The sequence below is a fragment of the Rhodamnia argentea genome, chromosome 3 (genome assembly GCF_020921035.1).
Source record: "Rhodamnia argentea isolate NSW1041297 chromosome 3, ASM2092103v1, whole genome shotgun sequence".
NCBI lineage: Eukaryota > Viridiplantae > Streptophyta > Magnoliopsida > Myrtales > Myrtaceae > Rhodamnia > Rhodamnia argentea.
Window position 1 is genome coordinate 3061026 of NC_063152.1, and position 72089 is coordinate 3133114.

Here is a 72089-nt window from a genome sequence, read left to right on the forward strand (position 1 = left end):
TTCAAAACAATCCGACTGAATCTATGCATAATAACATAACAAAACGTTTGAGCTCCGTCTAGAGGACATGGAACATGCAAAACAACTAAAAAAAACGTGCAAACAATGCATGACAACAACACAAAGCAGCAATTTCGATTCTATCAAAAACGTGACAGATTAGTGATCATGAAAACAACGAACGCAGGCGTTTTTTTTTTTTTTTTTTTGCCTTGAATCAAACATGCACATGGAAACAGCATCAAAAACAGCATGAATCACGTGGAGAACAGCATCTAAAAACAATCAAAGACTCGCCTTTTAGCTCCCGTAAATTCCTGCATGAATTAGTTGTCACAGAGCATGCGAAAGCAAATATTTTCAAACCAAACAGCATGCCATAGTAACAGAAACAACATTAAAACAGCAAACAAATCACCCAGAAAACATGCTTATTTCAACCCTAAAAGTGCGCGAGAGTTACCTTGATTCGTTGGACGAAACTCGAGCTAATTTGATGCGAAAAAATCCACTGGACAGCAGCGAAATAAACCCAAACAGCAGCGTATTATCCTTGGACAGCAACAGATATTTTTGAATTGAACAGCCGCACGTCATGAGGTTGAGCAGAAGCCAGCAGAGCAACGGGATCGGACTCACAACAACGTCGTTTTAGCCTTTTGGAATTGTTGAGCTCCTTCTCTTTCTCTAGCCTACCTCACGCGAATTCTAAGTATGTGAGCAGAAAAAATTTTGCCGACCCCCTTAACCCTAGGCATAAGATGTATTTATAGAGAAAACTAGGGCTGAGTTGTAGGGTTTAAACCGTCGGATCAAAAGCTCCAATTAGATATCGATCGTTAGATCCAAAATTCTGATCTTGAGGAGTCCTATTAGACTTAGACTCTTACAATTTTCGGCCAAATGAATGAGGAGGGAGAAATGGGCTATTTTTCAATGTTTTATGGGCTCGTTTGTAATTCCGGACTCATCTAGACCTTAACTAATAAAATGGGTAATTAATTAAGGCCTTTTTGCAATTTTAAGATCTCAAACGGGCTGTTTTAAGTCCAAAATCATAGTAAAAAAAATTCGCACCCTCCCTAATAACTTTCGGGTCGATTTTAACTCGGTCGTCCGTTGGAATCATGCTCAATTGATTCATCTCCCGGACCTACCCGACATGACGAAAATTAAATATGCAATGCATGAAAATTTATTTTTTGTGAGAATTATGAATAACTCTCATTTTTATGAATGATTTTCTAAAAATCAAAATTTAGGTGTCAACACACATTTATATATCCCTTGTTAGCCACTCTGGACCAAAAGGGAGAATTTTCTGGATATAACCCTATTAAGAACCACCCCACACTGGGGCATATTTGGAGGTTTATTGGATGATTCCTCGGAGAAAAGATCAAGGTAAGATTTTATTATGATAACCTGCATCAATCTTTTTGTGATAGCTTCAGGTGATTTCTAGTAGAAACTTGGAACACCTCAAAGTGAAGAAAAGCATTTCATTTCTATACCCCCAAACACTTACCCTTTGAAGAGCCAATTTGAGCCTTTAATATTCATTTCTAAACCCTTATTGGTGATCACCTCCCCACATTGGGGCAAAACAAAGGAATTACCAGCAATAATTCAAGAAGCATAATCGGAAGAATTTTCGATCCTGGTCTTGAAAAGAGCCGGTTAATACAAAAAATGGCAAGAAATGAAAGGGCTAGAAAAAGCAAAGTACCTGGTAAAAGCAAGGCCAAAGCCCATAAAAAAAGCATCCCGAAAAAGGGGCAAAGTTTGAAAATCAAGATGAAAGAAGGAAAATCCTCAAAAGAAGCTGAAGAAAGGCGATCATGAAAATTCCTCAAAAGCAAATGAATGCTGGTTTAAATATCAAGATGATCACCCAAGTTCATCCCTCTTTTGAAAATATGGCCTTTCTCAAAAAGCCCACCTTAAACCAAGATACAACCTGTCACCAAAAATTTTCCGATCTAGAGGTGTCTCAGGTTGATGCAAGAAATCGCACGGGAAGCTACCGCTTAAAGAGGTAAGTACAATCCTGTTTTATCATAACTTCGGGGTTCTTGACTTGTAGACCCGAAGCGGTTTTTAATCAATGTTCATTTCTAAGCCAAAAAAAATGAATACCCTTTAATAAGCCTTTGACCTGGCCTGAATTACGGTCCCTTTTAAAATGCCTTCTCTGATTAGTCGGATTGTATGCATCTCGAATGATTCCGAAATCTCAAGGTTAGGTTTTACGTGTGAGGATTTGATTTTCAAGAAAAAGCCTTCCCAAAATGGTGAGAAGCCCTCTTTGATGAAGGAAAACCCTTTTGAAAAACTTTTAAAACAACATTTTTGCAGAACACTCGGGATGTGTCATTCAAAATCCATCCCCAGTAGAGGTCCGAACTTGTGATTGGACATATTTCATTCACAATTATACTTTGAAAATTTGTTTGGAATTCTTAAGTTTCTCTCCAGAAATTGAAATTGTTATTCTAATGATTTTTGATTGAACTTTCTACGGGTTCTCTGGTGACCCCAAATCCTCGGAAAAGTTACATTTTAAAGATTTGACTAACTTGGATTCTCTGCGGGTCTTCCGGTATCCCCAAGTCCTCGGATCCCCTTTGAAATTTTGAAATAGGATTTGAGCTTTTGTAGGTACACTAGTCAACCTAGGTCCTCGGATGGCACCCTCTCCTTTGAAAATTTGAAATAGGGTCTCGAGCTTCGTAGGTACACTAGTCAACCAAGGTCCTCGGATGACACCCTCTCCTTTGAAAATTTGAAATAGGGTCCGAGCTTCTGTAGGTACACTAGTCAACCTAGGTCCTCGGATGGCACCCTCTCCTTTGAAAATTTGAAATAGGGTCTGAGCTTCTGTAAGTATACTAGTCAACCTAGGTCCTCAGATGGCACCCTCTCTTTTGAAAATTTGAAATAGGGTTTGAGCTTACGTAGGTACACTAGTCAACCTACGTCCTCGGATGGCACCCTCTCCTTTGAAAATTTGAAATAGGGTTTGAGCTTTCGTAGGTACACTAGTCAACCTAGGTCCTCGGATGACACCCTCTCCTTTGAAAATTTGAAATAGGGTTTGAGCTTCTGTAGGTACACTAGTCAACCTAGGTCCTCGGATGGCACCCTCTCCTTTGAAAATTTGAAATAGGATTTGAGCTTCTGTAAGTACACTAGTCAACCTAGGTCCTCGGATGGCACCCTCTCCTTTGAAAATTTGAAATAGGGTTTGAGCTTCTGCAGGTGCACTAGTAAACCTAGGTCCTCAGATGACACCATCTCCTTTGAAAATTTGAAATAGGGTTTGAGCTTCTGCAGGTGCACTAGTAAACCTAGGTCCTCATATGGCACCCTCTCCTTTAAAAATTTGAAATAAGGTTTGAGCTTCTGCAGGTGCACTAGTAAACCTAGGTCCTCGGATGGCACCCTCTCCTTTGAAAATTTGAAATAGGGTTTGAGCTTCTGCAGGTGCACTAGTAAACCTAGGTCCTCATATGGCATCCTCCTCTTTGAAATAGATGAAACCCCTTTGATACAAGGGTGAACCTCCCTTCCAAACGGTGAGTACCTTCCTAGAGGAAAACCGATTTGCTTTTTAAATGGTGAGTCCCTTCCTAGAGGATAGCCAAACCCATTTTAAATAGGTGAAACCCCTTTGTTACAAGGGTGAACCTCCCTTCCAGACAGTGAGTACCTTCCTAGAGGAAAACCGATATGCTTTTTAAATGGTGAGTCCATTCCTAGAGGATAGCCAAACCCATTTTAAATAGGTGAAACCCCTTTGTTACAAGGGTGAACCTCTCTTCTAGACGGTGAGTACCTTCCTAAAGGAAAACCAATCTGATTTTTAAATGGTGAGTCCCTTCCTAGAGGATAGCCAACCTCATTTTAAATAGGTGAAACCCCTTTGTTACAAGAGTGAACCTCTCTTCCGGACGGTGAGTACCTTCCTAGAGGAAAACCAATCTGCTTTTTAAATGATGAATCCCCAGTGGATAGTCAAACCCATTTTGAATAGGTGAAATCCCTTTGTTACAAGGGTGAACCTCCCTTCCAAATATTCAAACCACCGTTCGACACCGGACGGACGCCGATCATCACAAAATCTCGCCACACTATTCAAAGGTAATTCTATTCAATCATTTTCTCAACCTCGGATCAACAAATCTCGGAACACAGACAGGTGAGTTACAAGTAAGTCTCCCTCTTCTTATCTCTCTTTCATATAAAATGAGCATCAGTTGAAATAATCCCCACTGAGTCAAAGCTTTAAATGGCAAAGGTAAGGCAATTGAATGTTAAGACTAGTTTTCTTTAGATTTCTCCCCAACAGAGTCGATTAAGGATCCAGGTGTCACCTTGTTTTTGAAAGCAACCTCTAATCGAGATTACTTTCAAAGAGGGGCAATTGTTGACAACTGATTTTTAATCATTTTTCTTTTCATTTTATTTTCTAAAAATTCTCAAAAATTCACAAAAAATCAAAAAATTAAAAAATCAACATTGGAAGCCTTGGCCAAGCATAAGGAACCAATTTTGAACAAAAAATAATTTTTCATATTTTTCGTATTTTTTAATATTTTCGGAAAATAGAAAAATATTAGAAAATTCATAAAAAATACTTCTTGAGGTCAAAAAAATACACAAAAATGTCCAATATTTTTATTTTAATTCCCTTTTCATATTGAGCTCATAAAAAATTGAAAATAGAGTTCAATTTTAGGTGTTCCTTCACAATGCCTAGAGTTGAATTTCCATAAAAAATACCAATTGAGTCTTTTTATTTGCGATTTTTGCACATTTTGTGTCTTGGCATTCAATTTCAGTCCCTTTGAGCTTCAATTTGATTAATTGCACCCTCAATTGCACGAATTGCATGAATTTAGCAAAACCCCCAAAATTCTTTGCAATTTAGTCCCTCAATTTCTCAATTTTTAAAATTACTTTTAATTGGGGGACTTTCTCTGCAAAATTGGACTGTCCCCGTAGGTTTTCATGCATTCTAAATCGATTGGAATGGGTCTCATGGTCCAATTTGATCGAATTGACACTCAATTGAACTTTTCCCCAATTTGGGCAAATTGAAAATTTTGGGGCTTTTGTGCAAATTGATAAGAAATTTTGGGAAAAATTGTATTTCTAGGCAATATCCAGGCCCCTAAGTCCAATTTTGAGGTTCAATTGCAAAAATTCCCAACCAATTTTGATTAATTTCGAAAATTGTACAAGGAACACTGTTCGAACCGGTTCGGCCCGGGCTGATCGCCGGTCGGACAGACCGAACCGGTCCCGAACAGTGTCGTCGTCTTCAATAAGGTTGGGCATTTTGCAGGTTTGCGAGCTGAAATTCAACAACCAAATTGGAGTTCAATTCATGCCTAATTGAATCAATTAAGGTGGGGTTTTTGATCCTCGGACCAAGGCGCGTCAATTGCCACCGGCGGCACGGCCAATGGCCGCCGGAACACGGCGGAATCGCCGGTCAAAGCCTCGACGATAAAAAAAGTCAACAATTTCAAAACCAAATGCAATTCACGCTCGTTTTGGACTCAACGGACATCAAACGGCCTTGGACGGAATCTTAACGATTCCGTCACCGTCCGGCGAGCCAATTGGCACGTGAACGCACGTGAATTGGCTCGGCTAGCTCACACCCGTGCGTGCCAAGATTCAAAGTTGGGTATAAATAGTTGAGAAGGTTCCGGAGCGAAAGAGAGGCTCATTCGTGCTCGCATACATACCGGGATAGAGAGAGAAAGAGGGAGAGGAAGAGAGAGAAGCTCTCGCGAGCATCGTCACCGCTTCGCCGGACCTTGACCGTGAGAGGCTCGTCCGGCCAATTCAGGCCACCTCAAACCGTAAAACCAAGTCCGTAAGCTCGCATTCACTCTAAGGAAGCGATCGCGCCGTCTGGATCAACTTGCAACATCAAGAACTGGTAAGTCGAACTTCGAGCTTGTGTACTATGCGATCATGGCATCTAGTGTTTTCTTGTTCAATTCTTGAAATTGTCATGTGCCTTTTGCTTCTTATCCCTCCCCGACCACGATCGCATCCTTCTTCTGCATTGATTTTGCCTGATTACCTCGAGTTAAACCTTCGACATACCTCGGCCTGGTCGGACTTCGGTCATGAAAATCTGGCAACTCCGGGCTTGATCGGAGCCCGAGGTGAGTATTCTGAACTCGATTTAAGCATGTCTCAAGCTTGGATTTGATTGTTATGCTCTGTATTACATGATTGAACTATGCGATGTCGATACTGTGCGAAGCTTGTCGCTCGTGATTCCATGGATAAAATGCCGTGATTTTAGGATATGTTGATCTAGGAAGAGAGGCGAGTCGATTGACGTTAGTTTCATGTGATTTCATCAAGGTTTCACCGTTAGATCATCACCGGGAAGCCTCGGCCATCCGTTCTGTTGTCGTCGAGAGGTTGAAGACGACCGACGTGGCGAGTCAAACGAGTCAAAGGGCTTAGGTGTCGCATGGTGATTGGTCCAACTCGTGCTGAGTCGGCTCGGCCGTTGGCGCGAGTGAGCCGACTCGGCACAGATCTAACGGCTAGGATAATTCGACGGATTTGATTTAGGGCCGTTGGATTAGTATTTTCTTATTTTCGGATATTAGATATATTAGATAGAAAATAAAAAAAATCAAAATGGTGCCGTTTAGTCTTGGGTGTGCGGCGTCATTTTAGCTAGAGGAAGATTGGACGGTCCAGATTAGGTTCAAAGTCAATCTCATTTGTTGAGAGTCATAAGTGAAGCGGCGCCGTTTTAGCCAGAAGGAATGAACGGTTCGGATTGGTTCTTAGTTTTAATCGCGATCGTCCATCTTTTTAAGTCATACGGTGTCGTTTAGGCTTAGTTGAGGTGAACGGCTCGGATCAAGTTTTAGTTTATATCGTGGCCGTCCATTCAACATTTAAATGCGGCGTCGTTTTATAGAGCGAGTCCGGCACGGCGCCGTTTTGTCTAGTAAGGGACGAACGGCCGAGATCGATTCCAGAGCCAATCTCGGCCGTCCATTATTTTTCATATATTCGAATATTAGGGTATTAATTCGGAAAATCAAAAAAATATACGTATTAAATACGTACGATGTTGTTTGTACGTAGAGCGGTTCGTAAATGGGTTTAGACCGGGTTGACCGGTTTAACCCGGTCCAGAATATTAATAAAAAATTAATAAAAAAATAAAAAGAAATTTCCAAAAAATCTAAAAAATTGTAAAAATTCATAGAAAATTCACAAAAATTTCTAGATTTTCACAAAAAAAATTTCTAAAAATTTCTAGATTGATTCGGGACTCATAAAGTCTGGATCAAAAATTTTCGAGACTTCGAGGGTCGATCTGTATCGATCCGGAAAATTTCCATTTTTTTAGAAAATAAATAAAAATTCAAAAAATTAGAAAAATTAGAAAAATTCTGAAAAATCACAAAAAATGGGAAATGGCCACATTCAACTGGCCAAATCGAAATTTTGTGATTTTCGGGTCCTAAACCCCAAAAATGACCATTCTACCCTTATGGGCCTTCCGCCCCAAATTTTTCCGAACCATCCCCGGAACCCAAATTTGACTTTTGTGTGGGCCGATAGGGCCATTTTTAGATTTATCGAGCCTTGATTGATTGATTTGATTGCTTGCAATTATGTTGGTTGTGCTTTTAAATTCTGATTGTGATTGTTAGAGTAGAAAATCCCCATCCGCATAAATACCTAGAACCGTTAGGGCCTACCTCACCCGATATTACATATGCATGAATCCGTAGGTTAGAAAAACACTTGACATCGGTAACCCAAAGGGTGTCGATGAAAATCTCGGCGTAACCAAGTCCCCGGACCCAAAAATCTCTTATTTTCGCAGAACCGAACGGTTTCTCCCAACCGCTCGGTAAGATTTTCCAATCGTACCTTCCAATAAATCGATCGGTGGCGACTCCAATTGCATGTACACATCACACATGCCACCCGACCGCACTAAGGTCGATTACGATAAAAATTTTACCCGACATCGCGATTCGAGTAATGGGTCTTGGGAGAGACCCGCGGTCCCGAAAGATCCCGCCGACAACCGGGGTCTTGCATATAAAAAGAGGGATTGGCTCGTTAACTCTCGCCCGCAGAGAAGAGGGTCGCGACATACTTTTGTCCCAATTCTATTACCGTCGGCCTTTCGTCTATAATCATCGTTAATCAATCCTATGCGGTTTTTTAATTTTCTCGCCGAACTTAACGATGAATCTCTGAAATTCGGAAAGAACATGTTTTTGGGACAACAAGATTTGAGATCCTTTGTTCGAATAATTAGATCTCCATGTCTAGCCATTCTTTGGGCTATTGAGTGCTAGGGAGAATCCGAAATGCACCATCTTGTGTGGCCTATATCTCTCGGTAATATGTAGGGGAAGGGAACAACATAAAAGAATTTGGAGGATTTTTTCATGTTAACTTTGCTAAGATATAATTCATTTACGACGTGGAAATGCCACATAGGATTAACTAAACGAATTGTAGATAGAAGGTTAAGCGTGATAGAATTGAGACAACTAAAAATTTGAGGTTTTTTAAAAGAAAAAAAAAAGGCAAAAAGATACATAGAGTGACAATATTTGTGTATGGCTCCCACTTTGATGCCAATATTTATTCTTTTTATATGTGCCAAATCGGAGAAAAAAGATCAATTTAGTGCTAATGGTGAGAGATTCCAGCCAACTAATTACGTGTCATTTTTTAAAATTTTTGACATTACGTGGTAATTTTTTTAAAAAAAGAAATTAGGCCATGTGGCATCCATGTGCACTTTTAAACTTAAAAATAAGTTGAATTTTTTTAAAAGTTAAAATCAAACTAAAAATAAGCTAAAAAAAAAAGAAGTTACAACGGCGAGGGCTGTGCAAAAAAAAAAAATATTAGAATTAAAGACAATGCCGTACACAAATGTTGACACTCTAGGTATCCTTTTACTAACAAAATAATGCTTTCGATATAATTAGGACCTAATGCTATAGCTGAGATTTTTTTGCTATTAGGCAGGTAGAAATGCAGCAATAGTAAAAGCTGAGGGTTTTTTACCAGATAAAAAAATTGGATATATTTTTTTTGGTCAAATTGGATATAATTTGGACAGGTGTTAAAGTGGTTTTTTTTTTTTTGTGGGTATTAGGTCCACATATATATTGTAAATGAACCCAATATTTTGGCCTGTAGTGACAGAAGCTTTTTTCATCTTTGTTTTAACCGCAAATCAAGTGCCCATCCTTGAATCTATTGATGCCATTAAGCTTGCTTATTTATCCAACCGGAACCAACTACAAGTCGACGACCCCTGCTGTATGCTGGTCGAGGTCTATTAAAATGAAGATCGAGCCGAGGGGCTTTGCTACGCCTTCATATCACTCTGGTACACGAGTTAAGAGGGAGAGAAAAAGAAGAGAGAGAGACACACACAAGTAGCTTGCAGGAAATTTCTCCAACTCTTGGCAATGGCCTTCAGCAATTTTCAATCATCACTATCGGCGTCCGCATCCTCTGTGCGGTCACGGTACGACGACGTGGTCTTGAGTTTTAGAGGAACGGATACGAGTAGGCATTTCACGAATGGCCTTCTCGCCGGCTTATCCAACGCAGGGATGAGCGTGTTTAGAGACGAAAAGGTGGCGGGGGCAGACAAGGGAATCGACCCCACGCTAGTTGAAGCGATTGAACAGTCAAAGATATCAATACCGATCATCTCGCCGGACTACGCTTCCAGCGAGAGCTGCCTCATGGGGCTGGTCAAGATGCTGGAGTGCAGGGACAACATGAACCATACCGTCATTCCCATATTCTATGGCGTCGACCCCTCCGACATTGGTTCCTTCGTGAACCACAAAAAAAGGGGGATCGATCGCAAGCTCCTCACCCCCTGGAAGTCCGCCCTCCATCGTATCGGACAGTTGAAGGGCTATCATCTGGACCCCACGAGCGACCAGTAACTCTACTCTACTTTCATTTCCTTTTACCTCCTTTTAAATTCAGCGTGAACCATCACGCTGTTGTAGATTATCTTGGTGAATAATGGAGCATTTGAGACTTTAGGAGGATCGCGCCGGTTACTTTCGGGCCAAAACTAACTGTATTGCCATTGATTCTATTCATCATAATTGTACATGACTTGTCTCATGTGTCTTTGTACTCGTGGGTCACGAATTGTTACTCAAACTTCAGTATTCTGCTTCTTCATTCTTTTGCCTTTCTCATTATTTCTTTCTTTAATTTCTCATGATCGTGCATTTTGATTATTAGGGATGGCAGGCTTATATCCGAGGTCGTCTTGTATGTCACTCGGCAGCTGAAGAATGCTGAACTAGTTGGTACTTCCATGCCGGTCGGAATCGATAATCAACTCCGCAAGATGATGACGAGGCTTGACGTCGACTATCGTGACGGACAAGCAGTTGCAATACGCGGCAATGAGGTCCGAATGGTCGGAATACATGGCAATGCGGGGATCGGGAAAACAACTCTTGCAAAGTTCATTTACAGCCAGCTATATCCTCTGTTTGAAGGGTGTAGCTATCTGGGAAACATCGGGGAGGTATCGAAAACTGAGCCCTTGGAGCATCTGCAAAGCCAACTGATTTCTGACCTGCTAAAGCAAAGGCCCATGAGCATGGGCTCCGTAGAAGAAGGTATTCACAATATCAAACATAGGTTTCGCAGTATGAGAGTTCTCATCGTGCTTGATGATATCCATGGGAGGCCTCAGCTCGAAGCATTTGCTGGGAAGCTAAGCTGGTTTGGTTCGAGAAGCAGGATAATTGTAACCACCAGAAACGCCGAACTTCTTCGTGATATCCCTGAAATGTTTGGGACTTATAGAGTTGGACCTATGGAGTTCGATCCATCCCTTTGTCTCTTCTGCCGACATGCTTTCGGGGAAAGTTCTCCCCGTCAGGGCTATGAAGATCTGTCGAAGCAGATTGTTTCCCGAATTGACGGGGTCCCTTTAGTAATTGAGGTTCTAGGCTCATATCTCTACAGAAAACAGAAAGAAACATGGGATGAGACGTTGCGTCAACTAAAGGAAATTCCAGCCCGTATGCTCCACAAGGTGTTGATGACTAGCTATACAGATCTAAATCAAGGGACTAAAGATATATTTCTCGACATAGCTTGTTTCTTTTTAGGAAAAGACCAGAGAATTCCCTTCTATATGTGGGAGGACTGCGGTTTTCATCCTCGTAGTGGTATTGAGAGTCTCCTTCTCACGTCCCTGGTGAAAATCGGAGAGAACAACGAGCTGTTGGTGTATGATCTATTGAGAGACGTTGGTCTAGAAATTGTCCGTAATGAAGACCGAGCGAACCCAGGAAGGCGCAGCAGGCTGTGGAATCACGAGGATGCCCTCCGTACCCTAAGGAACAAACAGGTAAAATATCATTGTTTTGGAATAATGTATGCCATATTTCAACTGCCCTACAATTCAATTATCTTTCCTTCTTTCAATCTATAGGCAACGAAAATGGTTAAAGCCCTCTGTCTTAAGTACGACAATGGCTCAGGCGATTATTTCACAAGTGAAGAATTTCAAAGCCTGTCCGAGCTGAGGTTCCTTAAACTGGACAATGCAAATATCCGGGGAGATTTCAGCAATCTACTTTCCAATTTAAGGTGGCTCGATTGGCGAGGGTGCCCCACGACCTTTGAAGCCATGAACTTGCATTTGGAGAAATTGGTGATTCTTGATTTATCATGGAGCAAGGTCACTCAAGACTGGGAGGGTTGGAGTCAAATTGAGGTGACATGGAAAATGTTTCATTTTTTCGTTTCATCCTCAGGAATTGACCTTGTCTGAAATATATTCTATTTTGGATTGCAGATGCGGCAATTGAAAGTTTTGAACCTCACGGGGTGTAATGAAATGCTGATGACTCCCGACTTCTCCAGTTACCCGCAGTTGGAGATGCTGATTCTCGAGCGCTGTGCTCAATTGGTCGAGATACACCATTCAATCTGTGATCTAAAATCCTTGGTTTCCTTGAATTTGAAATCCTGCAGCAATCTTAGTGAGTTGCCGCTAGAAATGGGTAACATGGAAGCGCTGAAAGAACTTCTCATTGATGGCACTTCAATACAAGAAATCCCGGAATCGATAGCTAGAATGAAGAAACTCGAAACTGTAAGTGCCTCCAATTGCTATTCACTAACTTACCTGCCAATCAGTTTCCCTACAGAAGCTCTTTCGATGCTCTTGCTGGACAATGCGAAGATCATCGAACTCCCCAATTCAATCGGAAGTTTGGAGAAACTAGAACGGTTGTCGTTGAGGGACTGCCGGGAGATACAGAAACTTCCAGAATCTTTAGGTGAATTAGGATACTCATTGGTGGAGTTGGACGTATCAGGGACGCTTATTGTGGAACTGCCCGACTCCACAAGTAACTTGCACCTACTGAGAGTTCTTAAGCTGGAACGGTGTCATGTGAGAAAGTTTCCTAGTGTCATTGGCGAGCTAAGGAAGCTTGAAGAGATCCATGCCTCCCACTGTAGGAGTTTGGAGGGAAGCATACCTAGTAACATTAAGAATCTAGAATTCCTGAAAATTTTGATGCTAGGATATACTTGTGTTTCGAGCCTACCAGAGTCAATCCAGTTGCTAAGCCATCTCCAGACCCTCAATTTACTTGCTTGCAACAACCTTGAAACACTACCCGTGCTTCCCTCGAGTTTGACTTGTCTGCGAATAAGTTCAAAGAAGATGAGCATGATCCCGGATATCCAGAATTTGGTTGAACTGGAAGACTTGAGCTTAGGCTATGAAAAGCCCAAGGAGCTAATAGATCCTCCTTCGTCCCAGTCTCTAGGGACCATAAGCTTGCCGAAGCTCAAGAGCTTAGAGTTGTCTCATTCCCAAATCTCCAATTTGGGATTTGAGTACGGCCCCGCATGCAATCCTCAGCTCAACAAAGTCGTCCCGACGGGTGCAAATCTTCAAGGAGTATCGGGGCTCCCCTCATCGTTGTCCGTATTGTCCATCCAAGCTTGTACGTCGGCGACGAGTATGCCAACACTTGGGAGTTTGATTTACTTGTCGGAGCTACAGCTCTTGAACTCACCTGTCGAAGAGATTAGAGGGCTTGGAGAACTAAAAAGCCTAGAGATCCTGGTTGTGTCGCATTGCCCGATAGTACATCTCAACGGCCTCTCCAAATTGACATCATTGATGAGATTGTCTCTCAAGAACTGTGAATCACTCAGCAAGTTGCCCAACGTGTCCAACCTCATCATGTTGAGAGTCCTGGAAATCCACGGGTGCCGGAAGATCTGCAGCATCAAAGGCCTCGAGGGATCGACATCCCGGGAGGAGCCGATCGTGACCGATTGTGAGGCAGAAAGTTCAGCTGAAGTAAACAAAGCCCGGAGGAGGATCAAAAAACGTTTGAAGACATCCCAATAAGTATGATCATCATGTCATATGATGGGTTTCTCTTGTCCTCTTGAGTGTCACTAATGTTTGCTTTCTTTTAATTTCTCACTACGCTGTTGACGAGAAGTGGAAAAACTTGTCATTCTTGTGTTTCAACATATCCAGGAGCAGAGAAATCAACCACATGTAGCCCTTCGGAGAGTTATTTCCTTTCCACTTAAGAGAATGTGTAGGAGTTTTCTTGAGTTTTCTCCAACGCTAATCGGAATTCAAACGGTTGGGGCAGCCAAATTGGATCTTACTCTCTGGTTTGAATTCGTCACGACGGGGAACAAATCCATGAAAATCTTAAGTTGAAATGGAAAAGGGCGTGCAAAGTAGGCCAAATAACGGCTTAAGTACACCACAAGTGCCATAAGTTGTGTACGGCGCTCACTTTAGTGCCAAAACTTTCAAATCGATCACTTTAGTGCTAAGTTTTTGTAACTTCGATCACTTAAGTGCCAACTTCTTTTAAAAACGATCACTTTAGTGCCAAAGGCGACATGGCTTGCCGAAAATTCGACACGTGTTATTTTTTATTAATATTTGAGATAACGTGGCTCGGTGAATTTGACACTAAAGTGATCGTTTTTAAAAGAAGTTGGCACTTAAGTGATCGAAGTTACAAAAACTTAGCATTAAAGTGATCGTTTTGAAAGTTTTGGCATCGAAGTGATTGAAGTTACAAAAACTTAGCACTAAAGTGATCGATTTGAAAGTTTTGGCACTAAAGTGAGCGCCGTACACAACTTATGGCACTTGGGGTGTACTTAAGCCGCCAAACAACTATAGGAATCACAACTTACATATTAAGGGGACAGACTTTGTAACAGGTGTCTATGCACGACCTAGTCCTCAAGAATCCACCAAGCTTCCACCTCCAATAGGACCCGCCACCACGAACACGGGTTAGGATGGATGTCCGGGCTTATAGCCTAGATTGCCCTCCGATACTTAGGCCCGGAGAAATATGGCAATGTAAGTAGTTTTTGTAGGAATCATGAGTTTCAAACCTATTCCTCAGCTTCAAAATACCTTTTATATGTCTTTCTATTCTGCTCTTCGGATTGGTGCAGGCACACTTGTTAAAAATATGTCTCAAATTTGAGCCCGAAAAGGAAAGTTTCCTAATGCAAATAGTTTTCCTAGTTTGAATAGGTTTCCTAGTAGGGGAAAGCTTCCTATTTTGGATCCAATTTTTTCCTATTTATAAGAAGTGGATGTTCTTTGTGAAAAGTATCAAAGATGAGTTTTGCTAATGAATTACATCCCTAGTGTTTGAAAATCTTGTGAGTAAAATTTGCGAATTCCTTCTTGTGATTCAGAGGTTATTTCATGAGCAACTCTGAGAGTAAACACTTGTAGGTTATTTGGCGTAATCGGAGCTTGGAAAATACTAAGTGTGCTAGAGTAACTTGAGCATGGTCTGTGATCTCCGTTATATCGCTTGATCCATGGTAGTACATTGCTGCTCTATCTAGGGACATAAGTCTCTACGATCGAACTACGTAAATTTGGTGTCCAATTTATTTTTGTGTTCTTTCTATTTTATTGTTCAATCGCTTGTTTCACGCAACAATTGATATCAAAGATAGGCTTGCTTGAGTTGAAATGGATTAATGGTGATAGCAGAATGTAAAGTGAAAATCGATAGATTTGATGGGAAGAATTTTGCTTTCTGAAAGATGCAGATTTAAGATTATCTATATCAAATGAAATTGCGCTTACCCGTGTCTAGGGAGTAACCAGAGTCGATAAAGTAAGCGGACTGAGAATTGTTGGATAGACGAGCGGTGGGTATTATTCGGGCGACGTTGACTCGTAACCTTGCATTTAATATTGTGAAAAAGAATACCACCGCAAGTTTGATGAAAGCCCTATCAACATGTACGAGAAGCCATATGCAATCAATAAGGTCTATTTGATACAACGTCTATTTAACTTGAAGATGAGCGAAAGTGTGTTAGTTGCTAATCATATCAATAAATTCAATGTGATCGTTAGTTAATTGAGTTTAGTTAATATTAACTTTGAAGATGAGGTATGTGATTTGATTCTATTATCCCCATTGTCTGATAGTTAGAATACTACTATTACCGCTGTTAGTAATTCTTTTAGGTCAACAAGTTTGATGTTTGATGGGATTCAAGATTAATTTTGAGTGATGACGTCCGTAGAAAAGAATCGATGAACCTCGTATCTGCTACTTTAAGAGGTGGAAAGAGAGGAAGAACTAGTACTCGTGCTAGTAGAAGTAGTATAAACATGAAGAGATGTAGTCAGCCTAGGACTGGTGGTATTGTCTATTGAAACCGTAGCAAGACGGGGCATTTTAGAAGGGCTTGCCTAAAGCTGAAAAATGAGAAGGGTAAGGGAATTAAAGTTGAGTCTATAAATGATGTTGCACTTGTAGTTGATACTAATTTGGATAGTATTGATGATTTGTTGTCCGACGGATAAATTATGGATTATGGTTATTCGTTTCATGCTATACCAAATAGGAACTGGTTTACTATTTATTAGAGCACGAATAATAGTAAAGTGCAATTGTGGAACAATGTTGAATACGATATTGTAGGTGCTGGTGATGTTAGAATCGGAATGCATGATGGTATTATGAGGACATTGATCGTAGTGAGGCATGTTTTAGAATTGAAGAATAAAAATCTAATTTCCTTGAGTAACTTGGATTCAGCTACGCGTTAGTATTCTTTGGAATGCAGAGTTCTAAAAATTATTTGAGGTGCCTTAGTGATAATGAAAAGAATCAAGCCTAATGGTTTGTATGAGCTTCAAGGTGAGATAGTGACAGATTTATTTGTGAAGACATAGGATGCATCCGTTCGAGAGCCTACATTGTGGTATATGTCTTTGAGGCACATTAGCAATAAAAGCCTCAAGGTGTGGTTATGTGACAATGACCCGAATGTATGCGGGTGTTGTGTTTTAGATCAATGGCAAAAAATGTAGTTTAGTTTGACTGTAAGAGAAACCATAGATATTACAGAACTAATTCACTTGGATGTCCGCAGGCAATTGTAGTTTTCTTCGAAGAAGAGTGCTAGATTTATGCTAACGGTCGTTGATGGCTAGTTGAGGAGGACTTGGGTATTTGTGCTTAGGCATAAGTTTAATGTTGTTGTCAAGAGCATGCAGTTGACAACTATGATAGAAAAGGAGACTGATAAAATGATCAAGCATGAGCGGATTGACAAAAGCATGGAGTTTTGCTTGAAGATGTTAAATGAACTCTGCATGAAGGAAGGCATAATAAGACACCGCATGAATACCAATCAATCACAACATGTTGCAAAATTGATGAGCAGAACATTACTATAAATGGCTCATAAAATTATTTTTAATGCTAGTATAGCTAGGAGATTCTTAGCAAATGCATTTAATGTGACATCCCAAATTTTCCTACATTAGAAATAATTAGAAAGTAAAATAAATCTTATAGATAAATTCTTTAAGGAATTTTTAAGGTTCTACTCCTAATTTTTAGAAAGTTATTTTGAAATTTCTCAAGGGAATTATTTCTTAATTTATTTGGGGAAACTTTTCGAAAATTGGCATTAGAACATAGAAAATGAAGAAATAGCTCCCGAATAGTCAATGCTAAGTCAACCAAGTCTTTTTAAAAGATAAGAAGAATGTCATTTTCAAGCATTAATTGATAAGATAAGAACAATGTCATTTTCATACAATAAATGAAGAGATAAGAACAATGTCATTTTCATATAATTAATGAAGGGACAAGAACAATGTCATTTTCATGCAATTAATGAAAGGATATGAGCCATATCTTTTTTATGTAACATATGCATTCATATTAGAAAGTCAAGATCTAGTTAAATCAACGTCACTTTCAAGTAATTAATGCTAGGATAAGATCAATGTCGCTTTTAAGCACTAATGGTAAGAGAAAAGCATCAAGTCATTATCAAATTTAATGTATAAGATAAGGATGCATATCCACTTTAAACTTGGACCAATAGGACGGTGATAAGTAGCCGATCTATGAACCTAAGGGAGATAGGCTTTTTGATGGACCAATGCGATTAAGACAACAAAGCAAGAGTATTAATGAAGTAACTTGTAAGAGAAGCTATAAAACTACTATAAATAGAAGAAGCGTTCCTTCATTTCCAACATCCACCAATCCTTCTTCTCTATTCGCCCTTACATATTTTCTCTCGCTTTTCCCCCATCCCTCTCTCGGCCACCCCACCGAACCATCGCCTATTACCGCCGCCGCCTTGCGCCATCGCCGTCGCATCGCCTCCCGTCTTATTTTATTCATTGTAGAATAAAATAATCTGGGGTACATGTAAATGGGATTAACTAGATCTAATGCGGTAACGTCCGTTTGTTACTTAAACAGAGTATTGCATTAAATTGACATGAATTGTATGTCACTTCCGGATCCCCAGGTACGCAAAATCCCTACCAAATCACCTCAGGTCATAATAATAACGTCCCAGGTGCGCTATCGACCCACGATAATACAATGAGCATGCGGAAACGCACGAACTCCCAATCACATAAAATAACAAGGATAGTCAAACATAAATACCCATAACAATAGGGTATCAAAATACATCACTGTCAATACGATATCCAAACATATGTATTGTAGTAACCCTACTGAGTCGTAGTCGGGTATGTCTCCACACTTCGGGGTGGCTCTTTAAGACTATCCAAAAAGAGGCTCAAAAGGTTAGGCGGGGTCGGTCGTCTATTTACTCCAAAAGTCATGGCTTCAAATTATGAACTTCGATAGTCAGGCCGAGGGGTCACAATCAAATAAAACTTCAATTATACCATCGTTAGCGGGATCATAATTGTGACACCTCGAAAAATCCAATTTTTGTAAAATGCTTGAATTCAATAAAAAGGATAAAAATTCAATTTCAGTCGGTACAAAATTTTGGATCGTAAGGAATTAAGGGACGAATTTTTGGACGATTCTTGAATTGTTGTTCGGTTTAGATTAGGTCTCGAAATCTCAGTCGCCGCAATTTAGGATTTTTAATCCTCGCGACTAGACCTAGTCCGAACCGAGCCTAGCCCATGAAAATCCAAATTTTATTCTCAGTCGATCGAGCCAAATGACTACCGATACTCATTTTGCCAATTTACAAAATTGCCCTCAGATATTATGCATGTGAGAAAAAAAATTAATTTGATGAGATGGGTAGGCCCCACCTCAGTCAAATCCCCCACCTGCCAATTCTCTCTCTCTCTCTCTCTCTCTCTCTCTCTGGTCTCCTCCTCCTCTGCACTCGCACGACACCCCTCCACCGTGCACTATCCTCCTCCTTTCTTCTTCATTTTGCGCCACTATCACCTCCGACCACCACTACAGGCCTCCTCCGTTCCTCTGCTACCACTCCACCGTCGTTCCGATCGCCGCGTGTCACCGGACAACCCTGGAACAGCTCCGACGCTGGACTGCTCTATTTTGGCTCCAACTTCGATTTTCCGTCATCCAGCCACCCCGAGCCGCTTTTAGCTACCGCCAGCCACCACTCCGCGTGCCCACCAACCCTCAGCCGCCACCACGACCGCCGTTCACTGCAGGAAGACCCAGAACATCCATCTGAAGCCCTCACAGACCGTCATCCCCTGTTCTGGTCGCTGAGACCTATGGCCGCTACTGCAGCTTCTTCGCCTAGATCCGCCGCCCGTCAACCACCCCAAGCCGTCGTCCTCGACCCCTCGTCGTCCCCTGGAGTCATTGGAAGTTGATCGCCGCCGATAGAGCCTCGAAACAGCCCCAGCCGGACTCCCCTGTTCTGACCCGAGTGCCCTGTTTCTGCACCGGTTCTGCCCGCAGCTGCCCGCAGCTGCTCAGCCGCCTCTAACCGTGTCTAATCGCCGTCGGCACCACCTCTGGCCAACCTAAAGACCCCAACCCTGGTCAACCTTTCCCTCAGCCTTGGACCGTCCAAAACCCTACAAAATAGCCTGTTTTCCCCGTTCCAACCGCTGCCCTGTTTTGAGTGTCACTATTCACCATCGGCTGCCATTGTTACGGTCAACTCCAGCCACCAGCTGCCATCCATGAGCATTTGCGGTTGTCCCAAAGTGTTGTCGCCCTTTGAGGACCCTAACCTTCTGAGTTTCTATTTTTGTGTAGTTTTTTGTGGGCTTAGATGAACTAAACCTTCTTCATAAGAGTTGGTTACAACATCTCAAACTATAACATAATTTAATTTGAGAATTTTTGGAACACAAATGGTTACTCTAGCGGCCACGAATATTCACGATTTTTGCATGTTTCTAATGGTTTCAGTCATGACATTTGCATATTCTTGATTTTCTATGATTTTTCACAAATTGAAATGGGATGACTCATCTTCATGGAAGTTTTAAAGTACATCCATGGATACAACATATAAAACTTTGAGAATTTTTTAAACCTTTTGACTCGGTGAAACAACCGTTCATTTAATCAACTCTGTTTTGTTACTGATACTGACTTTTCCCACTATTTCCTTGATTTAATGCAATTTATACAAATCAATTTAGACTAACCACTCTCCATAAAAGTTGTTAAGCAAGGTCTTATCTATAACATATTAAAATTTTGTAATTTTGTGAATCTTCTCTGGTAAAGGTAGTTATATCAAATGGCATGCAAAACTATTCCTGTATGAGTACGTCATGAATTGTGTGAAACATTCACCTTTTAGTAGGTCAAATGAGAACAAGTATGTAACGAAAGTTATTCGTCATGCTCTAATTTGTTAATTTGTGAATTTTTACGATTTTACGAATTTATTTGGTAATTTTAATTGATGTCAACAGATTGGGCCTAAATCTGCCCAGTGGTTAATTTTGTGTTGAATTGTGGTGCTCGAGTGAACAATGTGTAGAATATCTATGTAGAATCGACCTATGTACATGCTGAGCTATTGTGAACTCTTTTGAGTAATGATGTGGAGTGTCTACATAGCATAGCATAAAAGAAACTATATGCAAGAGTGTGTAATTAAGAGATGAGAATTGTATCCATCGGCTAGCGTCCCGATGATGCCCCATGTGTTTGGGATGCCCTTGTTGTGTGCCTGTGATGCCCCTGTTGTGTGATCAAGGATACCTCAGGAGTTGAGAAACCCAAATGTGTAAGTCTTGGAAGTGCCTTACGCGGATGTCCAGTGGGAATCCATAGGTCTTAGCACGCCTTGCTCGGACCAAGCATATGTGATGCCAGCAGTAACCGTGTGTCGTGGCAACGCCTTACACGGACCGGACTATGTTCTGACTAATCCATGTGCCTTGGCAATGGAAAAAGGATGAATCACGAAATGCTAAATGAAACAAGATCTTTAATTGTGTGCACTTGTGAGTACATAGCATCTGTCGTGTGCCATATGATGTCTATGGTGTGGAAATGATTGATTTGTGCTTGTGATTGTCATAGTGTGAACTTGCTTGTTAATTGGAGCTATTTGTCCTGAATAAATTCTTGATTGAGTTGCATGTGGACCATCAAATGTAATGTTTAGATGTTTTATCTTGCTGGGCTGTAGCTCATTCTTTCTGACATTTTCAAATCCTTAGCTATGGACATACCACCCTATCGCCGGTATGGAGCCCCTGTTTGCTTTGAGGCATAGATCGAAGATGTCGTTCTTCATTGGTCCACCTCTGTGTTCGTTAAATACATGTCTGTTTTGTTGGTTGATGTAGGACATATACCTATTGTCCCGTTTAGTCTTATCACTTGGTACGTTAGATACGGCGATCGGGTGTTGGGACCATTACACTTTACTAATGACGGTGATGATGGAGGTAGCAATGGCGAACCAGAGGAGTGTAGTGATCCTAAGGAGGTGGTGGAGCATTAGGTAGCAGGAATACTAAGAGGATATACATATATGTGTGCGCGCGCACGATGTTTTAGTGTTTTATGTATTAAGCACATTTTTAATGCGTATGAAGCTGCCTATTAGAAGGGTTTAGGAACCTTTCTGTACCTTCCTCCAAGCATAGGCTAGATCACCCCGCGGCAAGGGGGACGATAGTTTTTATGCAGTGTATGGCATTAGATGTAAGTTGAAGTATGTAATTAATTGTTATTATGTCTTAATTGAATGAGGTGCTATGTTTTCTAGTTTCGTCCTTATGTGATGCGAATTAAGATTCAACTTCCACTTGCATAAATCATTGATTGAATGGCTACCAAGAATGCATGATCATTGGAGCGAACAACCCACTAGTTAGGTATCGAAATGGCGCTAATTAGATAATTAGCATAAATAAGCCCCTGACTTTAGAATCTTTGGTTACGTAGGGATCAAGATGAATAGGCTAATGTTGATTCCTAATTAATTATTTAGGTTTACTATTTTAAAACAAAATCTAACGTCACGTGATATACAGGCTCAAGAAAGGCCGCGCCTATATGATAGGCCATTTGGCTCGCCTTTTGGGCAATATCCCTAAACATTTTAACGATCTTTCGGTCATGTTAAGAAAAAATAGGCCGTGACAGCCATCTCACATGACACGGGCGGCGCTGATATAGACATTTTTTAATAATTCTTCTAATGATTTTTATGCTTGTTTTTCTTTCCCTTTTCTATTTGCAAGTGGCGGGTCACTTTTTTCAAAACTGAATTAGCACTAATGTAATAGATTTTTTTTTCTTTTGTACACTTTTCCCAAGACTGGAGAAAGCTTTGCCAAACTTGCAACGTGTGCAACCTTCCCATCTCGTCTTTCATGAAGACTCTTCGTAATTGATGAATTGTAGATCCCGTTTAGCCATATCTTCTTTGTCTTCTACCGCTTAATGTTTCTGTGCGAGGTGTTGAAACTTCACGTATCTCCCTGATCTTCTGCTCAAACTGTGTGCCTCCAGTAAATGTCGAGATCCCTCCGAGTGAATCATAGTATTTAAATCTCTTTTGCTCCCCTTTTCGCCAACTATCTTTAGCTTCTTCTGTCCATCCGAACCCACGCTTATGATTGGACTTTGTCTCTTGAATTGTGGCTCTCCAAAAGTCGTCCCTGCAGCGTGCTTGAAGTTGACGCAAACTAGTTAATGCAAAATAATAGTACCTTATTCATGATTTTTGTTCGGGTATCTTAATTCTCTTACGCAATGAAATGGCTAAATGAAACTGTCAAAATTTAGATGTCAACGAACATAAACAACAGACGTACTCTTGCAACAGGCATGTGGCAGCAACACAGGTGCTTTTGCAGTTTGTATCTTCCCACATTGCCGAGAATTTACCCGCTCAGATCTTTTCAATCACCACTGGCTCCAATCTTCGTCGATTTGGTAGCCTGCTCATGTTCGCAATCAGAATCTCCTCGATCGTTTATCTTCAAATCGCGGTGTCAATTTCAAACTTGATTACTTCCATGATCCCATCAATCTCAACTAGCACTAATCAAGACAAGGACTTTGCGTGCGCGGTCCACAGTATGTTGGCGCCACTGATGAGGAAAAATCCTCATGCGCGCTAAGCCATAGGAGTGACAGAAGAAGATCCTGTAACTTAGATGCAGTATAAATGATATATCTATTTAGGGGTTTAGAATTGATCCCTAATTTTCTTATGTAATAAATGATAAAAGGGAAAATAGTCAAAATTTAGGAGCCAACTAACCTCAGACAAGTGTAAGACACGAATGTGGCACGCCCAATGATTGCCGTACCAGAATATGAAACACTACATGATAGAAGAGAGGAATGGCGTGCACTTATTTTAGAATCTGTCGAAACTCAATCGCCATAAACCTCAGAGAAGGCCGCGAATCAAACACTTCATGTGACCACATGATCAAACTCATGGGGATGTACTCCAACGTTTCCTGATTCTCTGCTGGGCATCTGTTACTCTTGATGATCTTTTAGCCTCATAGTCAGTCACGTGCAGCTCCTCCAAGGATGTCAATTTCTCGAGGCCTTCGAAATCCTGGATCTTTGGGCACCCATGGATTTCCAGGGCTTTCAACATGGTGAGGTTGGATATGTTGGGTAACTTGTTGAGGGAATTGCAGTTGTTGAGAGACAATCTCTTCAATGATTTCAATTTGGAAAGGCCTTTGAGATGTACTATCGGGCAATATGACACGACCAAGATCTCTAGGCTAGTCAGCCATCCGAGCCCTTCAATCTCTTCGACAGCCGAGTTCAAGAGCTCCAGCTCCAACATGTTATTCAAGTTGTGAACCGTCGGCAAACTCTTCAGCGACAAACAACCGTGGATTGACAGGACAGACAATGATGAGGGAAGCCCCGATACTCCTTGAAGATTTGCGCCCGTCAGGACGACTTTCTTGAGCTGAGGATTGCATTCAGAACTGTACTCAAATCGCAATGTAACGATTTGGGAATGAGACAACTCTAAGCTCTTGAGCTTCGGAAACCTTACTGTCCAAGGAGACTGCGATGAAGGAGGAAGCTTCTTGGGATTTTCATGGCCTAAGGTCAAGTCTTCCAATTCAACTAAATTCTCAATATCTGGGATTAAGCTCATCTTCTTTGAACTTAATTGCAGACGAGTCAAACTGGAGGGAAGCAGAGGCAATGTTTCAAGGTTGTCGCAAGCAAGTAAATCGAGGGTCTGGAGATGGCTTAGCAACTGGATTGACTCTGGTAGGCTCGAAACACCAGTATATCCTAGCCTCAAAATTTTCAGGAATTGTAGATTCTCAATGTTACTAGGAACGCTTCCCTCCAAACTCCTACAGTGGGAGGCATGGATCTCTTCCAGCTTCCTTAGCTTGCCAATGGCACTAGGAAAGTTTCTCACATGACAACGCTCCATCTTAAGAACTCTCAGTAGCCGCAGGTCACTCATGGAGTCGGGCAGTTCCAAAATAAGCGTACCCGATAAGTCCAACTCCACCAATGAGTATCCTAATTTGCCGATAGAATCTGGCAGTTTCTCTATCTCTTGGCAGTCCCTCAACGACAGCCGTTTAAGTTTCACCAAACTTCCGATTGAATCAGGGAGTTCAAAGATCTTCGCATTGTCCAGTAAGAGCATCGAAAGAGCTTCTAAACGAATGGACAAGGGCAGCTTAATTAGTGAGTAGCAATTGGAGGCACCAAGAGTTTCGAGTTTCTTCAAACGAGCTATCGATTCAGGGATTTCGTGTATGGAGGTACCATCTATGAGAAGCTCTTTCAGTGATTCCATATCACCGATTCCCTGTGGCAACATACTGAGATTGCTGCAGGATCTCACATTCAAGGAAACCAAGGATCGTAGACGACAAACTGAAGGATCTATCTTGACCAATTGAGAGCAGCCTTCAAGAATCAACATCTCCAACAGCGGGTAACCGGAGAAGTTGGGAGTTATCAGCATTTCATCACACCCTGTGAGGTTCAAAACTTTCAATCGTGGCATCTGCAATCCAAAATAGAAAAGATTTCAGGAAAAGCTAATTCCCGGTGATGAGTCGAAGGAAATGAAATATTTCCATGTCACCTGGATTCGACTCCATCCCCAGTCTTGATTGACCTTGCTCCCCGATAAATCAAGAATCACCAAGTTCTTCAGATGCAAGTTCACAGCTTCAAAGGTTGCCGGGCACCCTCGCCAGTTGAGCCACCTTAAATTGGAAAGTAGATCCATGAAATTTCCCCCGATGTTTGCCTTGTCCAATTTGAGGAACCTCAGCTTGGACAGGCTTTCAAATTCTTCACGAGTGAAAGTATTGTCTGAACCATTGTTGAACTTGAGACAGAGGGCTTGAACCATTTTCGGTCCCTGTATATTCAAAGAAGAAAAGTGAGTTCTAGTGGGGGTAAGCGGTTCTAGATTCCTTACAAGTTCCACCCGAAACCTGGAACCTGGAACCCGGAACCTACCAATCAAAATAGGTTTCTTATTTTTTAGAACCTCTTTCACCGGTTCTAGGGTTGGTTCCAGGATGATCGGGAGCCTGCCAATTTCTTTTCTTTTTTCATTTTTAATTAAGCAAAATGAGAGTGAATGCTGCAACTGCTAAGGAAAAGTAAAGGTGAGCAGTTTCGGGTTCCGTACAAGTTACATTTATAATCTGAAACCAACCCATTGGAACAAGTTCCTCATTTTTTGGAACATTGAACCTAAAAATTTGTTTGGCTCCAGATTATATATTCATCATCGGATACCATGGAACATTGTAGGATCGTGTGAAGACATATCAAGAAAAACACAAAAAATTATTTTAGGATCCAAGTTCCGGTGAGTGGAACCTAAAACCTACCTGTCGAAACAGATTCCTCAATTTTTGGAACCTAGAACCTACCCTACATACCTTGGAATCCGGAACCGGACTGCGGTTCCCGATTCCGCCCTAGAACGATGCTTACCCCTAAGTTCTAGTGTTTAGAGTCAGCAAGGAAGTATGGCATAGATGGAATTCAAAATCAAGGATATTTTACCTCTTTGCTCCTTAAGGTATCGAGGGCTTCCTTGTGATTCCACACCCTGCTGCGCCTCCCGGGGTTCGCGGGGTCTTCCTTGCAGACAATTGCTCGACCAAGGTCTCTTAATGGATTATAAACCGAGAGCTTGTTATTCTCTTCGATCTTCACCAGAGACTTGAGAAGGAGACTCTCGATACCACTACTAGGATAAAAACCGCAGTCTTCCCACATGTAGAAGGGATTTGTCTTGTCCTTTCCTATAAAGAAACAAGCTATATCGAGAAATATATCCTTTGTCCCTTGATCTAGAGCTTCATAGCTAGTCATCAATATTCGGTGGACGGTATCAACTCGCTCTTTCTTCAGTTTCTTTAACGTCTCATTCCATTTTCTTTTGTTTTGTCTGTACAGATATGATCCTACAACCTCAATTGCTATAGGAAGCCCTGCAGTTTTGGAAACAATTTTCCTGGACAGACGACCATAGCCTTCATGGGGAGAACTTCCCCCAAAAGCATGTTGACAGAAAAGACGGAAGCCTTGATCAGAATCCATAGGCTCAACTTCGTAAGTTTTAAACACTTTAGGGATATTGAGAAGACCGGCATTTCTGGTGGTTACAATGACCCTGCTTCTCGAACCAAACCAGTTTAGATTCCCAGCAAATGCTTCGAGTTGATGCCTCTCATCGACATCATCGAGCACAATGAGAACTCTCATAATGCGAAACCTATGTTTGATGTAGTAAATACCTTCTTCTAAGGAACCCAAGCTTATGGGTTCTTGGTTTAGCAGGTCAGAAACCAGTTGGCTTTGCAGATTCTCCAGGGGCTTGGTTTTCGATATCTCTCGGATGTTTCCCAGAAAGCTACAGCCTTCAAACAGAGGATATAGTTGGTTGTAAACGAACTTTGCAAGAGTCGTTTTCCCAATCCCCCCAATGCCATGTATTCCGACCATTCGGACCTTGTTGCCGCGTATTTCAACCACTTGTTTGTTGTGATAGTCGACATCAAGGCTTGGCATCATGTTAACAAATTGATTCTCAAGTCCAACTAGCATGGAAGTACCAACGAGTTCAGCTTCCTTCAGCAGCCTAGTCACATAGGAGACAAGCTCGGAAATGAGCCTGCCATCCCTGACAATGAAAATTGAGTCAATGAAAACACTGTGCTACCATGAGAAAGTAAAGAAAGAAATAACAAGAAAGAAGACTACTCGAGTTATAACCAATTAGCGACCCACGAAGACAAGGCAACGTAAGAAAAAAAGTCCCGTACAACTATGACGAACAGAATCAATGAATAAAGAATTAAGAGTCTGTATAAATTTGTGGGATAGCGTATGCTCCACATGAGTTCTGATCATGATTCGGGTCGTCTATTTTTATGTCGGACCCAGTAACCACACGAGGTTGTTGTCTCTAAGGACTTGAGTAGTCATCCAAACGTCCTATTTCAATACAATAAGTGACTGGTTCTCCTACAACATTTGCTGCTACAATCAAATTAAGGACAATGTTTTGAAGAAATCACAATCGCACTTTCATATGGAGCAAAGCATAGACCAGTGTGCGTTCTGGACCGGCCAGAAACTAATCGGGTGCTCATAAAGTCTCAAATGCTCCATTATTGAACAAGATAATCTACAACAACTTCACAATTCAACATCAGTCACTGCACACTGGAATTTGTAAGGAGATACAAGCAAAAGGAAAGTGGAGTAGAGTTACTGGTCGCTTGCGTGGTCAAGACAATATCTCTTCAAATGTCCAATATCATGGAGGACGGACTTCCAGGAGTCGAGTAGCGTGCTATCGATCTGGTGATCCCCGGAGCCAATGTCGGAGGGGTTGATGCCATAGAAAATGGGAATGATGGCAAGGTTCTTGGTGCCCCTGCAATCCAACATCTTGGCCAGGCCCATGAGGCAGCTCTTGCTGGCAACGTACTCCGGCGAGATGATCGGTATCGAGATCTTCGACTGTCCAATCGCTTCCACCAGGGCGGGGTCTATTTCCTTATCTGCCTTGGGCTCCTTTTTGTCTTTGAACACTCTTATCCCGGCATCGGTCAAGCCGGCGAAGAGGCGATTCGCTAAATGCCTTTTCGTATCCGCTCCTCTAAAGCCGGTGAGAAGGCTATTCACGAAATCCTTCATGGGATGTGTGCTCGAGCGCGCATCTCTAAAGCCGGCAACAAGGCGATTCCCGAAGTGCTGCCTGCGCGAATTCGCTCCTCTAAAGCTCAAGACCACTTCGTACCGTGGTCGCACAGACGAAGCGGGTAACGGGGATGGTGAATCATTGGTAACGTCCATGGTCGAGAATTGGAGGGTATTGCCTGAATCTGTTTGTTTCTCTCTCTCTCTCTCTCTCTCTCTCTCTCTCTCTCTCTCTCTTTTTCTGGAGGGAAGAAGGAGCAAAGCTTCCAAGTACCAGAACGCTATAAAAAGAGAACGAAAGTTTTCAGTCCTAAATCTTGAACGACCTGGACGTTGACCAGCAGTGGTCTTGACTTGCAGTTGGTGCCGGTCGTTTATTATTCTCAGTCATTGCAGTCGCTGAGACTGGTCACCCATTTTTCCCCAAAAGACAAATAATTAACTACTCCATCGAAAAATGACTGGAGCTTCTTCGTTGCCCATCGATGTCCTCACCTGCTCAATATATAAGCTGCTCATAATTAACCACTATGACTAATTTTAGTTCCATAAAATGGTCAAATTTATGAATATCTCACTAATAAGGAGCAATTTGGGTTCTCTCTAGACTCAGGACATATGTGAGGGGTTGTGCTCTAATTTCCTTTGAAAGATTCTTTATCGCTTGAATGTCGTTGCTGGGCAGTTTGATTGGAATTGTCTTACACAATATGACTTAGTGCTACGCAATTAAGGGAATGGCACACTAATGCATGCTAAAACACGCAATTAAGGGGTTGATGCATCGACATCAATCAAAATCATGAGTGAATTTTTCAGCATACTAAAATCAAGAGATTGACAATTCTTATAGTATAATGATTTTTTTCATTTGTTATTTTCGTTGTTATAATGTTTCCTTGTGTTGTGTGCATTGTGATTTCACTCTCTTTATTTCCTATTCCTTTTCTTCCTCTTCCCCCCTCTCTCTCTCTCCTTTTTCTCCCCTTGATTCGCGACCACGTTTCCCTCTTGTCTCCCACATTTTGTCCACTCCTTTGTTTATTGTTATAGACCAAGACCATCTCTCTCTCTCTCTCTCTCTCTCTCTCTCTCTCTCTCTCTCTCTCTCTCTCTTTTCTTGTTCCACCGTCTAATTTATCTTACTTTTCTCATCTTTCCAAATAGATTTCCATCAATTGTTATTTTTTCTTATATTTTCTAATATTTTTCCAACAATCTTAAGGACAATTACCTTATAAATTCTCAAACTGGAATTGTTATTGCTACCACGCTTTTGGAATTGAATGAGAACTCGAAGATGGCGAAAGACAAGTATTGCATATTCATGGGACATTACTAAGCATCGGCACAAAAGAGTTTTTGGTCTTTTCGGTAAGGTTATTGAGTGGAAGGTAAAACCGTAAAATTGTAATTTGGGGCTTCGATACATATGTTTGTTTTCTCGAGGGTAAGTTGGACGTTTGTAGGTGTTTTCTCTCTCAAGTTCATGATGACTTTTAGTAACCATGTATAGGACTGGAAATTGGGGCGCTTAATGATTTGCTGTCTGTGTTACTGAAAATAGTTTCCATTGGTCCTTAGCTCTTCCTGTGCTGCTATTAAAATTTGTTTTTAATTAGATGTGCAGTCATGAGGTCAGTTAATAACCCAATTTTTTATTAATTGCGAACAGCCAATTTTGAGTGAAGATATGAAGTGATAATGAATCGGTTTAGGAGCACTGGCTATAGTAAAATTGTTCTCTCCCCTTTTTTTTTTAATGATACGGTAATTGCATTCGTACTGATGGTTCTCTAGCAATTCCATTTTGAATTGGGATTAAAAGGAAAATGAAACATGTATTTATCTCAGTTAGAACCGTGACTTGCATGAACAAGACACTCGTCGTTCATGTCAAATGATTTCGTTCAAGTTCGATGTAATGATTGATAAAGAGAATCACGGTCATAGATTGCATCTAGTTGATCCTCAAAGCTTCGGGCTACTCTCCTTTGGATTAAATAGTGATGTACATGGTTCGAATATACTAGATTCCTGCCTGTTGTTGCTGTACATGTTCAGAAGACGGTGGAGTCATGGCTATAAATCTTGTGCGTGCTTGAAACTTGCGGAATACCTTGTCTCAATCGCTTTCATGCCTTCAATTGGTTAGATTCATGATAATATGAGTTGTCCATGATTTGAATTTGTTTGAAGGTGTTCATGCTTGCTGTCCATATATATTTTTGTTCAACTAATGATGGTTTAGTCTCGTTTGGATGTTACTTTTGTAATATCGGCAAATATATTCACGTCGGGTGAATTCGAGTGAAATCATGTTACTACTTCGCCAAATATTTCTATTGGATTTTCATGTTATTCGGGAAACCATAAACTATGGCATCCCGCATAGTAGATTTTCCGTTGTAGCAAAAAGGAGACAATAATGCTAACTGAATCTAGATTCAAAGTGGATATGTGTTCACCAATGGTGGGATTGCTATGACTTGAAAATCAGCCAAACAAAAATTGTGGGGGGAAATTATCATCCTGCTAAATCAAAAGTTTACTTGTTTGAAGCAGATAATTTGATAACGTAAATGATATGGTCATTCCCAACCCATATTGTGGCCAAGTGAAAGAGGGTAGTAAACTCGGTTTTGATATAGTGATGCACTATTAAAATTTGTGTCCTTCCTAAGGTGAGAATAGTGCAAGACTACAAAGAAAAAGAGGCTTTGTGACGCCCTGAAAATTCGTTGTCCGTAGAGTGCCCGAATTCAATAAAAATGATAAAAATTGAATTTCAGTCGGTACAAAATTTTGGATCGTAAGAACATAAATGACAATTATTTAAACGATTTTCGAGTTATCGTTAGGTTTAGATTAGATTTCGATAATCTTAGTCGTTGCGAATTAGGATTGAAATCTTCGCGCTCGAGCCTACTTCCGGACCGAGCCAAACCCATGAAAATCCGAATTTTATTCTCGGTCAGCATTGAGCCAAAAATACATTCTGTCCCGATTTATCATTTGACTTTTGTGCCCTCCAATTATTCACTAAAGTCCAAAATAATTCAAAACCTCCAAGTGGGCCCCACCAGCTTTCACATCACTGCCCATCACTCATCTTCTCTCTCCTCTCCCCTCTTCCTCCTCCCCCCCCACCCCCGGCGGCTCGCGACCAGGGGTCCGTATGATAACGTTCCTGTTCCCGGGAACATATTTAGAACAGAAATATTTTTTTGTGTTTTCGTTCCCGGTTACAATTTTCAAGAACAGAAACGTGTTTGGCAAGTAAAAAAAAAAATACTTTTTTAACCAAAAGGAAGGATTTGAAACCGGCAACCGGCGGCCGACAAGGGTGGAGGGCGGCGATCGGCAGCAGCGATGGGCTACCAGCGGGCGGTGACGGGCGACCAGCGGCGGCGGCGGCGACGGGGCGACCGGCGGCAGCGGCTGCCGGCGTCCGGCGGTGGCGGCGGGTGGTGAGCGACCGGCGGCAGGCGGCCGCGTCAACTCCTCGCGGACGATGGTGGGCCGTGGTGGCTTGACAAATTCGCCCTCGAGTTGTTTCCAAAAAGTGTTCCGAAGAACATGAAACAAGTTTTTTTTGTTCCTTAATTTTGCTTCAAAAGTGTTCTTTTTTTCAAAAATGTTCTCCGGAACACTTTTGGAACATTTTTTTATCATACGCGTTTTTGTTTCGAAAGTGTTCCGGGAACACTTTCGGAACAGAAACACTTTCCAGGGAGTGTTACCATACGGACCCCAGACGTCCCCTCCCCTTTTTTTCCCTCCCGTTCATCATCTCCTTCCATGATCCCCCTCACCTTCTTCTTTTTATTTTGAGCGACCAGCCCCTTCGCCCGACTTCGCCGGCCAGCCACCACCACAGCTTCGCCTCGCTCGCCTTCTCTGCCCGGCTCGTCGGCCCGTCGCTAGTCAATCGCCGCCGCGCCTCGCCGCCTCGCGGACGCGACTTCCGGCTCGGCCCGTCGACCCCTCCACCTCACTGCTCGTCCGTCGCTCGGCCGCTACTCTACCTCCACTGTCGCCGCACCCGGAGCCCGCCAGCCGCTGTCCCGAGCAAGTCCACCCCGTGGCCCCTTCGACCTCACCCCCTCCTTTCCGCCTCGGTCCCAACAGCCCCCGAGACCCCCCACCGCACATCTCGGCCGCCGAAAGCCCCAAATCCGGTACCTCGGTCGAGTCCCGACGCCACCCTCAACCTTCTCGGTTGCGAGCTCGGGTCCCCGACGCCTATCCGACTCGGATCCGAGCCGTTTCGCAGAAATTACTGTTCGGTGAACGATGCAGTGAATAGTACCATGAATGGTGTCGATGAACAGCAATCATGAACAATGCCGGAGAACAGTGCCGACGAATAGTGATCGTGAACAGTAGCCCCCGACCGTGAACAGTGTTCTCTCAATCCGAAAGTCTAGTGCCCGAGCTAATTTTATTGTGAGTTAAACTCCTAAACCCCGATTAGGGCGCTAATTGCGCTCAGTAATAGTTAATTAGCGTAATTAGCAATTTAGGATGTTTAGGTAGATTAATTGTGGTCGGATTAGATAGAACTTGGGTTTAAGATATATGACCACAATTATTTAAGATGGTTTGACTAGTTAATTCGCCTGTGGCTAATTGTTGTGTAGACTGGATCGATTGTTTGGGCAGTGATTGCCGATGTTTGATCGCGAGCGAGCGATAGGTCAGAGCCGAGCGTGCGACTTTTAATTGGCTGAAATTGGATTAATAATTATCGTTGAGATTATTAATCGTGTTAATTAATCCGTGGTGATTGAATGTTTGATCGAAGGCTTGATGTTGACTGTTGCTTGTTGTGCGAGCGGTTTTGGGTGTCGGGCACCCTGTTTCAAATATAAAGCCGTGTGGATAATATTGTGCATTCATATGATCACATACGGAATTAAATTGCATATTTTAGCATGTAAATGACCGTGGGCCGAGTCTTTGAGCACGTCCGCATGAGCATCCGACTAAAAGTAAAAGATAAAAATTGGTTGGTTGTCGGATGTGCCTTAGTGGTCCTATGATGAGATTAAACCGTGCCGGTTGTACGGGAACTTGACAAGTTTGTAACTTGCCGGTCGTGCGGAACCACACGACTTATCAGAAGCACGTCAATTCGTGCATGTGCTAGTCGTACGGATCACACGAATTGTCGGATGCCGGTCGCAGCTTGTGACCGACCGAAACTCCTTTTTGGAATGCTCATCTGCTATGCCGTGCCGGTCGGACCGGATACATAGCTTTCGGTCGCCGTCGCCGGAAGTAAGGGACGATGTCTAGTCCTACCGGTCGTAGTGTTGGGGCCACACCAATCGTGTGCGCTGACCACGCCCGTCGCGTGGGTCACCGATTAATAAATGGACTTCGTGTGGTGTTCTCTGCATGCAAGTTGATGTGATGCCTTGCCAATTGTTTTTCTGTCATAACTGTTGATTGGAGTCAAGCATTGCATTATGCGTGGCGTAAGACCGGTAAGTTTGCATGTGGTTGAAATATTTGCTTTTGGATGATACGGCTGTTTGCTAGGATGTCCGAGCCACTCAACGCCCTAACCGGGCTTAGGCGTTGACTCACCGAGATTTATTTCTCACCCCGTCGTTGTTAACCCTTTTTCGGGTCCCGAGTGATGGAACCCGTGGAGGTTAGGGCCTGGTTGTTAGAGCAGTTTTTGGGAGTAGATGAGAGCTTAACCTTACCGGACCGTATTTCTTTTTGAGGTCTTAGTGAGCCACCCTAAAGAATGTGGTTGTTTATGTCTTCTATAGCTCAATAGGGTCAAAACTCATCTGCTTTGACTTATGAAATGAAATTGTCTTTTGTGAATGACTTTCGTGTCTATTTCCTACTTTACTATCCCATGTTGTTTGTTGATTGGAGAGTTCACGTTTCCGCGTGTCTTGTAAGTGCGAAGGTCGATAGCCTACCCGAGACGTTATCTTGTGTGACCTATGGCGAATTGGTGGGGATGTCGTGAACTCAAGAGTTGGGGCGTGACAGGCTTAGCTAAGCTCTTAATAATTTCGAAACTGTTATAAGTGGTGTATTAAGCTACAAAATACACTTGAATGAATCACCTATGTAAGTGTGGAGTGGGGCCACTCCTATTAAAATTATTGGCGATATTCTCTAAATCATTTATGAATAAACCAAGCATACGCATGGCCTATTAGCGCAAAACCACATTGAACAACGATTCTTGTGAGAGTATAATATGATTGGTAAAAGTTATAATTCACAAAAAAGAATTCTTGGTTCATAGAAGTTTCAAACTTCACCAATGATTTCATGAATAATATTTCATTTTTTCTAAGGCTGGTTTATAGGCTAACAAACACTAGTTACGATGCATTACGCTCCAATAACCCATCACTATTCTATTTTTACTTCTCAAAATTTTTTGAAATATGTGGGGGAATGATGGATATTTTAGCCCTTTTGAAATATTTGACAAAAATGATTTTGATAGTTATAACCATCATGAAAGCCATCACTTTGTAATGGCTTTGTAATGGCTTTATAACGATTTCCTAATGGCTTTATAACGGCATTATAATGGCTTTGTAATGTTTGATTTATTTTCATAAATCCTCATTATTTTAGAACCACTTTATAACGGTTTCACAATGGGTCTTTCTTTCGTTGGAGTATAGACTTCAAACCACAATTCTTTAAGTATCTAAGAGAATTTTTTTTCGTTTCTCTTCTACACATAACATTGTTCCCATTCTTTTCGATATGAGTATAGAAGAAGATCTTATGTATCTTAATAAATCATTAGAATTTTCATTAATTGTCTTTTATCAATGAATCATTAGGATTTTTATTAATTGTCTTTTATCCCAGGTCGGCCAACTAACTCAAAAAGAAATAACAAAGCTTCTTTCGTTCTTGATCTCCCAACTCAAAAATCGTATTCAAATAGACTTTCTATAATCTCAGAATTTACGGAGAAAGACATATCATATGTATTTCCTCTAGCTTGAATAGCTCAACAAGAATTTAGAAAAAAAAAAATCAGCAAAAATTAATGAAAGAAACAAACGCTAGCCAATCATTTCCTCAAGCGAAGACCCAGTTACTGAGGATACAAGTGATGACGAGGGCGTCAGAGGCAACCGTCGACTGAAGAGCACCCTTCCCTTCCACCACCCTGGGCCTGGACTCTGATAATAATGTTGGATGGTTTTGGATCTCTCTCATCTCAAAAATTAGCTCAAATGATGGGGTTTTCTCTTATACTTATAAATCAGCCACCAGTCCCTTTCACAATCGATATAAAATAACCCCAACAGGGTCCTTACAAAAAAGCACATAGAGTCTCTCAAAAATTTTGTCTAGAATCTAATTATCATCTCTAATAATCAAACTAAAGGGCAACTTGTTGGGTAAACTCCGAATGTTGTAGCATCTGCCGATGTGGAGTTCCCGGAGACGAGAAAGGCAGGAAATAGTTGCGGGCAAGCTAGAAATCTGAGTGGCGGACAGTTTCAGGATTGCCAAAGACGACAATCTCCAAATGTTAAAGGGGATTTCCCCCTTTAAACTTGGGCATAATGAGAAATCTATCTCTTCCAGCTTCTCCAGGTTCAATATAGCTTCAGGGAACTTCTGTATGAAAGTACGCCTCATCCTAAGCACTTTCATGGCTGTCAAATGCTCGATCGACTTTGGTAACGTCTTAATGTCGGTGTCGGATACATCCAGGAATTGCAGTGACCTGAGCTTCCCAATTCCATCTGGAAGATCGGATAGCCTCCGGCAGTTCTTCAGAGACAGTGTCTTCGGTCGCTTCAGCAATCTGATGGACTTATGGAGGGTCCGGATTGCAGAGCCGTCAAGAGCGAGGTATTTTAGAGACTCTAAGTACCTGAACGAGCTGGATATTTGATGAAGGCGGTTACAATCACGAGCACTGAGAATTTTGAGCTTCCGCATGGAGCCTTCTCGGAAATTGATCTCAGCAATTGCAGTTCCGTCGATCACTAGCTCTTCCAAGCCTCTCATGGGGCTCAAATCTGGCAATTGGTGGAGGAGACTGCACTGCTTCATATTCAAAGAAACCAACTTCTCCAGATTACCAGATGATAGATGGACTAATACTAGTCTAGAGCAACTTTCAAGAATAAGTCTTTCCAGCTCCATTGAAAGAGGAAATTTCGGAGTGGCAATCAGTTGGGCACAACCAGTTAGTTTCAAGACTTTAAGTTTCTTTGCCTACAAGATAAAGAGGATATGATGGTTAAATGTTCTGACAAACATGTCGTCAAGAGAGAAAAAAAAATTTGTATGGGCACAGTGGATTCATTCCTCACCTCCGCAAGCAGCTTCCAACCTCCCCAGCCTCTGTCAACCTGACTCCACGACAAATCAAGAATCACCAGGTTTTGCAAATTCAGAATTAGCGATTGATCGTCAAAATTCTTAGCGCATCCTTCCCAATCAAGCCACCTTAAACTCGAAAGACGATCCCCAAAGTTTCCCTGAATATTGGCTCGATCCAGCTTGAGGAACCTCAAGTTCTCCAAATTACTAAGTTGATTGTGATTAAAACTGATACCTCCTTCGGATCCATCACCAAACTCGAGCCTGAGGCCTTCAACATTCGCAGTACCCTGTTAATAAACAAAATTAACTTGGCGAATAATTGAACGAAAAGAGTCAATGACATTATCGATTGGCATCTAAGGAAGAAATAATGTGGCACAGAGTTGGCGAAGAAATAATGGGGCACAGAGTTGGCAGATGTTACCGTCTCTGTTGTTAGTACATGCAGTGCTTCTTCGTGGTTGCATAGCCTACTGCGATTGCAAGGTTCAGGGTCTTCTCCCTTGACAATTCCACGGCCAAAGTCCTTCAGTACTTTATGCATGCATAGTTTTTTACCCTGTCCAACTTCTACCAGAGACCAGGTGCGAAGAGCTAGAATCGAATTAGAAGGAGAACGCTTAAAGTCATCCCACATGTAAGAGGGGATTTTCTTGTCCTCTCCGATGAAAAAGCATGCTATATCAAGGAATATCTGCTGTGCATTCACATCAAGGTTGATATAGGTCTTCAAGAGGGCTGCTTGGACTCCGCTATGAAGAGCTTCTTTCAATTCGGTCAATATTTCGTTCCACGCCTTCTTTGATTTTGTGAGAAGCAGATACGAACCAACCACATTGAGCGCCAAAGGAAGCCCGTGAGTAACAGCAACTATACCTGTTGACAGATTCTTGAATTTCTCAGGGGGAGAATCCTTTCGAAAAGCATGCCTACATAATAATTTCAGCGCTTCATCTTGTCTCATAGGTTCTAGGGAAAATCCCTCCGCGTCATTGTACTCTTCAAGGACTTTTGGATTCTGGGATGTCACAATGACCCTGCTCCCCCGGCCAAGCCTATTGAGATCTCCGACTAATGCGCTGAGCTGTGTATAATCACACACATCATCAAGGAGGAGGAGGACCTTCATGGGGCGAAACCTGTTCTGAATATGAATCAGAGCTTTGTCAGCAGAATTATACTCTCGGGCATTTCCATGATGGAGGTCGGAAATTAGTTGGTTTTGCACAGACAATATGCCACGACGTTCTATTTCGGCTTGGATCTCCCCAAGAAAGCTACAGCCATCAAACAGATGATAAAGTTGATTATAAACATATTTCGCCAGGACCGTCTTACCCACCCCAGTGATTCCATATATTAGTAACAGCTTGCTACGTGTGTCCCCAATTTTAACAGCTTTCCCATTGCGGTAGTCGACATTCAGCTTCGTCATTATGGCTTGCACATGAGGTTCGACTCCAACGAACTCTTTCGGCACAACTAGGTCCTCCTTGTTCAGCTTCTGCTGAACTTGGCGGACAATTTGCTTTAGGAGCTTCCCAAAAGGCCTGCCAAATGTAAATCGAATCAGAAGGACAGGGAAGAACACCTACTTGTGCGTGATGCAGCCGTTGTCATAGTTATAACAATTAATACATAATTGGGTATGATATTAAACCTAGTTGATGATATCAACGCAAAACTAGTCAATGATGCATGAGAAAAGAGATCTCAAACCAGAGGGTGTGGTGGAAATTACACTTCACTGGCTTGGTGTATATGGTGTCCCTTCAGCCTTCCAATCCGCTGGAGAGCAGACTTCCAGGAGTCAATGAGCCCGTCGTTGTCGCAGCTCTTCTCGTGCTCTTCAAAGGACTTGGCGAAGTAACTGCTGCAGTGGCGTACATCCGACGGGTCGACGTAGTAGAAGATGGGGATGATGGTGTGTTGGTTGTTGTCCACGCACTTCAACATTTGCACCGATTCCCTGAGGCAGCTCTTGCTGGACGCAAAGTCCTCGGAGATTACAGGGATTGATATCTTGGACTGCACGATTGCCGCCATCAGCTCGGGGACGATTTCTTTGCCTCTCTCCAACTCTTCCTCGTCCCTAAAGACGTCAATCCCAACATCAGTCAACATGGTGTACAGGATATCCGCAAAGTCCTTGCGTGTGTTCGGCCCTCTGAAACTCAGGAACACTTCGTACAGTGGCCGTCTAGACATTGACGAGGAATGATTGGTAACCTGATTGACTTCCATAGGTTGTGTAGCAGATGAGAAAGCGTACGAAGGAGCTCGGTCCGCTATGTACACGCGCGTACTTTGGTTCGACCATCCTCACACTTATAGACCAGAGTTCGCCTGGTTTTGGTAAGCAAATCAACAGCTGACTGGTCGGTGGCAGTGGCGCTTGATGATCTTCTCTTTGGTCGCTCTTCTTATTTCAGTTTGCCAAAGACTCAACGGCCACAAGGATCCAGTCGTGGATATGGTTGATCAATTTTCTAAAATGGCTCATTTTTGTACCGTATAGTAAGACTCCCGATGCGTCGCATGTTACCCGAGCTTTATTTTTATAAAATACTGCGCCTACATGATATCCCAAAGACAATAACTTCTCATCATGAAGTCAACTTTACGAGTTACTTTTCTACATTATGGCAAAGGATGGCGACTCGAATTCAATTTCCTTCCTCTAATCATCCTCGTACCGATGGACAAAGCAGAACTTTGGGCAATTTATTAAGAACCTTTCTTGGAAAACATGTTCAGCAGTGGGATTTGTTATTAGCTCCAGCAGAGTTTTTCCTATTGTAATTCGGTCTACCCTAGAAAAGGACCGTTTGAAGTTGTGCTCGGACAGCATCAATTTAAGTCTTCTTGATCTTGTACCATCTCCCACAAAGCGACGATATAGTGGAGACGCTGAAGAAAGGCCCTAAGGAAATCAAACAGTTACAAGAGGAAGTAATGAGAAGAATTTCGAAGCAAATCGACAAGTATCGCCGTCGAGGAAGGTGATCTTGTGTTTTCATTTTTCACCCGGTTGTCATGCTAGGTTATCTCCTTGAGGGGATGGTCCTTTTCTAGTTTGGAGTGCATTAAGGATATTGGCTAGAAAATTGAACTTCCTGGAGAGCATCGTGTTTCTAGCGGGGACAATCGTCCAAAAAGTCATAAACTTATCATACGGCAATCAATTCTATCCTACAATTTTCAATTGTACTAATTTAATCCTAAACCTTTTGACAGTTTGTTAATTTAGTTATAATTATTTTAATTGTGTCAATTTAGTCCTAAGCTTTTTAACATTTTGTCTATTTAGGCCTTAACCTATTATTTCGATAATTGGCCGAAAAGACTAAACTAACAAATTGTTAAAAGGATACAATTAAATTTGCATAATTGAAAGATTTAAGGTTAAATTGGTAAATAGTCAAAAGGTTTATGGCTAAATTGACACAATTGAAATTTGGGACTGAATTGATCATCATACAATAAGTTTGGAACTTTTTGGACAATTATCTCGTTGCTGGCACATTCAATGTTGCTGATCTATGACCATAGCATGAAAACCAAGAGCTTGATGAAGATTGGCCTCGAGGATAGTATATTGCAACTAGTTGTGATCCGGCCAATATTTCGAGACTTCTAAGATTATCTCATGCTATTAGAATATTAGGACTAATACATTTCTTAGGATTATTTTGTCCTTATTAGTAATCTATGTAATATTGTTGCCTATTTTATAAGTTTTGAAAAGTTATATCTTCTTTAGGTTACCCAAAGGACTCTGGGCTCTCAACTATAAATACCCAGGACCTTTATTTAAACGCAATAGAGTTATTGAATCAAGTTTCATTCTTGCTATATCTCCCTTGTCATCTTTCTTTTATGTTTTTCACTTTGTTCCTTTTAGTGGGAAAATTATCCAAGAAGTCCTAAACCTATTGCACATTTATTAATTCAGTCTTAAACTTTTTAATTTTGCCAGTGGACTTATAAACCCTTTCACATTTTGCCAAATAAATCCATCTGGCTAATTTAAAAGGATTGTGACTGAATTGGCAAAATTGCAATAGGTTTAGGACTTTTTGGACCATTTCCCCTCCTATTTGTGGATTCTTGTGGTTCCTGAGGGCAAATTTGGTGCATAGACAGATTCCTATGGCTCGTGAGCGATACGACGGCCTCCCAAGGTGGTGATTTGGCGAAGGAAGACTAAATTATCTAGTCTCTATCTTCCTATTCTCCATAATGAGGTTTTCAACCTCGCTAAAATTGAAGAGTTCTTTTATTTATTTGTTCGTTAGAACACGTTTTGACATCATCACAACTACTCCATCAATTGTGTCGCGAATAGGGACACCACCATGTTTGAAATCTCCCTCCACCATATGTGTCGGACATAAATAAATCTCGATCATCAGTATATGACTTTACCTAACAAAGTCTTTTGCTTTTTGTAAAAAAAAACCAAAAGAAAAGCTCCCAAGCAATCTGTCTCTTTCTTCTCCCTCGTCGAATAACTGTGCTATTGCCGCCACTAAAGTCGTCGTATATGTGTGTGAGAGAGAGGGGGGGTCTTAAGTTGAGCCAATAGAAAATAGCGGGAAAAGTATATTAGAAGTGTTATAACTTTTGTACAACGTTCACTTAAGTGCCATAACTTTCAAAACATTCATTTAAGTGTCATAACTTTCAAAAACCGTTCACTTGAATGACATGCTGACGTGGCAGCCGGAAAAACTGATGTGGCATGCCAAAAAGCTGACGTCGCTCGCCGGAAAGATGATGTGACACGCTGGAAAAGTTGTTGTAGCACTCAAGTGAATGATTTTGTTCTGACGTAGCACTGAAGTGAACGATTTTTGAAAGTTATGGCACTTAAGTGAATGTTTTGAAAGTTATGGCACTCAAGTGAACGCCATACACAAGTTATGGCACTCACGATGTACTTTTCCCGAAAATAACTAATCCAAATCGCGGTTGAGCCACGTGTTAGAATTGGCCGCACAAACACAGCAAAGTTAAGAGTAAAAGAGAAAAAGAGAAATCGAAATACAAGATTTATCATGGTTCACCCTTAAATCGAGGCTACATCTAGCAGAGGGCTGTGTTATAATTAACACCTCCTACATCTACGTTACAACTCTCAATTATAAGAGAAAGAGAATATAAATAACAATAGCTATTCATCGATCTAAACTTAAACTACCAACAAATTACGGGCTCAAACTATAAAAACCCTCGTCCCCGCCCTTTCCTGTTGATGGGGAGTAAGAACCACACTCTCAACATGATGACCCTAGCTGAGTGACCCAACTGGCTAGTAAGAATAAAAAGAAGATATATTAAGTTTTCAAAGAATGTTCGTGGCATGAATAAGAATCATTTGTTTTGATCACCAACCAAATATTATTTGATAAAATTATAGCCCACGAAAATACAATTACCTGATTACCCATCCCCTTTTTGCTATTAAGCCCTTAAACAAGTTTTCGTAAGAAGAAATGGATAGAACAATTATTTTGACAGATACTAATCATTAATACCACCTAATGGTAATGCTTTAATAAAGTCAAGAGTAAATGGCATCAATAAATAGACTCGTGAAGGTTTTAGGGAACGGTTTTTTTAGCATTATCCATCATACATACAATTAAATCTAGTAAGAAACACTGATTTTTAAAGTTTACTCTTTTGAAAAATAAAAAAGATATTTATAACTGCTGCGCATAACCAAATGATCGAACAATAAATAGACATAACAAAAAAATAAATCAGACACTAGATATACGTGGTTCGATCGTAGAGACCTACGTCCACGGGGAGAACAGCAACGAATTTCACTATAAATCAAGCGATACACGGAGATTACAAACCACGCTCAAATCACTCAAACATTCTCAATGTTTCACAATCTTAATTACATTCAATAACGCACACAGTGTTTAGCTCCTAATTCCTCGCGAAATAATCTATCAATCTCACAAAGGAATTACACAAATCTAATAGGAAAATTTAATTGGCGAAAACACTAAAAAAAATGGCGTAATTCCACGAAGAACTCACAGAAAAATTCCAAACAAGCACTTGCGCACGGTGCTTCAAGACTTCCCTTCCTTTCTCTGGACATGGACGGCACAAAGATCTCTCTGCTTCCTAATCAGAAACGGTGCACTTATCTTTTATATGAAAGCAAGGCCCATCAATAAAAGACGAACCCTTTATTTCTTTGTATCACTGCCTTAGTCCAAATCCAGTCACATACTGGCCAACCAAGAAAGCCAATTTTGACCGAATCATTCAGATTGATATCCACGGTTGGACTTTTCAATATTTCCGAAAGATTATAACAATCTGATTAAAAGTTCCGACCTTTTCTCTATTGTGGATTCCAATTTTGATATCAAGGCAATATAGGAAATATCTAATTCGAAATATTTATATTTCGTTTCGAGCTCAAAATCGAGACATATTTTCAACAATCTCTACCTTGACTCGATGCTTGAGCCAAGTCACAATCGATTCGCTAGAACTTCGAACTTCATCGTTGTTCTCCCAACTGTCCCAATGGGCTCAACCGCCATTGACGTCTTCCAAGTCCAAGTCGCGCTTGAACTTCGCCATAACCGATATCCTCTAGAACACCAACTGCACCTGCACATTTAACTGCTCCACCAGAACTTTCTGATACAAGCTTCTCAATCACGGATAAAGCAAAACCATCATTGCATCCATATCTATCGGGAGACCGAATACGCATCTTGTCAATATCAGCAGTTACAGCAACTATTGGCTCTACATGCTCCACCTTGCTATAAGCACCATCTGTGTCAATTACCACGCTAGTACCTGCTATCTCGGGAGTTTCTGATTGCAACTCCACCTCAAGCTAAATACCATCCAGATCCGTATTAATACTGCCACAAACACTCCTATCCAGAAGTACTGAATACTTGTCAAAGATAACTTCTCTACTATAAACGGGTGAATTTATATTCGGGCACCACAACCGTAGCCCCACTCACTTTGTGCATAGCCATGGAATATGCACCTTGCCCTCACATTGAGATTAGCATCACTTGCTCGATAATAACACGGGCAACCAAACATTATAAAAATAGAATAATCAACAACATTACCATACTACACTTCTTCGGGAGTTCGATATCTGATCACAATTAATGGAGATATGTTCACCAAGTAGGTAGCCATACTAAGTGCATCTACTAGAATTCTCCTAGCCATACTAGCATTAGAGATAATTTTACGAGTTATCTCTAGTAATGTATGCTCATCAATTCTGCAAATTGTTGTGGTTTACTGGCACTAGTACGGTGTTTCATTATGCCCTTTTTCATGCATAATTTATTTATTAGCTTCGAGCATGACTTTAAGCTACTATCGGTTCGCACATGCTTGATCGACTTACTAGTCTCCATTTCGATCAAAGCTCTCGACCGCATGTTCCCGACAACAGCATCAAACTTTTGCATAGGCACAAACACCCGGGTCTTCCTCAAACAATCACTATACGCTCGAACGGATGCCGACGTCTCCAAAGCAAAACCTATCAATGTCTCACCTTAAAGTTCATACAGGCCACCATGCTTGATTCCTTTCATTATTACCAAGGCACCTCGAACAATCTTCAGAACTCTACCTTGTGAAGAATACCTACATCTAGCTGAATCTAGGGAACCCGAGAAATTAAGTTCTTTTTCAATTCTGGAACGTGTCTTACTCTAGTCAATATCCTCACAATATCATCATTCATTTTGATTTTAACATCACCAACACCCACAACATCGCATTCGGGGTTGTTTCCCAACTGGACTTTACCACTACCCGTGCACCGATAATTAGTAAACCAGTTTCTAATTGGTGTAGCATGAAAAGAACAATCAGAATTCATAATCCATCCATCAAATGACAAATTCTCGGTGACAGATAAGACACTAACGACATCATCAAAATTATCAGCTATAGCTGCAACATCATCCATAGATTCAACTCTAATTCCCTTACCCGTTTCATTTTCAACTTAAAGCAATTCATTCTAAGATGCCCCCTCTTTCCACAATTCCAATAGGTAGCACCACCAATCCTAGACTGACTGCATTTATTCGAGTTTATACTACTACTGCTAGCATAAGTACCGGTTGTTGACACCTAAATTTTGATTTCCACAAATTCATAAAATGAGAATTAGTTGCAGTTCTCACAAAAATAATTTCTCATGCATTGCATATTTTTCGTTAGTCATACGTGTCATTTACATCTAAGATAGTGGTGAGTCAATTGAGCTTAATTTTGATAGGCGATGGGATCAAAGACTCGGTCTAAAAGTTTCGCCTAGAGTTAGAGAGGGTGCCGAATTTACTTAAATCAGTTGGACTTGTTCTTGGGCTCGATTCAATTCATTTAAGCTTGATTTGATTAATGAGGTTTTCAATTTAATATCCATTATTTAGAAGGAGTCTTATTTGAGCCCGAAGTAAAAATAAACCTATGATGGAAAATTCGAAATGGGATGTAGATACATGGCTGCTGAAATTTCCATCTAGGTTTGGACCCTAATTTAGGCTCAATTTGGTTTATTTTATAATGCCTTTAGATGATCATCTAACTAATTGAAGGCCAATCAAGCTCAAGATCCCATCTCAAGCCCACGTAGACATAAGAAATTCTGCCATTATCATACTCATCATCCCTTGGCAGAAATATATCTAGGAGAACTGGACTTCTCAAAATTCAAATTAAAATCAAGAGTTTTATTAGCTTGGAATTCTTATCTTAATTAAGAGTTTTATTGATGTGGGAACTCATGATCCAATGGCTAATAACAACTCCTACGATAGTTAGGATTGCTCATCTAATGGCCCTCGAGAAGTCCTACTCCTACTAGAAGTAGTCGTGCCTAGCTCTATATAAACGAGGGCTCACTCGCGTTCGTTTCGTTCGGCATCCATTAGAATTTTCGGCACTTGAGAGCTAAAGGAAGGTTCCAAAAGTTTGATTCTCTCAGCCGTTCGTGATAGCCTTCAACCAGCGGAGTCTTGATCGTGCATGATCAAGCTTCATCGTCCACCGCCAAAGGTCGTCCGTCCCCCTAAAGAACTCCACTGTTCAGCATTGTCAGCCTCCATTATCTTCGTCCCAGAGCTTGGTTTTTCGCTCCCTGTTCATCCTCGAACAGCCACAGATCCGTAAAGAACAGTCCCCTGAGCTAGCTGCTGTCCTGACGAGTTGTAGCTGCTGTTCAGCCCCCCTTTTCCTTGCATCACTGATCCAGCACTATTTCAGGTTTATTTGATCTGATTTTTTATCAATATTCAGTCACCAACTCAAGTGTTATTTGGTGTCATAGTCCCTGAGAACTAAAGCTCCCATTCGTTCAAAGAAGAGACAATTTTGGACGTGATTTCAAAGCTGCAAGTGTGCTGGAGTTTTTGCTTAAAAAGGTACTTTTTCTCAATTTTTGGTTGTAATTCAATGCTCGTTAAGCTGATAACTTGCCTAGGTATTTGCCATCATATGTTGATTTGCCATCATAACTTGTCTTAGGACGCATAAAAATTCTGATCATGATTGAGTTTATGTCTGATGCTTACCTTTGAATTGGTTGGATGCTTGCACGTGTTAGGGAAGGTGATTTTAATTCAAATGGAACTTGTCCGTCCTTAATTAAAAATTATTCCTCAATGGTCGTCAAGTTACATTGAATAAAAAAAAAATCAGAACTTTATGGCATGAGCATGGAATTTTTGGCACGTAGGCAATCCGTTTGATCCGACATTTTAATGTGGGTGGAGGATTAATCTTTTTCGCTACGTTGGTTGACTGGAATTTATCCATGGGGTGTTCAATCACAACCTTGTGTTATTGATAGGAATTTGTGATTGTTCGACGTTATCTCCTGGTGTGAATGAAGATTTGACTAGATTGAAATTTTGTTTGATTTAACTAAATTAGATATTTTTTACTCATGGATACATTTTTTTGAGCTAGTTGTTATCTTTAACACATGCGAAGTGATTTGGATGTTATATATTGTTATCTTATCTTATCTCTGGTGAATTTTCTAAACACATTTGATTAGAGATAAGGTTTGGTTGGATTGAATGTCTATCTATTTTTTTATGAGGATTATCTAAAATTAAATTTTCAAATCTCAAAGATAATTTCTCAAATTAAAAATGGATTGAATTTTTGGATGAGGAAAGGTGGATCCCCAATCTCATAATTTCGGCCACCCCTCTTTTAATTTTCGAAATTTCAAGCTCAATTGATTTTCATTTTTTATTTTATTTTTGTCATGCTTGTTTGTTTTGATTTATTATAAAATTTGCACATCTTTAAACAAACATGCCCATAATATATGCTCCCTATGTGCCTAAACCCTTCGGAAAAATTAAATCACGCGCGTTAGCCACGATCTCGTGGAATGGGACGTGATTTAGTACAGAAATTCGTGTTTTGCTCTTTAGCGAGAAGGGACGTTGTTTTTCTATACATATATCAGCATACTAGCTCGAATCCTCGAGGATGTAGCGGATAAATCTCGCTCTAGCCCGGATCTTTGGGAATGAGAGAATTTTCGGAAAAATCGAAAATTAAAAGGTATATTATGGGCATTTTTATTTATTTTTGTTCAGATTTTTTATTGCTTTTGTTTTCTTTTATTACCAAAAATATATAAAAAAAAAATCATCCTCTCGAGCGCTTAATATATGGTCCTCATGTCACATTTTTCCAATTAATCATCAAATTCACGTCAAACAATCGGAAAGGCTTTTTCATGAAATTGGTAGCGAAAGGGCATTAATTGTTTCAATTAGCGTAACCAAGTTCCCGGACTCATTCTCTTCGGTTCGTAGAGATAAAATAGTTATCTCGCTATTTTATATAGGTTTCTAATCAACCTACCGTAAATGATTAGCGGCGGCTCCGATTGAATAATTTCTCATGAATAAACCTAAGTTGCGATTCGGTAGGACTTGGGAGGGTTCGAATTAGGTTAGTTGATTTAATTAACCTGATAATCCGTTAGCCTAATTTTAGGTCACGACACTATTTCTTTCTCTATTTTCATCTACTAAAGCAGTAAATACATATTCACTAGATTCTCTTCTACGAATGTCCTCACTCAGAATTAAATCTCGAATCTCATTAAATGTCAAACTTGTTGGGCCGGAGGAATTACTAACAACAATAACAATAGTGTCCCAACTATCGGGCAATGAGGATAATAAAAAAAAGCACATACCTCATCTTCAAAGTCAATATCAACTGAACTCAATTAACTAACGATCACATTGACATCATTGATATGATTAGTAACCGACACACTTTCGCTCATCTTCAAATTAAATAGACGTCACGAGGGCTTCTCGTATATGTCCAGCAGGGCCTTCATCAAACCCGCAGTGGTCTTTTCTTTGACGATATTAAACGCGATATTTCGAGCTAACGCCAATCGAATAACACCCATCGCTCGTCTGTTCAGCAATTCCCAATCAGCTTGCTTCATCATATCTAGCTTCTCCCCAAATAAGGGTAAATGTAGTTTCATCTAATACAGATAATCCTCAATCTGCATCTTCCAGAAACCAAAATCCTTCCCATCAAATTTGTCGATTTCCATTTTAACTTCTTCCATCGCCATCGATTCGCTTCAACTCAAATAAGCCTGGCTATGATACCAATTGTTGCGCAGAACCAAGCGATTGAACAAGGAATACATAGAATGAGAAAATAAATCGGATACCAGATGTACATGATTCGGTCATAGAGACCTATGTTCACGAGGAAAGCAGTAATAAATTCCACTATAGATCAAGCGATACACATAGATGACAAACCACACTCGAGTCACGCAAACATTCTCGGTGTTTTCCAAGCCCAATTATATCCAATAACGCACACAGTGTTTAACCCTCAATTTCTCGCGAAATAATATCTCAATCTCACAAAGAAATTACACAAATATAATAGGAAGATTTAATTGGCTAAAACACTAAAAGAAATTGACGTAATTTCACGAACGAAGAACTCACAGAGAAATTCCAAACAAGCACTCGCACAGGGTGCTTCAAGACTTCCCTTCCTTTCTCTGGACATGGACGGCACGAAGACCTCTCTGCTTCCTAATCAGAAACGGCACACTTCTCTTTTATATGAAAGCAAGACCCATCAATAAAAGACAAACCCTTTATTTCTTTGTATCACCGCATCAGTCCAAATCCAATTACAAATTGGGCAACCAAGAAAGCCAAGTTTGACCGAATCATTCATATTGATATCCATGGTTGGACTTCTCAATATTTCCAAAGGATTATAACAATCCGATTAAAAGTTCTAATCCTTTCTCTATTATGGATTCCAATTTTGATATCAAGGCAATATAGGAAATATCTAATTCGAAACATTTATATTTTCGCTTCGAGCTCAAAATCGAGACATATCTTCAACAATAACAATGACCACAGTGCTATATATGTGTAGAGTAACAAGTAGTGCATATTCATAAATGCTTTGTCCAAAATGGCTTATTAAAAAGATTTTTTTTGGGAATATTCAATCAACAAAGGGTTTTGACCAAAAAAAAAATCAACAAAAGGTGAGGACTATTGCACTCGCTGAAGGGGTTGAGGACTTCTGCTTCTTGGGGTATGTACTCAATGACGTGCATCAAATTTCAACCCTATAATATCAATTAAAAATTCTGATGAGTTCATTTAATTAATTAAAATTTTAAATCTATTGATAAGACCAACAATTTAAGAAGACCAAAAGAAATTGCATCAAGTCAAGAGTTGTGAGCCGAGGCTCACAACTTGCATTGGAGTGATACCTAAATTAGTCTCTTCATGTTCCTCATGGATTTTGACCGGTCTTGGAAATTTTCAATGAGTGAATGGGATGGACCATGGAATTTAATCATCCAACCCTTCATGTATTTTAAATTTGGTGTTTGCAAAGAAAGTTGGTGTATTCTACAGTCAAGTGAGTTGCTTCATTCACAAGTTTAAATTAGGGGAGAGCATGGTCGGGGGTGGGCAGTTCCCACCCTAGAATCGGAAACCACCCGCTAAGGGCCAATTTCAAAAAACGAAACTGGAAACCGCTCGTTGGTTCCACAGATCCACCCAAGAACCGAACCACCAGTTCTCGGGTGGATCCATGGAACCAGCCCCACCAATCAAATGAAGGTGACCGAGAGCGAGAGAGGGAGGTGACGAACAGCCGGAGGCGCGGCCATGAATCGATGTGAGTTGAGGCCATGAATCGAGAGACAAGGACGGAGAGACCGAGGTTAGAGTGAGTCATTGAGAGCCCGAGACAAGAGAGAGTAGAGGCCGAGATGAGAATGAGAGTTTCAGACGAGATAAGCGAGTTTCAAATTAGGTATTTAAGTTTTTTTACTTTTTATAATTATAAATTAAACTATATACATTACATATTACCATTCCGGTCTGAATTGGCGGTTCAACACTTGAAACCGGCAGCCAAACCGATTCCCTTAAGAACCACCTATTTCGGGCCACTCTGATCCAGGTAATTCCCGATTCCTTTGCACGCCCTTTATAAACCTGTGCTCAAACGGTTGACCCCCATATTCACAACTCTTCATGTATTTTAAACAGGCCCACTAACCTCTCTCCCTATTCGCCAGTATTGCATGCATATGCACGCCATACAGAACACAACTACCGGGATATTATTTTTTTTTGCACAAAAAATAATTGATTGGAGCAAACATTGCATGTACTAATAGCAAACCAGTCCCATTAAGTTAAACTAAACTTCCAGATTAAATTAATATTCTGATTACTATAACTCAATTTTCAACATCGCCAGCCTGTCTAAGAATCTTTGAACACAAATGCAAGCCTCACACTAAAAGTCTTTATTGTCTGTCCAATGCGTGAGATTCTTACTCTCTCCCACGTGTCATATAGGACATTTATACCAGCGTGGATCATCCACGTCATGTAAAGACTGAAGCAAAACAGGTCTTCGAGGAAACAAAACATGTATATCTGATTTAGTTCAAAGGAACAGCTTGCTTAGATAATAAGATGACAGATACTCCCAAGAATATTCCTTGCCAACATGAGGACAAGATTAGGTAAAAGAAGATAATCAACTTTACATTTTTCTAGCAAATAAAAACAAGTTATAGTTGTGCACATGGTTTCTATAATTCTAAGGTTTAAATGGTCATGATAGAGAGAATATAGGGTAAGACAGACAGTTCGTAAACGAATGATAGTTGGAGTCATGCATTTCTCTTTCAAGTACCGATCATTAAGGGGCTAATCTCTCAAGTAAGACATAGTCCTTGAACTGTACTTGTTTTATATCTCGGATTTTGTTTATATATAAATTTATATTTTTTCTTGTAAGTACCAATTCCTATAGGCTAATGACCTAGGTCAGACCAATAATTCATGAAACAATATTAGATCATCTAGAATTAGACTTTTTTTTTTTAATTATGGAAACACACATTTGATTTTTAAATACCAATCATTAACGAGCTCATCGCCAAGTAAGACTAACAGTTATTGAAAGAATGATAGTTGTTCTATGACTAGATTTTTTATTATTATTTGCCGGTATATTGGGCGCTGCTCTCATATGGAAACTCTCATCTAACTCTTAAGGACAAACTAGGCATTTCTTTTAAATACCAATTATTAATGGCTAATGACTTAGGTAAACTAAAATAATTCTTGAAAGAATATTAGTTCTTCTAGAATTAGATTTTTTTTTTTTAATATGGAAACACACAATTGATTTTTGAGTACCAATCATTAACGAGCTGATCAAGAAGTAAGACTGATAGTTGTTGAAAGAATGATAGTTGTTCTATTACTATATTTTTTATTATTATTTGGAAATGCACATCTGAATTTGAAATACTAATCATTAATGGGTTGATCACTCGGGTAAGATCGATAGTTCTTGGAAAAATGGTAGCTGTTTTAGAACTGGATTTTTTTTTTTTTTTAATTTGGAAACGGGCATTTCTTTTAAGTACAAATTACTAATAGGCTAATGACTTAGGTAAGACCAATAACTCGTGAAACAATATTAGTCCATCTAGAATTAAATTTTTTAATGTGGAAACACACATTTGATTCTTAAATAATAACGATCATTAACAAGGCGGTCACCAAGTAAGACCGACAGTTGTTGATAGAATGATAGTTGTAATGATAGTTGTTCTACGACTATAATTTTTTATTATTTGGAAATGCGCATCTAACTTTGACATACAAATCATTAATGGGTTGATCAGATCAACATTTCTTGAAAGAATGGTAGTTGTTTTAGAACTAGGTTTTATTTTTATTATTATTTAGAAACGGGCATTTCTTTAATGTACCAGCTATTAATAGGCTAATGACTTAGGTAAAGCCAATAATTCTTGGAAGAATATTAGTCTTTGTAGAACTATATTTCCTTTTAATATGGAAACACACATTTGATTTTGAAATACCAATCATTAATGAGCTGATCACAAGATAAGACAGACAGTTGTTGAAAGAATGATAGTTGTTCTACGACTAGATTTTTTTTATATTATTATTTGGAAATGCGCATCTTACTTTGAAATACAAATCATTAATAGGTTGATCACTCAGGAAAGATCGATAGTTCTTGAAAGAATGGTAGCTGTTTTAGAACTAGATTTTTTTTTAAAAAAAAATTTGGAGACGGGCATTTCTTTTAAGTACCAATTCTTAATAGGTTAATGACTTAGGTAAAACCAATAACTCTTAAAACAATATTAGTTAATCTAGAATTAGATTTTTTTAATATGGAAACAAACATTTGATTCTTAAAATATACTGATCATTAACAAGGCAATCACCAAGTAAGACTAACAGTTGTTGTAAGGATGGTAGTTGTTCTACGACTAGATTTTTTATTATTTGGAAACGCGCATTTGACTTTGAAGTACAAATCATTAATGGGTTGATTACTGAAGTAAGATCGATAGTTCTTGAAAGAATGGTAGCTGTTTTAGAACTAGATTTTCTTTTTATTATTATTTAGACACAAGCATTTCTTTTAAGTGCCAATTATTAATACGCTAATGACTTATGTAAGTCCAATAATTCTTAAATAATTATTAATTCATCTAGAATTAGTTTTTTATATCAAAACAAACATTCGATTTTTAAATATCAATCATTAACAAGCTGAAATGATCTGATGTTCTGTATGCTTGGAGATTCTTAGGAGACAGTAATATAGTTTAGTTACTATTAGCAACGTTTCTTTAGATATGCTTTGTCAAGTTCATTATCTACAAAACAAATATAATGGATCTCCCTATAGTGATATCTCAAACAAAAAATTATTATAGAGATATCTTGACTTCTTAGTTCTTATTTTTGAAATGGCATTAAAAATCCTATGTCTTGCTTTCTTGGTAGAGATATTCTTATATTCTTTCTTGGTAACGAGGGGAAATACACTAGACTTCTTTCCGGAGCTAGACATGTTAATTGTCCAAGCCCACTCAAACCCACTCAAACCCATTTAATAATGGAGATTCAAAGAAGTAGATTGATGTCTTGCTTTCATATGGTTACTAGGGTTTAGAATTAAGGAACAGAACCGAACATAGAAGCCCGGTTTGCTGATATGAATGGGTTTTAGTCTTTGGGAGGTCACTAAGGGGTGCATAACAACCATCCTACTCCTATGTTTCTATTCGAAATCTATTTCTGGAAAATGTTTGGAACAGAAACTCATTTGGTGACATAATTCTATTTTGCTATTTCTGAAACAAAAATTTGTTCTAGAAATAGATTTGGAAGGGAAATCAGAAACAAAAAATTTTAGTGTCTTGGAGAAATAGAAATCAGAAATAATAACCTCTCACTTTTTCTCAAGTACCCGCCGATCGCCGCGGACCCAGCTGCCGTCGACCACCACCCTCCGCGGGCCGTCTCAACCATGGCCGACCGCCGCCGACCACCGCCCGCTGCCGACCTTCACCACCACCAACCATTGCCCACAGTTTCCCATTGTCGGCCATCGCCAACAACCACCCGTTGCTGCCCTCCTTAACCCCCGACCTCACCGTCGCCCACCGCCCACCGCCGACTTTCGCCGCCGCCAACCACCGCCATCGGTCTCCTTACCATCGGCCGCCCTCGCCAACCACCGCCGACCTTCGCCAACCCCAAACATTGTCCTCGGTCACCCACCACTGCTCATCGCCCGCCATCGCCTCCTCGCTCACCACCGGCGGCCGCCATCGCCGCCAACCACCGCCATCGGTCTCCTTACCATCGGCTACCCCTACCAACCACCGTCGACCTTCGCCGCCCCCAAACATTGTCCTCGGTCACCCGCCGCTGCCCACCGCTCGCCATCGCCCTCTGCCTCACCACCGGCGGCCGCCACCTGCCGCCGGCCTCTACCAACCCCGCCACAACCGACCACCGTCCGCCACCAACCACCATCCACCACCAACCTCTGCCACCCTCCACTAGTTGCCGCAACCATCGAAGGCCGCTGCCCCCCACCACCCCCGGCCACCGCAACCACCACCACCGTCGGAGTAAAATATAAATAATAATTTTTGTATTTTTAGATAGTAAATAATAAATTCTAGAAGTAGAAATTTTCAACTGTTGTCAAACGAACTTCTGTTCTAGGATCAGAAATTTTATGTCGTTATCAAGCGCATTTTTTTGCTCAAAAACTCATCCCGAAACAAAAATAGAAAAATCTATTTCTAGAACAGAATGGTTGTCATGCACCCATGATTTAATAATTGTTGCCAATCTTTTAGGGCGCATTTAGCAGCCAAATAGAAAGCTAGACGGTATTATCCATTACTTGGTGACATATATCGATCGGGATAAACCTGGATACATCAAGATAGAAATGGTGGACAACATATCATAAATCTAGAAATGGTATACCTAGTTGTATCTAAAAATAAATAAAAATTGGAACACGTGCGAGTTTCTATCCACCCACTCAATCCACCACGAAGCCGTTGTTGGCCGCCGCGCAATGGTCACCCGAGAGTTTACGTTCATCAATGGTGCAACGGCGATCAGATCTGGATTGATCTGGCCATCGCCAAACCATCACGATGGTCGGGGGATAAGTACACTAGAAGTGCCATAACTTGTGTACGGCGTTCACTTGAGTGCCATAACTTTCAAAACGTTTACTTAAGTGAATAACTTTCAAAAATCATTCACTTGAGTGCTACATCGGAGTAAAATCGTTCACTTGAGTGCTACAAGAACTTTTCCGGCATGCCATATCAGCTTTCTGGCGGGCCACGTCGCCTTTCCGGCGGGCCACGACAGCTTTCTAGCGTGCTACAGTAACTTTTCCGACGTGCCACGTCGGCTTTTCCGGCGTCCGCGTCAACATGACACTCAAGTGAATGATTTTTGAAAGTTATGGCACTTAAGTGAATATTTTGAAAGTTGTGACACTCAAGTGAACGTCATACAAAAGTTATGGCACTTTTAGTGTACTTTTCCCCGGTGGTCGGTGACAGCAAAGATTGACAAGTTAAGCAAATTTAACTATAGTAGAGTATGGGGGATGTACGTATTTATGAACCCCCAATTAGAATTGTAGTTTGTTCTCTAACCAAGACACGGGAAAACAAGAGGGGTTTCCAAATGTAGTCCATGTTTTTAGCCAATTATCCAATTAATTTGCAATTGGTCGTTAAAGAAAAGTTACATCCAATATTGGCCACGATTAAAATTTTAATTTCCGTGTCCTAAGTTAGCTCAATCCCATCGTTCCGGTGCTGCCACCACCCCCTCCCTCCCTCCTCCGGCCACCAACACGTACAATACGCTTCAAACTTCAAAGAAGAATTGTGCAGCATCAATCGAGCAGCTCGGTCCAATTTTGAAAAAAAAAAAAAATTTCATGCGGATCATATTTTGTTTCAACTTTGAATTTCAAATTCAAATTAAATTAAGTTTCCTAATTCCAATACTTGTCTTCAATTATGAAAGCTTTCCAGCTCGCACTTTATCAATTTCCATTGAGAAGTTTGTGTTCGAAGTCATTCAACGAGCAAGCATGGCATCCAAGAGTGTAGGCCATACTTTCTGGTTCAATAAAAGCTCCTTGCAATTTCCTTACTTTTCTTCTATTTTTTGTCTACATATTGTTCCGGGAATTCACATCTCACAAAATCCTTGAGGTAACTGGAACGTGTGAGAACCTAACCGACGGGGTTGTCGATTTATACCCTTTCATGACAAAGTTCTTGACCGTCTTTACACTTTTGTCGGACTGTTTTCATTTAGCAGCATCCCGTCAACAACGTTTGCGCTAAACTATTCCCCTCGAATTTATCGTTAAGGAACAACCTTAATTTGGCCACACAAGCATGAAGGACTAAATATCATCGACCATTAGAAAAGACAAAAAATATGATTAACACCTTCCGAACAAGCTCTTTTCTAAACAGTATCTTTTAACTTTTCTGTTTACTTTTCCTCCTTAGAGTGGAAAAACTAGAGCTACTCTTTTCTACCATAGGATTTAAAGCTTTTTTATGTAGTCTTTTCCCAGTTCATCTTTCGTTTCTCTTCCTGGGAAGTGGACTAGACATTCATTCTCCCTCTTTCGGTACCAACTTGGACTCTATTTTTACCCTTCAGAGTTAACACGACCCCTCAATATGGTCGCCATTGGTGACCCGTGCCTAAAGAGCACAGATCCGATCATATCTCCGGAGTGATATAAAGTGCAACCTCATCTTTGGGTGTCCTTGTAGGCTCTACTCTCGCTAAGTTGAAGAACATGGAATCCTAAATCTAGCAAATCTGGAAACAACGGTGACAGCTCTTCACGGACATGGAACCCACCGCTCGTTGGTCCTCTGAAGATAATTCTAGATGGAGCCTATGAATCCGGAGATACGTAAGGCTCGATAGCTTGCATATGCCGTGATTCTGCTGGGAGGTTGCTAGACGGAGCAGCGAGATCGGTGGCATCGTCGTCTGCCTTTGGGGTTGAGTGTTGTGCTCTGTTTGAAGCCTAACGCTCTTTCACCCTCAAAGACATGAAGTCTTTGTACTTCGGATGGACAACTCTTGACTTATTTAAAGCCTTGGGAAGTCCAAATAAGGTCACATGGCAAGGACATGCCATTATATTGAAATGCAAGGATATGTTAAGGTCCTTCTTGGATATTCGGGTAGTCCATTTCTTTAGAGAGTATAACTCAGTAGGAATAAAATACAGGGCAATAATGACCCCCATTTGCCGTTGTAGCGCATCGACCACAACTTATATTTGGACACACAAATAGTATAAACTATTAACAAAGTAAAAGTCTCAATCATGGATTTCGCAAAAAATGAAAGCTCAAATTAATGGTTTCAAATTGCACACTCATTATCGGACATCATGGAATGTCACGGAATTACGAGAAAATATAGAACAAGAAAAATACAAAAACTTATTCCAAGTTCCAAGTTCTAGGTTTTGGAACCTAAAACCTATCTGTTGGAACAGGATCTCCAATTTTTCAAAACCTAAACTCTACCCTGCATATTCTCAAACTTGGGACCGGACCGATTCCCACCTATCCGGTTCTCCATTTTACCCTAAAACTATGCTCATCATATATAAGCGACGAGTTGAGCCACATGGCACACTCACTTTCGATTTACCTAGTAATTTGCTTTTGATTGTCAATTTAGTAAATGTCTACTTTTCATACATATTTTGGCAAGAAATCTCTAATCAATGTACAAGAAATAATTAGTCTCTCATTGATGTACAAGATTAAAAGAAATTGTGCATATTTTGGTAGGCCTAATTCCCTTTAAAAAAACCCACCTTTTGATCAAGTCTCAAATCTGCCCTAAGCTTTTGTTGTCTCATAAAAAATCCCCAACTTTAGGTTTAGTCCCAAATCTGTCCCGAACTTTTTTTTTTGTCTCAGAAAAAACCCTAAAATTAAGGTTCGGTTCCAAGTCTATCCCGAACTTTTTTTGTCTAAAAAAAATCGCCAAGTTTTACTCTTATCTCAAATTTGCTCCATTAGCCCTCCGTCAAAAAATCATCATTAGCCGTCCCTAATTTTCATATCCTAGAACAGTTTTATTTTGGAGAATTTCTTTATTGGGGTGAATTCAATATCGATGTGGAAATGCCTCATTGATCCATACTTATCACCCCATTACTTTGCTAATGTGGGCTTTTTATCGATGTGGAAATGTCACATCAAATTGGAACTAGACACGAGGTAGATTTGAGAATTTGTAATTTTTTTGCGAGAAAAAATTCAGGGCAGATTTGGAAATGTACCTAAAATTTGGTTTTTTTTTTTTAGACAAAGAAAAGTTCGAAGCAAATTTTAGACTGGACCTAAAGTTGGGGATTTTTTTTAGACAAAAAAAAGTTTGGGATAGATTTGGGACTAGATCTAAAGTTTGAGGTTTTTTAGGACATTAGGCTTATTTTGTGATGAATAGTTGTAGTAAATATGTAAGTGTGTGTATATGTATTTTCTATATTATTGATAATTTATGACGAGGTTTTCAAAGAGTTCAACAATGTAGCATATACCTATTACGACATAATATATCATAAACTCAATTTGGGCGAGCGAGGCCGTCGTTTGCCCGGACTCGCCAAGGACATTGAGGGTTGGCCAACGACCGTAGCTGGCCCTAAGAGTAGTGAAAAAAGTAAATAAAAAATAAAAAATTGTAAAATACTCAAAATATTATTAAAAATGTCCACAACAGTGCTAACCGTGCAACATAGGATGGCCAGTATCCACGTCAACTATTTCCAGCAAAAATTAACTTGATGAACCGAATTGACACAAATACAAAAGGTTTATGACTCAATTACAATAGATTTATGGCATTTCTTGGTAATTTTTACAAAACTTTGAGCAACATTTGTGCTCAACGATAATAAAGAATGGATTACAATACCTAATATTTTGATTTGTTCAATATATAAGTAGAACCTGTGAGAACATAACCGACAAAGTTGTTGATTTATACTCTTTCATGATGAAGGTTTGCGCTAAACGATTTCCCTCAAATTTCTCGTTAAGGAACAACCTTAATTTGGGCACACAAGCATGAAGGACCAAGTAAAATAAAATAAAGATAAAAAGGGGGAAATATGGTTAATATAGAGGTGAACATGTATGAGGGGATTCTTGAGGATGCATGGCATTTATTTAAGGCAAGCTACAACATCCATCAACACAGCATGCCTTTCCACATACGAGAAGTGGGGTCCTGTTGAACCAGCAGCACCTACAACCCACAAAACATACACCCCCCAAATGACCACTTAAATAAATTCCACAAAAGAAAAAAAGGTTCATAATTGGAATATATATGTATATATATTGTGTGTCCATAATTTATAATGAAAATTCTCACTAACGTTGTGTTCCTAGAAATATCACGGGAATCCAAACATTTATATATCCATCCACAAGGTAAATCAGCCACTACTCCTCCGAAAAAAAAATTAATAATTTGTTGTTGAAAGTGAAATAAGAGTAAAATCTAGCTGATTACCCGCTTGAGGAAAAACAGTTTGCTCCACTCTTTGAAATGAAGCAGCAGCTGAAGATGGAGTTGCCCAAAGGAGAGAGGCAATCACTATCAACACAAGCCATGAACATCCAATCCCAAAGCTCTTCTTCTTCATCTCTCTCTCTCTCTCTCTCTCTCTCTCTCTCTCTCTCTCTCTGGGTTTCTACACTTAGAACTGAACTGCAATGCCGGAATTCTCTACGCTCTTCCTTATTCATAGTGGAAAAGCTAGAACTGTTCTCTTTCAGCATAGGATTCCACCGGTTCATCTTTCGTGTCTCTTTCCCGCAAGTGGGCTGGGACATTCCTTCTCTCTCTTTCAGTACGAATTTGGACTCTAGCTTTATTTTTAAAGATTTAAGGACAGACCCTCAACTCAATCTAGTCGCCATTGTTGACATACATGCCTACGAGAGAACAAATCGATCTTATCTCCGGAGAGCCATGAAGAACAAGTTAATCTTCACATGGAAAATTATACTTGAACAAGTGTCATTTGTGTTGGAGATGGCGAATACTTCGGGGACCCTTGTTTCTCACACGGAGTACGCCCACGTGAGCTTAGGGAAACCGAAGTGTTATCCAACGACATATGACCCCTACACGCGGGATGCGGGAGTTCGGGAGCAGCGCCCCCGACACGGGTGTCCCGTTGCCCGGTTAGCGGGCGGGGGTTCGGGCGCAGCGCCTCCCGACGGGGGTTCCGCTACCCGGTTAGCGGACGGCTGCCCCGCTCGTCGTTGAGTGGGCGGGGGTTCGGGGGCAGCGCCCCCCAAACCTCTACGGGTTTGGACTTTTATTTAAGCTGGCCCGCATGGTTGGGATTAAGAGATTTAGGTTTTTTAGCCCGTTTTTGGGCATATATATTTTGCTCGGTTTTATCATTGTAATATGCGAATTGGCTGTAAACCGAAAAATATAGTGAAAATCTCTTTGCGGGACGTAGCCCTAATCTTGGGGTGAACCTGGGTAATCTCGTGCGTCTTTCAATTTTTCTCGATTCTCCGTGTGATAATCTGATTCGGTTCCGATAAATCCCTTCAATTTGATGGTCCCTTCGGGAAGTCCATAATTCTAGGCAAAATCTCTACTTCTTGTGGATAGTTTGGTAAGAAATCTCTCATTGATGTACAATAAACAATTAATGTCTAATCGATATATGAGAAGTAAATATTATTATGCATATTTTGATAAAAAAAAATGTTTAAAAGTAAATATCTATTTAGGTATAGATACCATCGACATTATTAAGAGGTTATGAAAAAATTTAACATTGAAGCGGTACTTGTTATGACGATGTATGTAACGTTTGATTCATATACAACAAACAATGACCCATTAAGAAAATATCCATCTTCACAAAAAAAAACAAAAACAAAAAGTTGGATAACACCCTTTTACGAGTAAATGAGTATAATAAAGGTACCCATCATGGGAAATAAGTTATACGAAATGTGTGATGTTTGATAACTCTTATGATGGAAGTTGTTGTGGATACCATTATAAAAAATAATTAAAAGCTTTTTTTTGTCCAAATTTTAAAAGCTCTGAAAAATTAAAAATTAGTTACAGATTACTAGTTTAATATAATTTCAACTACACTTTCCGAATAAAAACATAAAATAGGACTATTTTCTCAAATAAGGACTCGAAGTGGCACATTGTTTCCGATAAAAACCTAAGTGGCTAAATCAATCTCATCCATTTAGACCCAGTTATACGTTCAATTTCTTAATTCTAATCAATAATCACATCCAAACCGATCATGCAACTTAGCACTTCAACTCTACGTTACCGAGAATTCAGGAATAAATGGGTAATCTAAAATATCCAATTGCTCATAAACTAAGTCTAGGTCATAAGAGCATTTTTAAAGACTACGTTGGGTCAACCATTGACCTCTGTAGAAAGAGATTATTTTGGTTTGACAGCTTTTAAAGTGCCAACTGTGCATGAATTTGGAGTAAATTAGAGGGGACTAAATGTGAAAGCAGATTAATTATAAGGCAAGCCACACCGACCGAACGAACGAGTCGCATGACTCGATCATTGAACATGCATTATTGTTTATTTTTTTGGTAATAAAGAGCTGCATTGATCGGACATTAGACAATCATTTGACAATAATGACTTACTGGTGATATAAAATTACTTTAGATTAATTCCTAGTTCAATCAATCAGTAATATTGATGGTCAGCTCGCTGAGTTATAGCTATCGAATTAGTTGATATAGGTAGCTTTTCCTTTTTCAAAAGAGGTATGTCTATAAACACTGTATGAATTGCGCAGCCATCAAAATGTATCACTAATTGAACCGCTTAGACCGCGTACATTGAATAATTGGATCTCATGTTTGATGCGGAGACAAAGATATAGTTTTCATATGTACAAAGTAATGCAACTAGGGAGTCTTATTGGTATTAGAGAACTGATTATATTACTGTATGTTTTGGGCCACAAAAAATAAATAACGATTAATTGAAAATTATTGTGAGGTCCACTCTTTTAAGAATTTGTGGCTCACAACATGATGTTATTCTCAAAATTACTCAAGGATTGTTATGCTAACAAAGTCCTTGATATAATGCCAACTAAGGAAAGGAAAGAGTGCCGCGTCAGATTTTTTCAATTGTATTCAGTTTTTTCATCTTCAAAATCGTTAATTAATCCTAACCTAATCACTCATAAATAATTCGATCTCTCGAGCAAAAAAAAAATTCTCCTTACTTTTAGGAGTCATAAAATTCCTTGAACAATCGTCAATAAGGCATTGACTAAGTTGGTGAGATCCCTAGGCTTTAGACAGTTAAAGCGATGAGGTCCCGGGTTCGAATCTCCCGCAGCGCGTCTTGGAGGACTTAACCGGTGGCATTGGCACTCATACCCCCACCATCCCGAGGAATAGTTCATTGCAAGTGGGTTATCAAAAAACAAAAATTCCTTGAACAATCTAACTCTTTATTACATTAGAGGATGTAAAGACTATGTTTTCTTTTTTAAAGCTACAATGTTTGAGTACCGTCATTTCATAATTAAGTTTCTCACGTACAATATCCCGCTGGATTTTCCTACAAAAAAAATTAACAAGTATCCGCCTATAGTTATGTTTTCCAAAGAAAAGAGAGATTAGGATACTGCAACAATAATGTTGCATTTAACTTAAAATATGTTCATCCTATTGTCTCGTGTCCGCGCGGAGAGAAATTTAATCCTTTGAATTTTTACCATTTCAAACCCCCCCCAAAAAGGAGTTACACACTCCATGACCAGCTCATGATTCGACTAAATCTATCGAGACAATCATGAGGCGAGTAAGAAGTAAATTTCTCCAAGTGTGAACCTCCCGAGCATGATGAAGGCAAGAACCATGTGAATACATACATTCCATTCCATGTTCATATTTGTGCAGAAGTCAACCCCATCTTGTCAAATTCACAAATTAATTAAGTTTTGATCGGGCAATTTAATCATTCACAGGCTCTGGCAATACACCTTGCATTATTAGATACTTCTTGTAATGGAGTGTGATCCTATCAAATATTTGCTCAACCAACCTGCTTTGGTTGGAAAATTAGCAAAATGGAAAATTCTTATTTCAGAATTTGATGTTCAATTTTTATCCCAAAAATCAATCAAATGATGAGTAATTGCCAATGTCCTAGCCGAGAGCCCTGGGGCAAATGAAGATATGGATTCGCTAGAAGACCGGATCATGCCCATTGATGATTATGTATGGACCATGTATTTTGATGAAGTTGTAAACTTATCGGGATCGGCATTGGGACGGTCTCGAATATCACCAAGTGTCCAACATTACCGTGTGGCTGTGAAATTGATATTTCCATGCACTAATGATATCGCTGAGTATGAAGCGTGCATTCTCGGGTTTGGAAGCCGCAATTGAGATGGGAGTAACCTGGTTCAACATATTCGGAGATTCAACTTTGATCATTCTTCGGACTGCAGACAAATGGCAAATCGGAGATACCTATCACGCCTTTTTGGAAGAGTTGGTGGAAGAGCTTGAGGACATTTCCTTTGAATACTTGTCAAGGACTCAATACCCGTTCGTTGATGCATTAGCCACCCTCTCGGCAATGTTACAAGTCACAAGTGGATTAGAGGTTGAGCATTTAATTTCAACTCTTGATGGGAGAGAAATCTGATCTTTTGACTTTTTACCGCTTGAGACCTCCGCAAAAAGGAGTTACACACTTCATGACCAGCTCATGATTCGAGGACGAATTATGCCGAATCCAGATTAACAATTTGCTATGAAAGATCACGGGAAACGACATCATCGCATGTGAAGAACCTTCTAAAAAATTATTTCCTTGAAGTAGAAGCTAGGGCTGACGCATATCTTAAAGAGTAATTGAGATGCTCATACATTCACCAAAGGATCATCAGCTATTAATTATCTAGATAGTTACAGAGTAACAAAGAAACTTTGCACATAGTTATTCTACCCGTAAATGTCGGTACAAGACTCTGACAGAAAGCAACACACAACATATCACTGAGAATGGTTTCAGTTTTGCTCGACAACGCTGATCAGCCTGGCATCCCGTAGCCCGGCATTCCTTCGTATTCCATCGACGACCGTCGCCGCATCGATCGAGGCGGCAATCACCTCCAACACACCGCCGCCCTCCCCAACAAACTGCACTGATCTTAACCCTGGTTCGATGTCAAATAAATATACAAGCGTGTGAATTCTATGTCCATGATAAGAGCAGATGATGTAGGAGATTAGGGTTTTCTTTGAAATATAGATACTGGAAGAAGAGATGGAGGATATTGAAGGTTAATGCGTGAAATCATTTCGAAAAAATTTGTGTATACAAAGATTCGGAAGATAATGGTAGGAACTGTTACCATTTGCTGCGGTCACTGCGATCGTACGAGCCGCGGTCCTGCGTCTCTGGTCGTTCGTCTTGAGATCGATCTGTACCCTCACCTGGATGTGGCAGACGAACCGGCAAGAGATATTAGCACGCGAAAGAGAAGGCAAGTATAAGAAAAAGACAGACGAGGAGACGTCTATCGATGTAGGAAATTAAACCAGACCAAACAAGGAAATCAACCAAACACAAGAAAATTCAGATGAGTGATAGTAGGTACAGACCGCCGCCATTTTTGCCTCTGAGACCAATCTGTGCTCTCTAGTCGAGCTAAGCCCCTCTCTCTCTCTCTTTCTCTCTCTCTCTCTCTCTCTCTCTCTCTCTCTCTCTCTCTAGACACGAAGAGCTTAGTTTGATGGATGATGAAGAAGATTAACCACAACTGGGGCTTTTATAGCGATGCTTTGAACATGACCAAGTCGTACCCAACCTTACGCAAATCACTCATGCATGATAGGCTCCTTGTTGGAAACTTCGATCCAGTTGCCGGGAAACTGAGTCCCAAGCTAAACCGTGTTGTATTTTTAAGATGTGCTTATCTCTTCTTCGAAACACTAATTGGGAAATTATGATCCATCTTCATGGAGCTTTCTATATTTTACTAGAGAGATCAAATGGATCTGAGATCCTTCTCTGCAAGTGCCCTCAATCAACAAGTAAAATCCCGTGCCATATTGTATATTCACTGTCCTTTTTTGTTTTTTGGTCGAAATTGCATATTCATTGTCATTTGTCGCAGTCATTTCATTTCTCGTATCACTCTTCTAATCCACCATATTATGTTATATTTGAGTTACCAACGCCATATAATCTTCAGTTTCTCATACTTTTTATTTTGAATATGCCGTGTCGTATTGCATTCGAATTTTCATATCAATTTTTTTTATTTCGAATTTGTCATGTCGTGTTGCATCCAAATTTTCTTATCATACCGTTTTTATGCTTTGTTCAAATTGATTTTATCATGGCATGAACAAAGGTGACCAGTTCCAGGGTAAGACCTTTCCCAATTGAAAACTTAAAACCTAATCAATCGGTGTCTCGAATGCAATTTTTCAAATCGATATCCGAATTGGGATACTTTCCAACCGGCCTGAAACTGAACTTCCCGTGGGAATCGGTGCCTTTCTGTGAGTAGTTACTACAATCTTGTGGGCTTTTCGAGATAGACTCGGGATTTGGGTAGCAAGTTTATTTCATTTTTAAGAAATATTAAATTCTTTTTTCGCATAAGTAGAACATTAGCTTGCAAAATGGTTAGAGCACTTCAACGCATTTTTAGCCATCGAGGATCAAAGTTCCTTCGTTGCAACTTTTATAAAGTAAGATCATAAAGAATTGAAATTCCGCTCTAACCTAAAACCCCGCTTAGATAGACCGGCTCTTCCTAGGAACGGAACCAACCATGGTCACTTCTCGGGAATTTTACCCATGAACCTACCCTACTCATTGAGAACCGGCCGATTCAAGCGTGCTCTCGAGGCTGGTTTGCGACTGGTGCTCGGCCCTAGTCATGAACATGACCATGTTTGAGTTTGACCCAGCATTTCAATTTGCTTTGCATTTGAATTGAGATTTCATTTTGCATATCATTTCTATAATCTAAATATCATCATTATAATGGGTCTTGGTAAGTCAACCCAAAATCTAGGTCATAAGAAAGTCGAAACCGCGTCCAACACACGCGGTTGGGACATTGCAGCGATATAACCATGGCTGTTCCGATCACTTGCCACTTCATTTCATATCTTAACACTCGACAGGCACACGCGGTTCTCATAGTCCACACGACACGCCTTGTTTGGCGTGCACATTCATACATACATAATACATCGAGATGACTAGTTTGGGACTTTCGCCTTGGCACTTAAGAAATTTCACAATTCTATTTGAGTATTTATTAGCAAATTATATTGCCAAAAGTCAATCTTAGTTGGTGGTGAATTTCTTGGAAAGAACATCAAAGCGTAGGCTTCGTTTGTTTCGTGGAAAATATTTTTTGGGAAAACATTTTTATTATTTTCCAGCATTTAGTTCACTTAGAAAAATGAGTCAACGAGAATTGTTTTCCTAGTCAATAAGAAACCTATGCTTGAATTCAAGAAAATAATTTCCTCTATAAGAATCAAAAATCATTTTTCAAAATATGACTAGGTATTAACACTTGACCCGAAACTCTATACTTAAGCATAGAAACCCCAATTCTAGTTCCGGCATCCAAGACCAGGTCTCTAACGCCCGTGCCCTAGTCCATCGAGGTCGGGCCTAGAACCTTGAGGCCCATACCCAAGCCCCCGACTCACATGATCGGGTACATCGAGGCCGGGCTCGAAGCCGCCATGCCTTTGCCCAATGCCGTGGCACCCGGGCTCTAGTCCACAAAGGTCGTGCCCGGGCCCATCGAGGCTAGGCCAAGGAACCCATTGCCTGAGCTTGGGTTCATCAAGGCTAGGCCCGAGACCCATGTACATGTGCCTCGATCCTCGGTGCCTTGGTCAGAGACCATCGAGGTCGGACTCGGGACTCAAGTGCTCATACCATGTCCTCCGGCTGCCCATGCACAAGTTACTAACGCCATAATAGCGTATGTTTGTTTAGGAAAATCAAATTTTCCATACCAAACAATGGAATGTATTTTTCAGTTTATTTTCAGATTTAACCAAATATTGAAAAATATTGCCATTTTTCTAGAATGTGACATTTTTGGAAAGTAATATTTTCCAAAAATGTTACATTTTCCGCTGAACAACAGAGTTGTAATGTACATGACGAGGGTTTGTGCGTGCTAGAGAGCTAATAGGTTATGCGTCGGCACGGACCTTTTGAGCTTATGACCTTGTTCATAACTTACATCAAGGCTACACATTAGAAGCTCTTTGTGTTTAGAGAGGCCCAACGTGATCGGAGGGAAAAGAAAACATATCATTCTTAGAGAGGCAATATGTTGGTCCTAAAGTGCCGTGGAGAACCACAAAAGTCCACAAACTCCCTAATTGACACCGACGAGTAAAATTTCCTTGTGCTTTAGGACCCCATAGTAACAACAAAGAATGTGCTAAACTATTAGCAGGAGCTATGGGCCCCGATATTACTACCAGGATCTAGAACCCACATGCTAATGCTCACAATTTTCTTTTTTGGGCGAAACAAAGGATATCTCAATCGGGGGCTCAACGGGAAGAGGATTGTATCATGAGAGAAGGAAAAATGAATCACACTTTTACTACTAAACTATACCTGCTACAATTGGACATACCAATGATGAACTTGTTCATGCGTGGTTTACGCATCGAAAGCTGGTTCTCTTCTTCTTGCTTTGGATTTTTCCTCTTCCTTTTGCGCGCTAATATATGAATTTTCCGCGGCTTCGTCCCTGATTTTCCAGAAAAAAAAAATAAACAAAAAGGGTTTGTGATCAATACGTTGGTTAACTCAATATCAAAAGGTTCATATAACAGCCATGGCTTTCTTGTCTTTCCTTACCTTTTTAGCTCGCATATTGACATCGAAGGAGGAGGCAAAGTCCTCACCCATCCTTTTCGAGAACTACTAGTCTTTACTGATTGTTTGTGAAAGCTTTAATGGTAGATCCTTAGCATGAATTCTAGCCAAACACTCCTTGGGAAGGTCTTGGTCCTCTTTTCATAATCTAAGATAAGGTCTTTGTTCCGTTTGTAAACGGAGAATCTACCTAATTCGTTGTTGGGTCCATGTAATACAAAGATCTGCCAACAACTAAACATAGTAAAGAACGAGCTCGCGAACGTTCCAACAAGGGTACTTCCATATTCTTTACAATCGGATCAACCTTGAACATATACACTGCCTTTTTTAATGAATATTCCCAGGCATTAATGACATTTCTTGATAGCAAAATCGCCCTAGGATGACTATATTTCGATCCAAGCCCCAAGGCCATGAAATGCTCTAGTTATATGCCAGTTTGAAATAGGTGTCTTGAGATTTAAGTACACTACAAGTGCCAAAACTTGTGTACGGTACTCGCTTTAGTGCCAAAACTTTCAAAATGATAACTTAAGTGCCAATTTTTTTTTTTAAAAAAATGCTAACTTCAGTGCCAACTCCAATTTGAGCCGACGTAACTCGTTGAAATCCGATATGACTTATTTTCTATTAATATTTGAGCTAACGTGGCTCACCGGAGTTGGCATTGAAGTTAGCATTTAAAAAAAAAAAAATTGGGACTTAAGTTATCATTTTGAAAGTTTTTGCACTGAAGTAATTGTTTTTCAGAAAATTTTATACTTAAGCGATCGTTTTGAAAACTTTTGCACTAAAGTGAGCGCCGTACACAAATTTTGGCACTTGTAGTGTACTTAAACCGACGTCTTGGTAAAGAAATCAGATCCTGTTACCCCGTATTGTAAAAACTTGAGCAATAATTATTGTCCAAAAACTTCCCAAATGTAGCATCAGAACATTCGAAGAGATACGTGGTGTTTAGTGCGGATCCATTGATCATGTATTCAAATTGTTTAGAGCATCTTTCGTCTCAAAATCGAAACGGGATGGTTTGCATATTGCTGAACAAAAGGTTCGACACATGCCAGCCTTTAGGACAATTTGTTAGATAGACAAAATTATAAAGTCAAATTGGATTGTCAACCCACTAAAAAAAAAATCGGGGTCGAAGTCAACCTTCGCTTGGACGGCCATTTTCTCTTGTTTATGTTTTTCCTATTATTATTTCTTCTCTTTTCAATTTTTCTCCTTTAAAGCATGTCGTAAAGAGTAATTAAGATGATAATATATGTCCACCAAAAAATTGTCAGCTTCTGAAAAATAGTGAAAAAAGTTGACAGGTACGTAGGAAAAGGATTTTCGCGGTTTTACACTTAATGAAAGTCAAACTTGGAACAAATTACAAGAAATAAAGAGCGGAAAACGAACGTCACGCTAAACAAACCCTAGTTATTATCCCTTACAATTAACCAAACATGACTCTTACAACTAACAAGTAGCCGACCACCTATCTTTTAAAGAACAAGTTGGGGAGAGTAGAAAGCATCGGACATTGTATAAACTTCTCAAGACAATTATAAGAAAGCAACGCATAAGAAATCAACTTTATTGACTCCAAATGCCCAACCACTAATACACGGAAGAAAAAAGAGCTCGAGTAACGCCCATGAACAAAACCTAGAGGAAAAACACACGTAAACCACACCAGAGACCGGTGCGCTCCAATATCATTAGGTCTTCAGTTTTGAATCTTAACGCCCTTCAACTCGGCAGCCGGCATCCCGGCCCTCCTTATCTTTAGGACAGCCGTCGTCTCGTCGATCTTCTCGGCGATCACCACCAACAAATCTCCGTGTTCTTTATTGTAGCCCGCGTATTTCAACCCTGTTTCAATCCCAAGAACATAAACAGGACAGGATGATAAGAAGAGCAGGGTTTTCTTCAAATAGCAAACTAAATCTAGCCATTATAGATGTGTATGAAACGTGTTCTAGGAATTTGTTACCAGTTGCTTCGTCGGTCGCGATCGTACGTGCCGTGGCCCTTTGTCTCTCGTCCCTAGACTTGATATCAATCAGTACCTTTTTCTGGAGATGATGGACAAACCGGCAAAAGATATTAGCGCCCGAAAGAAAAAGGGGAAGTGGAAGAAGAAGAAGAAGAAAAGGAAGGGGAGACAACTGCCGATGTACAAACATAAAGCAAATCAAAACGAGGAAAAGAAACAAACACAAGGAAATCAAAGATGAGTGATGGGTGTAAGAGCAGACCTCCATATTGCCTCTGAGACCGATATGCTCTCTCTCTCTCTCTCTCTCTCTCTCTCTAGATACGAAGTGCTTGGTTTGGTGAATTCTGAAGAGACTAAGCTCGATGGAGGCGGTATTTATAAACAAATCCTCACCAACTTGAGGCAATTTACCAGGAAAGATAGGCTTCGTTTGTTGGAAGCTTTGATCCAGCTGTCGGGAAATTGAGTCTCTAGCTAAACCGTGTTATATCTTCAAAATGTTATTATCTTTTCTTCGGAACCCCAATCCAGCTGTCGCAAAAATATGATACGTCTTCACGAAATTTTCTAGAAACCGGAGAGATTAGGCTTCGTATAGTAACGTTTCTGTTCTCGGAACAACTTTTACAATAGAAACATTTTTTTCTATTTCTATTCCCAGCAACGATTTTTGGGAACAAAAACGTGTTTGGTAACTGCAAAAAAAATATGTTCCCGGAATAAAAAAAGAACAGAAACACGTTTGGTAACTGCATAAAATTTATGTTCTGGAACAAAAAAGAAGAAGAAAAGAAATGCATTGGGTAACTGCAAAAAAATTGTCCCTAATTTTTTTCATTTAATTAATGGGACTATATATATTAAAATTAAAATGTCTTTATCTTTTTAACTTACTAAATCAAATTAAATCGCATTTGTTCAATTTACTAAATCAAATTGGACCAATATATGTATAAGTAATTTATGCACGATTTATCAAATGATGATATGGACGAGATCAACTAAAAAAAAAAAAAAAACTAAAAGAGAAGACTAATTGGAATTAGACAACGAGAACATCAAATATGTTTTCTATAGATAGGCAAAATTACAATTATGAGTTACACGTAAATGTTCCCAAGTAGTTAAAAATATGATTATCTTTAAACGGGAACCCTAGAAAAATATTAATTACACTTTGAGTGAAATCGGGGACTAAAATGAAAAAATTTGTGCATTTAGGTCCTTTTAGTCCAATTGTGCAATTTTTCCAAACATGAGGACTGAAATGAGATGCAAGGTATAAAAATCTCATGTCATAACTCTAAAAGTAAAAATTTTGGCTAAAATGATTTAAAATGAATTTTTTTAGTCAATTTAGGATTATGTTCAATGAAGACGCATGTGGTCCCAAACTGATTTTTTTTAAATTTAAGTGACCAAAATGAAAATGGAATTAAAATAAGAATATGGACTATATTTGTACATTTTTTTGACCACAAATACTATTTTTCCTTATTTTTGGCTATTTTTATAATTAAAATAAATCTGCAAAATGTCAAATATTACCAAAAAAAAAATTTCAAAATTGGTTGCTACGGCTAGGCGAAAGCTTCCAAGGTTAATTTTGTAATTTTATGAATTTTTTCATATTTTTAATTTATTTTTTAAAATAAAATGATCAAAAATAAAGTGTTAACATCATGCATGAACAAAAGAGAAAAAAGTGTGTTCAAAAATAAAATTGTTCCCAATTGTTTCTAAAAAATGTTCCAAATGTGTTTCTAAAAAGTGTTCCACGAACACATAAACAAGTTTTTATTGTTTCTTGTTTCTGTTACAAAAGTGTTTCTGTTTCTCAAAAGTGTTCTCGGAACACTTTGGGAACACGTTTTACCATACACATTTCTGTTCTCAAAATGTTCCGAAAATACTTTGGGAACAAAAACACTTTTTATGGAATGTTACCATACAAACCCAAAGTAGGATCCGAAATTCTTCTCTGCAATTACATTCGGTCAACATGTACAATCCAGTCTATCAAAAAAAAAAAAAAAACAAGTACAATCCAATGCCGTGTCGCATTCGAATTGTCACGTTATGTCGTATTCCATGTCGCGTTTTTCATTTTGAAGTCACCATATCATGTTACCTTTTGAACTGCCAATGCCATGTAATTTTCAGTTTGTCATAATTCTTCATTTTGAATTTACCATGTAGTATTGCATTCTAACTATCATGGCATTTTGCAAATATGACTTTATCTTGTAATGAATAGAGAGCGCACGATTCCAGGATAAGTCAGTATTGCATTGGAAACTTGAAATTATTCAATCGGGATCGGCTGTAGGTTTTTGGATTTGATAATTGAGCTGAGATCCTTCATAACAGACCTGGAACCGAGCATCCCATGGGAATTGGCGCCTTTCGGGGAGCAGCTACTACAATCTTGTGGGCCGACTTTAGGGTAGACTCGAGAATTGGGAAGTGAGTTTTTTTTTTTTTTTCATCCTTAAGAAAAATTAAATTCATTTTTGGCATAAGTAGAACATTGGCTTTCCTTGGCAAAATGGTCGAAGGGCTTCAAAGATTTTTAAGCCATCTAGGATCCAATTTCCTTTTGTGCAACTTTCAAATTTTCTTGTGAAAATAAGATTCAAACCGGTTAAAAGTTGGTTCCACACCAAAACCGGCTTAGGTAGACCAGTGTTTCCCAGGAACCGAACTGACCTCTATCAATTCCCAGCAATT

The 72089-nt window shown here is 40.1% G+C and overlaps 3 protein-coding genes and 2 long non-coding RNA genes across 5 annotated transcripts; 2 read left to right on the forward strand and 3 right to left on the reverse strand.

The window, feature by feature from the left end:
- Positions 1-9506: 9506 nt before the first annotated feature.
- On the forward strand, positions 9507-19225 carry LOC115752416 (disease resistance protein RPV1-like). Its single transcript, XM_030690591.2, has 5 exons — positions 9507-9994; positions 10309-11434; positions 11519-11803; positions 11885-13442; positions 18843-19225. Exons 1-5 carry the CDS (start codon positions 9507-9509, stop codon positions 19223-19225), a joined length of 3840 nt encoding a protein of 1279 aa, XP_030546451.2.
- Positions 19226-23283: 4058 nt separating this feature from the next.
- On the reverse strand, positions 23284-28181 carry LOC115752440 (disease resistance protein RPV1-like). The gene is made up of 4 exons (XM_030690623.2): positions 27595-28181; positions 25878-27000; positions 24937-25218; positions 23284-24855 (listed from the first exon to the last, which is right to left on the reverse strand). Exons 1-4 carry the CDS (start codon positions 28179-28181, stop codon positions 23284-23286), a joined length of 3564 nt encoding a protein of 1187 aa, XP_030546483.1.
- A 7206-nt stretch (positions 28182-35387) lies between these two features.
- Positions 35388-38579, reverse strand: LOC115752442 (disease resistance protein L6-like). Its single transcript, XM_048276227.1, has 4 exons — positions 38113-38579; positions 36796-37921; positions 36359-36658; positions 35388-36260 (listed from the first exon to the last, which is right to left on the reverse strand). Exons 1-4 carry the CDS (start codon positions 38577-38579, stop codon positions 35388-35390), a joined length of 2766 nt encoding a protein of 921 aa, XP_048132184.1.
- Positions 38580-55629: 17050 nt separating this feature from the next.
- On the forward strand, positions 55630-58510 carry LOC115752399. Its single transcript, XR_004016739.1, has 2 exons — positions 55630-55705; positions 58427-58510. It is a non-coding gene; the product is annotated as an uncharacterized LOC115752399 (long non-coding RNA).
- Positions 58428-59128, reverse strand: LOC125314467. The gene is made up of 2 exons (XR_007197949.1): positions 58943-59128; positions 58428-58672 (listed from the first exon to the last, which is right to left on the reverse strand). It is a non-coding gene; the product is annotated as an uncharacterized LOC125314467 (long non-coding RNA).
- Between the last annotated feature and the right edge of the window lie 12961 nt (positions 59129-72089).

What these genes read in the sequence shown, in the direction of transcription:
- LOC115752416 (XM_030690591.2), top strand. Translation starts at nt 9,507, where the DNA reads ATGGCCTTCAGCAATTTTCAATCATCACTATCGGCGTCCGCATCCTCT. An exon ending in CTGGACCCCACGAGCGACCA is followed by an intron (nt 9,995 to 10,308) that starts GTAACTCTACTC and finishes TTTGATTATTAG; the next exon opens with GGATGGCAGGCTTATATCCG. An exon ending in CCGGAGGAGGATCAAAAAAC is followed by an intron (nt 13,443 to 18,842) that starts GTTTGAAGACAT and finishes CCACCACTACAG; the next exon opens with GCCTCCTCCGTTCCTCTGCT.
- LOC115752440 (XM_030690623.2), bottom strand. Translation starts at nt 28,181, where the DNA reads ATGGACGTTACCAATGATTCACCATCCCCGTTACCCGCTTCGTCTGTG. An exon ending in ATACCTTAAGGAGCAAAGAG is followed by an intron (nt 25,219 to 25,877) that starts GTAAAATATCCT and finishes TTGAATATACAG; the next exon opens with GGACCGAAAATGGTTCAAGC. An exon ending in GGGGATGGAGTCGAATCCAG is followed by an intron (nt 24,856 to 24,936) that starts GTGACATGGAAA and finishes TTTGGATTGCAG; the next exon opens with ATGCCACGATTGAAAGTTTT.
- LOC115752442 (XM_048276227.1), bottom strand. Translation starts at nt 38,579, where the DNA reads ATGTCTAGACGGCCACTGTACGAAGTGTTCCTGAGTTTCAGAGGGCCG. An exon ending in ATACACCAAGCCAGTGAAGT is followed by an intron (nt 37,922 to 38,112) that starts GTAATTTCCACC and finishes TACATTTGGCAG; the next exon opens with GCCTTTTGGGAAGCTCCTAA. An exon ending in GTTGGAAGCTGCTTGCGGAG is followed by an intron (nt 36,261 to 36,358) that starts GTGAGGAATGAA and finishes TTTATCTTGTAG; the next exon opens with GCAAAGAAACTTAAAGTCTT.